Below are 60,948 nucleotides of genomic sequence, written 5' to 3'. Positions count from 1 at the left end.
CCGCCTTGGAAGCCTGAACGAGGCTCTTCAAAAGGGAACAAAACCCACAAAAGCACCGATTTTTGTCCCAGGCAGTGGAAGCACGTTACGGCAGGCAGCAGAGTTGGCCGTAACATCGGCACGCGTCTGTTCCTGCGCCAGCCTCGTGCGCGAGCCCAGGCCGCTCGCCTCCTGTCTGTGCCAGGCGATGCTATCTGCCGCCTTTGTTCTGCCGTCCCCGGGCTGTCCCGCAGCCCCTTGCTGCCCGGGCCGTGTCTGGTTGTGCCCGCCGCGCACAGCCGAGCAGAGCCGAGCCGAACAAAGCGCCCCGATAAGATCTGCCTGGGCCTGCACAATGGAAACTCCCGCAGCGCCCAGCCCAGGCCCACCTCCCTCAGGCCGAAGCTTTGCTTTGAAATGCACGTTGCTGCTGCTCTCAGCTCCTTCAGCTAGCATAAGCGTTACTTGTTCAAAATGATATTTATTTTTGGCTTTACACATTTCAATACAACTTTATTTTTTTTACAGCCAATTCATGTCACTCTTTACAGAAGCAATTGAAATCAATTTGAAGCTTGGTCTTAACAAAGCCAATGTTTATCAGGTTTCTCCAAGTTACTTTTTGTGGAGAAAATCTTTGTCTAGTGTTGCATTTGAAATGGGAATGAGCATTATAAATCCTGCAGCAAATTGGAGACTGGGAGGAGCAGATTTTGTCCCACCGTCAGCCTCCCCAAAGCCACGCAGCAGCAGCAGCAGCTCCCAGCCCTGCCTGGGCCAACGGCCCCGAGCAGCACTCTGCCAAACCCAGGGCTTCAGTAATTCTCACGACTTCCTAAAAAGTTTCCTCAAAACATGGAGATCCCACTGGGGCTACCATTACCAGGCATCCTTTTTAAGACAGACTGGGGGAAAAAAAACAGCTCCCAAAAAAGTGACCTGGGCACTTTTGGAAGCAGCCGCTGGCGAAGTCAGGAGTGACGTGGTTGGGTATTAATCAACAGAGGTGGCAGCTGGGTGTTGCTTGCAAAGAGCAAGAGTTAGAGGGGTGCTTGCTCACGAGATGCAAAGGCCATGAGGAGAAGGTGTGTCTGGGAGGCTGCAAATTTTATATAAGGGCGGCTGCATCCACTGCACTTGCAGGAAAAAAGAGGAAGACCGGAGGAGCCTCGGCTGCAAGGAGAGCTGGGGCTGACCAAGCACAGCTCCTGCTCCTGGTGGTGGGTGCAGGTAGTGGGGGATGCGGGGTGTGGGGGGCACATGCTTGTGGGGCCATCACTGTTACCCAGCTCTGCTGAGGACTTTGCTGAGCACCAGGCTGCTAATCATTTGCATCACTCTGTCCTCTCATTATTAAATTGCAATTTTATAGTTATTTTTATCACTTCAGCTTTGGTTTGTTGCTTTTGAAAGTTAGAAGGAACAGGACTAATCCTCAGTTGCTTCCCTTGGCAAAGATCCTACCAAAGAGCGTGCAACTTCATCTAACGGGTGCAGGAATAATTACTGCTTGCGCAGCGGAGCAGGGAGCTACCAGGAAGAACAGTTTGGCTCCTTGTGTGAGTGCGCAGAGTATTTGGGGCAAGTCACAGGGGCAAATGAAGGGCTTTTGTTGATCCCACTGGAAATCTGCCCACGTGTGAGCTCGGGCAGGTTCCTGTCGAGGAGGGAGCTCCCGCTTAGTCCTTACCCTTGTAAAGACCTTGGGTTGCTTCTTGGGGGCTTCTTCCTCACCATTTGCTCTGCTGCCTCCTGTGCCAGTAGGAGACTCTCTGGAGATGAAGTTGTTGAAGCTTTTTGGAATTGTCTTTTTCTGTGGCCTGCTCTCGCCGTCCTGGGGAGTCTTGTCCGGTTTGTCCTGCGCCGTCAGCCCAGTGGCAATGCAGAAAGGTAATCAGAACAATGTGGGTCGTGCTTGCTTTGAAAGCTGTGTGGGGCCTTAACATTTCTTAAAACCTCTCGACTGTCTTCATCATTATTTTATAGTGGCAGGCTTTGCTAGAGTCTCTGACAGCCATCACTGGGTTCGCGGGGTAGGGAAATCTTCCCTCTCCAGAACTGGGACACGTTTCTGCACCAAACGGCCATGCCGAATTTTAGGATTCTGCATTCTTTCCTCTCTTTGTTTTAGTTTCTCATTTCTCATCAGAGCATATTTGTCAAATAACTGCTGTGAAGCTTAGCAACCTTCTTAATAATTGCAGTGCCCCAGCAAAAAAAAGGCAGATAGTTTCATGTTGCTTCTGTTACAAAGACAAACCAAACCAGCACCCTTTAGAAATGGGCAACAAGTGGCTGGAGCAGGGCTCCTGCTGCGTGCAGCAGCAGTCACTGCTGCTGGTGCACAGCCGTCCTGTGGTCTTAAAGTCAGGAGTGCTCCGTATTGCTACCTCTCCAGGTTAATCCACTAAAGGCAGTTCTGCTTTAGTCTGTCTTATAAAATGTCTTCCCCATTGCATTGACACTGGTAATGACTTAATGAGGGTTTTTGGGGAGAGGTGGGGTGTTATGTGGTGTCTTTGCCAAGATGGAGCTGGCTGAGTGGTGAGAGGTTGTTGCCCCAGGTGCCAGCCCTCATGCAGAGATGTTTTCCAGTGCTCTCGGATGCCGTAATTCAGAACGGGCTTCTCCAGAAGCACCTGCAGGGCCTTGTGCTCCCAAACATCATGGGTGATGGGGGTCTGCTGAACTCTCCCACCAGCATCACAGGGTAAGTGGAGAGACAAGGCTTCTCTGCGAGCGCGCCTTGACCAGCCGCAACGAAGCAGCAAAAACTGAGAGCCGTGGCTGGCATGACTGGCCCAAGCTGCTATCCTCAGTTTATTTTGATGCTGAAATTCTGGCACAACAGGAGTTTTCTGTGTCATGTGAAAGTGGGTGGTGAAGTGCAGTGCAGTCTGTGCAGCCAGATGCAGGATGATGTTTCGGATGCTGCTGTTGATATCCGAGGTGCTTGACAGCACTTAGGGAGGAAGGAGGGCACCCCAGAGAGGAAAACTTGATCTCTGTCTAAAGCTGTCTTCCATCCCAGTCTGAGCCTAGGCTGCCCTCTTAAGCCTCAGCTGCACGCTGTGTCTCGTGTGGGAGAAGCAAGAGAAGCCAGCTGATCCTGGTGCCTCTGGCTGGAGGTGCCCATGGTGATGTGGGCACTGGGGTTGCTCACCATGCAGCTGCCCAGCTATTACAGGACTTTTTAAACTTTGTGACCACTTTTGCTGTTGTTTGCAGACTGCACCTTGTCCGGGTTCGGCTCCCCAAGCTGTCAGTGGCGCTGCTGCCTGGGATCGGGGTCCAGCTGGCCATCGCTGCAAGGCTTGATCTCAGCGGCAACTGGTGAGAGCGCTGCTTGGGGTGGTGGTGGGAAAAACCTGCCCACAGGCTTCCCGGTGCTCGCCATTCTGTATCCTTTATGGATTCCTAGGGGTTTCTTACCTATAATAAAGGCACAGAGTGGAACAGGCACCAAGGGATGTCTTGTGGCCTTTGTAATGAATCGCAGGAGATGGAGGTGCAGCTTGTTGCTGCTGGCTTTGCTGAGTTTCTCTTGTTAGCTGAACAGATTTCATCTCTCAGCCTCTCATCTGCTTTTTTTCAGCTTGGTTGGCCTTCTCTCAGAACTAATTGATATCTCAGTGGATGTGACCATTACTGCAAACATTAAATGCACAAATTTCGAATTGGGCGCAGTCCAGGTCATCATTGATGACTGCTTCTGCATTCTTGGTGCTGTAAAGATCAAACTCCTTTCTGGGTAAGTGCCTGTGGATTTATGTTTTCCACTGCCTGTACAGCCCTGCTCTTTATCCAGTGATCTGGACAGTCTGCCAGGACACAGCCAGCGCTGAGCTGACAGAGCCAGCCCTCAGGGAAGGAATTTCTTTCCCATTGCCAAAGCCAGTCGCTTCAACGGAACATACAAAGAAAATTGGTTGTTGGAAAATGAGGGTTGATATGCCCTGTTTGCCCCTGGAAATGTTAAGATCTGAAGTATGAGGCGTAGAATCTCTTCCAATGCACTTTCTTTAGACCTAACTAGTGAACTGACATTGAAGAGAGAGGAAAAACTGGGTAGGGAGAGTGTTCCAGGAGAGCAGCACCATTTGCTTGTCTTGCTTTTATACTCTGCCTTTGGCTGCCATCACAGAAAGATGTTGGCCATGTGGGCCTTTGGGCTGACCTCTGCGGGTATGTGTAAGTGCAGGCAAATGCCCCATCTCCTGCTCAGTCTCATTAAATTCTTGGCAGAAGGAATTTGCTTACTTCCTGTACTGATGAATGCACCATTTAAATTGGTCGTTGGAAAATATTTTCTTTAGTTGGTTTTGGATTACTCACTTTTGAGGTTCAGTGAATTTCTCCTAATTAATTTTTGCATCATTATTTTTTGCATTATGCATTACATTTCAATCAGTGCAGCAGCTGGTTGTGCAGCAGTTGTGTAAGGGGAGCACAAACCACCCACTCCGGGGTTCATTTTTTAGGTTTTAGCAGGATTAAAGTGATGGTGTACTGGAAGTGAGCTCCTGTGGAGCAAGGGTGAGCATGTACACGTGCAGTTGACTTCATGGCAGTTCGTCAGGTGTGTCTGTGGGCAGAACTCAGGCATAGCAGTGTGATGCATTATGAATCCTGCTGTCTGCAGCTTGCAGAGTGTGTGGCTGCGTGTTCTAACTCAGTAGTCCAGAAATATATTGATTATCACACTAAATGTCTGCACTGCCTGCAGGCAGCATGTAACCCAGAGTGTTCTATTTAGCAGCAGTGTTGAAATGTTTCACAGCAGTTTTCTCCTCTTGTTATTCCACATGTAAATTGTTTGTTTCCCATAACCAACACAGAAATATTTCACAATAACTCCACCTTCCCTTAACTACAACACTGGTTTAAATGCCAGAGGGAGACAACCAAGCTCAGGATACATTGTGAGAAACTCGCTTTCTTACAATGTTTTCTGCACACCCCAAGTGCTGAAGCCTTCACTTCTCACAAGTTAGCTCAATTCTCCCCTCTCATTCATTCTCTCTCTCTCTTTTTTTTTCCCCTTTCCAGATTACTGTCCCTATCAGTAAATGACATAGTGCTGAACCAGCTGACAGCAACCCTGCCTGGTTTGGTAAGCCTGAAGACTGCCATCCTTTCACAGCTGAAATGCAGAAATATCAAGAACAACATGTTAAAAAGTCACCGCCGTGTGCTGCAGGCAGCCTGCTGCTGCTGGCGTGCTTCTGCCCGCAGCATGATGCCTGCCACGTTCCCCAGGTCAAAGCAATCTGCTTGGTGGGGCAACGCAGCTCCAGGGCTTCTCCACTCCCTGAGTCCTTCTTGATGCCCCAGCTGCCACCTCATGGCCACACAGCACAGCTTCCCTGGGGCGCAGCTTAAAGCCCGGGGGTCCGTGCAGGAGGGCTGCCTGCAGGAGGCTGGCTGAGCCCTGAGCTGTCCCATTCCTGCTTTCTGTTGCAGCTGTGTCCGGTAATCGATATTATCGTCAACCTGGTGAACATCCAGTTCTTGGGCACGCTCAACGGTATGTTCCCTGTGGAGACCCATCTGTGGCCTCCCTGTGTCCTGTGCGCTCCAGCCAGGGGACATTTGTGTACCCCTGCTGTCCCCGATGCACTGTGGAAGATCAGTGCTGCCCAGTGCGGGCATTCGGATCCATACAGACTGAGCTGAGGGCCTAAGGTGCTCGTTGTTCAGAGTAAATCTCTGTCCTCCGAGTGTCTGGGACTGCTGTTGAATGTTGAATCCACATGTCAACAGTTGGAGTGAATACTTCATACCTTAGCCCTCCTTACACTGCTTCTAAAGGTCACCCCTGGATTTACCCTACCATCTTTAGTGTGCTTTTTTGTCTATTTTCTAAACTCAGGCCCCACAAAGCAGAATCTGGGGGTGTTTTCCCATTGTAGTAGCAGTGTTTTTACTGCTTGTGGGGGTGAGGTCTGCTTGGGACCTGGGGGTCGGGAGGGATTCGTGGTGCTGCTTCTCTCCTGGTGTTTAATGATCTTTTTCTCCTTGAAGCGGTGATCCCGGTCGGCACGGTGGGAACGATTCACTACCAGTTGGCCAGCCTCCCGTTTACATCTGGCTTGTTCCTCGGGCTGGATTTAGATGTAAGTTGATGTTCGGCAACAAGACCCTGAAGGTGTGGTTGCAGCACGGGGTCTTCCAGCACCACACGGCCAGAGCCTGTGGGAGCTGCTGTCATCCTTCTGCACAGCCAGATGGAAGAGCTGGGCTAGTGACTTGTTCCGGGAGTGCTGGCTAAATGTTAGGCAAACCCATCACTAAGTGACTGTGTGCTTCTCTTGGAGCCCTCTTTTGCTCCCTTGGCAAACCTCCCCAGTTCTGCCCGTGTGTCTGTGGTTTGCAGCCATTTGCAGACTGGGTGCTTCTGCTTTTTGCCTTTGCTGTGTAGTCATTATGGTGGATGAAAGCTAAGCCAAGCTAATGGATATAGTTTTTACTGCTGTTTCACTGGAAAAAGACCCCCAAACCAAAGAGTGCTTTCAAACAGGAGAGCTTAAATAAATGCTAGTGAGGAACACCTGGCACATACGCGGTAAGGAACAGCAAGGGCTGAATAACAAACGCTCCAGTTGGTATGACAGCAGTGCTCCTTTCTTGCTTTAGTACAGACACAGCACCGGGGTTAGTCTTGCTCCCTCAGGGATGGTCAGAGTTGGTCTCCTCAGCAAACAGTGGTGCTGGTGCGAGCTTCTTGCAGTCGGAGTGATGGCTCTCGCTTGGCTGAGCGCTGGGGGAATGCAGTGCTGTGACCGCACTGCTGGCAGTGCCTGTGCTGCACGGCTCGTGGTCGGAGATCAGAAGGATGAAATGGAGCAGCGAGCTGCGACATGGACACTTTGTGCTCATTACCAGGGGTCTCAGTTATGCACTCTGGGCTTCATCAGCTCCTTTCATGTATTAAACATTGAGAGAATGGCTCTGTGCGCGATGATCTCCAGCAGCTGCTGACGGGGGGTGTCTGTTTCAGCCTGCCCAAAGCTGCAGTCTCTTTCCTGAGGGTCTGGGCAGGCTGCGGGGCTCTGGAGGACCAGGTCAGTGTTTAACATTGGTGCCACCTCTGCAGGGTGCGGTGCAGCAGGTGGGAGGCAGCATCATCCCCCACGACTCGTCCGCCTCCGCCTTGCCCCCGCTGCTGGACAGGCTGCTGGTCCTGGGGCTGCGCCAGAGCTTTCTCAACGCCATCCTGTCCCTCCTGATCCAGGTCCAGCCACAGACGTTCACCTGCACGCCAGAAGCCGTGAGTGCTGCAGTGCCATGTTCACACCAGGGGAAGGGGCTGGTGATGTGTGCCCACCTGCCCCTGGCTCTGCCTGGGGAGCAGCTGCGTGTGCCCGAGCAGGGTGTGAGGCTCTGCTGATGCTGGGCTTCATACAGGCAATGCAATTCTCTGGGTGCACATGTTTTCTGTACCTCCCATTTGTGCTTGCATGGGGAAATGTTAGGGATCTGCACATGGAGAGATGCTGAAAGCCTCCAGGCTGCATCTCCTCCTGCTGCTGGTTGTGCCACCTGCACGAGGGACTGGCAGTGCCTGGGAGCTGGGGAGGGCTGGAGGGAGCTGTGGGCAGTGGGTGCTGCTGTAGCATAGATGTGTGTGCAACTGGGGGCCAGTGAGGGGTTGGGGGCTCGGGACTGTCCCCAGGAACATGAACAAACCATCAGGGAGCAGGGGCATGGGGCAGAGGGGTGGGCAGTGGAACCCACTGGCACCCACCTGGGCTGTGTGTGCTTCTCTTCCCACAGTTCTCAGGTGCCAAGCAGCTGCAAGATGCCGTCCTGACCCTCTTTCCCTCTGGGGTGAGTGACTTAGGCTGCCATGAGTGCTTGCATAAGCCTTGCTGGGTCTGAGGCCACCTACACGATGCACCTGGGTGTGCCAGGGTGCTGCCTCAGGTCCTTTGCTCCTCATCCTGGTGGCACAGAGCATGCATGGAGCTGGGGGAAGGAGCTGGTGCTCTGCAGCCCAGCTTGGTGCTGGGCAGCCACCTCCATGTGCCCCCTCCCCACAGTGCTCCATCTGCTCCGTGAACTCTCCTCTGAGCATCAGGATAGAGTTGTTTGGGAAGCCACTCATCCTCTTGGAGAACAACAAAGCCACTGTCGAGCTCTCGGTGATGATCCAGGTGTTCATTAAGCGCCTGGATGGATCCATCCTCAACCTGCTGCTCCTGAAGGCCGTAAGTGGCGTGTGAAGAGCTGGGGCTGGTGAGATGCACAGCCGTGTCCATGGGCTGATCTTCTCGCTGTCTGCTTGCAGGACCTCGGCCTGAACGTCCACGTGTCGATCTCTGGGAGCAGCCTGATGCTGGCCTTGTCCCTGGGCAGGTAGCCTGTCCCCACCGTGGCCGTGCAGGAGGCTGGGGCATTGCTGGCTGTGGTGCCCAGCCCGGGGCTTTCGGCCCTGCTACCAAGCTCCAGCTCTCCTTAGGGGTGGGAAGGAAGGTGCCAGATGGTGGAAGGGTTTCGGGTCCCGGGGATGTACCAGTGGTACCAGTGTGTCCTGCTGGGGCACACCGAACGAGGGCAGACGTGATGGGAGTGTGGCACAACCACGTCTGATAAAGGCAGGCAGTGCAGCCCTGTGAAAGTCTCTCCATGGCAAAGTTAGCTCAGGAGCCACTGACTCGAGGAGTTTTCCAATGTCTGTGTGCCCTGGATTTCCCAAATCTGAGAATTTGATGCCTGGCTGATGGCAAGAGATGCGCAGTGCCGGCTCTCAGGAAACTTTGCAGCAGTGGGAGAGTTTGAGGAGACTGGAGGAAAAGTCTGTGGCCGTTTTATCACAAGGAGAAGTGAGGTAGCCTGAAAAACCGTGAGACTGTCAGTTTGACTTTGGTCCTGGGCAGCACTTCCAAGTGCCTGATGTTGGACATGAGTGATAAAGGAGTGAAGGAAAGTGCTATCATTAATGCCAGTCAAGGTATGATTAAAGACTGGAAAGCATTTCTTATAGCAAGAGGTTTGAAGAATTCAAGCCATTTACCTTGTCAAAGAGTTAGATTTAGAAGCAACATTGGCATAGCTTGTATGCAGCGATACAGAGAATAGAAATGCATCACAGGCTTTTAATTCAATAGACAAAGATATAACAAGATTCAATGGAAGCAGAATAGAGAAATTCAAAGTGGAAATAAAGCACAGGTTTTAGCTATGGAGATAGCTTTGTGATCAAAATGATAGATTAGGAACTCCAGCAAATTCTCCAGAGCTCATGATCTTTAAATTTGGACTGGATGCTTTTTCTAGAAGCTCTGCTCTCAGCTAAACAGGAGCTGGCTCCTCCTCTAAGGTGAATAACTGCCTGAGCACAGGAGAGAGAAGGAGAAGCCAGGAGGTAGTGTGTGCCCTCTTGCAGTGCTGCTTCATTCAGGGAAAAGAAAATTAGGTTAAGATTTTAATGTTGATTTACTGCTTTTATTTTGTTATTTTCTTTTGCTCTCTTACAAGTAAGTGCCTGTTTTTTAAGCGAGAACACTGTAATCTCTTTAGGAATGCCCTGACGATGCTCATAGGGGTCACTTGCCCATGGGCAGGGTAATGCTGCACCAGAGATTGCGGGGGTCTGGGCAGGGGTCTGGGGTCCGCGAGCTCTGGCCGGTGACCTGCTGTCTGATGTGCTGTTTGCTTTCTGCTTCCACAGCACTTCCCTCTCCTTGGAGTCCTCTGACGTTGGCATCAGTGACGTAAGTCTCTCCTACCAGCCTGCTGCTTCCCACGTGGATGCAGCACTGGGGAGGGAGGGAAGGAGGCGCGATGCCGCCGTGTCCCAGCTGCCATGGGCCTAAGCTGTTAGCTGTAGTTCTGGAGGTTGTAGCAAGTCTTCTCTCATTTTATTTTATTTTATTTTATTTTATTTTATTTTATTTTATTTTATTTTATTTTATTTTATTGTCTTCTGTCTCTTCTACTAAGGCAAATGTAGTCTGAAATCTCCATTTATTTACCTCTGCCTGGGCAAAGCTTACACTGAGCTCCAGCAGTTTTACCTGTCGAAGGTTTCCTAAGTGAGGCACCAACTACAAATTGAGGAAGAAAAGTAAATTGTTTTAATGAAAAGAGGGCCTGTACGTTCTCTTGCTGTGTTAGTGGGAAGTGATTTCCCACCCCGAGGCCTGGCTGCCTTCGTGAGCTGAGCTGTGTGTGCTGCTGCCGCGTGCGCTGCTCACGGTGCTGCCCCTCTTTGCTTCAGATCTCGAGCCTGAAGCCCCACTGCAATCAGCTGCTGGCGGAAACGTTGCTGCCTCTTATCAATGGTAAGGCAAATGGGCCAGCTGTAAATCCGGGAGTGCTTTGGCTAAGTTCTGGGGATGGGGAGAGGGGTGGTGTCCATGTGGGAAAGCTGCAGAGCAGAGCTGGCGTGGCTGCAGGTCTGCAGTCCCCGGGCTGGAGCTGTGGTTAAACCTCCCAGCCTGCTTCTACCTGCACCCAGCCCCGCTCTGGTCCTAAGGGCCCTGGCAGGCATTGCTGGTGAAGGTCAGCAGCAAAACATTGCCCAGTCCTGCCCAGAGCAGTGCTGTGCCCCTGGCCAGGTGCCTGGTAAGGCTCTGTCTGTCTCCGCAGGCTGTCTGGGCGTCGGGATCCCTCTGCCGAACGTGCTGGGCATTCCGCTGATAAAAGTGGATATTCAGATACTGGTGGTGAGTGCCTGCAATGGCTCTTTCCTCTGGCGGGCACTGGTGCAGGTCACTGGGTTTGTTTCTGGCATGTGGCTCCTGCAATGGGAACCTGCCAGCAGTGTGCCAGTGTGCAAAGGCACACTGTGGGGGCAGAAAGGTTTGTTTGGTCTGACCTCCTTCAGGACAGAAAATGCTGCTGAGTGCTTCGTGCCCAGGTGTGCTACCAAGCTGGGAACAACATGAGCTGTGTCCAGCCTCTCTGGGTAGATCCTGGTTCCCCTGTCTGGGCTGTCTGTCCCTTCTGGAGAGCTCTGTGTGAGCAGCTCTGATGTGGAGCACTGGGTTTGGCAAGCCCTTTGGAGCAGCGCCATTCAAAGTGCCTTGGGTTGCACCAAATTCCAGCTTGGTGCATCCTGGTGACATCCCAGAGCAACTCACATGTTCTCTGGCACTTTCCAAAGGATGCTGAGTACTCCCTGTTACAAGTGTAACTCGAGAAGTTTTGCAGGAGTTTTCAATTCACTGTGCTGCTGACAAGCTGCTGTGCGCCAGCATCCCTCGAGGTCAGGAAATAATGTAAACGTGTCGCTTCTTGCACTTCTCCAGGGCCTGCTGGTGATCCTTGTGTGAGCTGGAGAGGGGAGGGCGTGGAGAGCTCTTTCTGATTGTAGCCTTGGGCAGAAAGAGGGAGAAGGACCAGCGAGGATGAAGCTTCGAGACTGGCATTATCTTCTTTCCTTTTCTAAACGTGCTTCGAGATTCTTGGTAACATTTAAGGCACTTTATGTTTAACTGGCTCATGTGAGTATTGAGATACTTGCATAAGCCAAAACCAGATAGGCAGCTCTGTGTAAAAATATTTATTTAGAGAAATTAACGTGACTTAGAGGTCGCAGTTGTACCAATTGCATGTGAAGCTGCAGTTGAATTGTTAAATTCCTTGAAAATTTGTTCTGTGGGAAAGTTGTTCTCAGTGTAATGGAAAAGTGAACTTGTTGCATGTGGCTCTCTACTTAAAAGTCACCATCCATGTGCAGAAGCGGATGAAGTGCTGAGCAGGAGCTCAGGATACATTTGTCACTGATTCTTTTAGTAATAAACAGTCTGACTTCTAGTGCTCGGAAGGCGGTTCTTGTTTCTGCTGCTTCTCGGGGAGAGCACCTCTCCTGCCTCCTGCTGGGGGACTGAGCTCCTCTCTGATGACTGGTATTTCAGGTTTGGGCTTGAAAATTTCCCAGATTTTCCCAAAACTCCTGGGAAAAACACTCTTGGATTTTCAGTGGCTACTCCTGGCTGGGTTACCTATTGATCAGATGCTACTCCCCGACCCCCAGCACGACCCGGGTCTGGGGCTGAGCCTGCTGCTGCAGGTGGGACGTGCGCGGCCAGGAGCGGGGCTGCAGCTCCCCTGCCCCAGCCACCACGGCCAGAGCAGTGCAGTAAATCCCCCGGCCAGAACCTCTGCTGCCAAACAAATAAATTCTTTTACTACTGTAGCATATTCCTCTTGGGAAACTGGGTTAAGATATATTAGTCAAAGACTAATGGTTGCAGCTCTACCAGCAAACTTTTATTAGGAACTGTTCCTGCTATTGCCAACTTCGGGCGTTAAAATCATTAGTCAGGTCCCCAGGACGGGCATATAAACCTTCATTAAAAAAATTTTTTTTTTTTTTTACTCCCTTCAATAAATCAGCCTGGCTTGTTTTGTTTCCTTTCCTATTTCTAAGTCTCTGAAATATGAGATTTTCAAGTGCTTTTCAGCAGCTCCAAAGGCTAGAAATGATGGGGATGGTAGTTGCATATGAAAGCAGATGCATGTGTAATTAATACAGCTTCACGGGCTGGGTGTTAAGTGCAGCATTGCCCTCCGAGCACGCTGCAAGAGCAGCAGCAGAAGCCAGGAAGCTGCCCGTGGTGCCTGCAGGGGACCCCCAGCCCACTCTTGGCTTGCTGCAGGAGCTTGGTCCCCACATGCAACTGCTTTGGGTGCCAAGGCTGTGCCAGATTTTCCTCCCTTGGGCACGTTTGGGCCCTGTGGGCAGTGGGGAAAAGCCGGCACTGCCGTGGTGCTGGACCCCGACGGGCACGCTGCTGTGTGGCCATGCTTCATCCGCCCGCTCTGCGACCAGCTTTGTCAGAGGCATGTTTTCAAAAATGTGACTGGCTTCAAGTCTAATATTAGAAACCTTTGTGCAGATGTGATTTTTTTTCCTTCTTTCTGGCCGAGTGAAAACTCACCAGCTGTTTTGTTCCCATAGTAACGCTGGAAATGGAGGAAAAGCCATGAAATGTCTCTTGTGGGTAGGGGCGATAGTGTTCTGCAGCTGAGAGGCTCGGGGCTGCCTCATGTCCTTATAAATTAGTGAGATTTTGATGCTCCCTTAGTTAAATGTAAGGTCTGGACATCTGTACTGGTACTCAGCAAGATGAAATTCATCTATCTTTCAGTACAAGTCATTGAGGGGAAAAAAAAGTCAATAGTCATACAGGAAAATGCAATATTAAAGAGAAATGTTTAATTAAAGCATGGAACATTGTTACAATCCATCCTCCTTGTGCAACAAAAAAATAGACTGGAAGAGAAAGCCACTAGCCAAACGCCATTATTATCCTACACTTGAGAAAATGTTGTTTCAGTAAAGAAAGAAGATTTTTAAACATTTCATGCAGTGACAAAACACAACACATCCTTTCAGAGTCAGTGGGGTGGCTTTGCCCCCGTTTTCCTCCAGGTGAAGCTAACGGCACACCGGGTTCAGGCCATGGCCCCCTGCTCACCGTGTCTCGCCTGCAGCTTGAGGTTGCACAGGAGCAAGACGTAATCCTAGACACAGGTGAGGGAGACCTCAGTGCTGCACCCAGCGCTCCCTGCAGCCTGCCCCTGATCCTTCTAACGAGCATTTTTTGCTCGTGTTAGCATGGCTAGAGAGGGATGCCTATGTAAAGCAATGAAGCTCAGTTCTGTGGGTTAGCAGGACAGGAGAAGCAGGCTCAGATTTATTTTAGTGCCAGAAGGTAAGCGTCACTCCCAGGTACCCTTTAAATCAAATGTAGCAGGGAGCAACTTAAATGTCTTGTTTCAGGGAGAAACTTGCATGTCGTGATTTCTTACCTTGTGAATCATGACGCTGACATCGGTGTAGGTGAAGGTGGATACGTGTGGCAGGTGTACGCCTTCACTCAGCACCGCTAGGAAGAGAAATGGGAAAAGGAGAAAGAGGGAAGGTTCCCAGCTGAGACACTTTGTGCCTGGTGCTGCCTGGGAGGTGTCCCCACTTCTCACCTTTCATCCAGACCGGCACCTCCTCGCGAACAGTGCCCAGGAACAGCTCTTCCAGCAATGCAGCCTGCAAAGGAGAAAGCCACAGGGTCAGCTTCTTTATGGCCTGGCTCTAAAGGGGTGGAGAGAGGCCAGGACCTGCAGCACTGGGGTCCTGGCATGCTGCCCCTCTCCCAGCCCCTGTGGGGTGCACTGTGAGCATGATGAGCACCACGAGTGTGTGCTGCCCTGCTGATGGCCGGGCTGTGGATTTTGTGGCATGAGCTCGGGGTGGTGCAAGCTGGTTGGGGATGGCCAGGCTTTAAGGGACTGCACTAAAGCAAGGGCTGCTGTGCTCAGCACGGTGCAGGCAGGAGCCCAGCTGTGCTCCATCACTTCGGGGTGCTGGGAGCACCTACCGGCACCGGGCCCACGTCGGAGGCAGCCAGGCTGAGCTCAGCATCTCTGCAAAACAAAGAGCAGCATGAGATTTGCTCAGCAGCCCTTTGGCTGGGTCACTGAGCAGGGTTTTCCTTGGGGACCATGCTTGGCGATAAGCAGGGGCTTGCAGGTTTTCTGAAAGCCAGGGCTGTGCCCAGGGCTCCAGCAGCTCCCCAAGCTGGGCACATGGCAGGGAACAGGGGGAAGTGGGCACTGTCTCTGCCCCCATGCACAGCAGCAGGGAGCTGGGGGTGTCCTGGCCCCGGGACCTGTGGTGAGGGCTCGCTGTAGGCAGGGACATGGGGTGCTCAGGGAGATGGGCAGCATTTTTCTTTCTGGTCCTGCTGCTGGAGCCTTGCCATTTCCCTTGGGCTAGAGCGACCTCCACAGTGACCAAGCCATCAGAGGTAAGAAATTTCCCAGGCTATTTGCCTCTCCCATCCCATGCAATGACTGAACGGTGTCCCCCACAAGGCTGCAGAGCACAGCCGGACTCGTTACTCGATCGCTGCTGCGGAGATCATCATCCGCGTGTCGGTGACGCTGAGGAGCAGTCCTGCAGTCATGTCCTGTGAGGAGAACAGGGAGGGCAGGATCAGAGTGAGCAAACTGTCCCATTTCAGCTCTGAACATTGAGAGGTGATGAAGCCATCTGTGCAGTACCCCCATGACATGCTCCTTGCACCCTGCTCTCTGCGGCAGAGACCTGTGCCCTCTGCAGCAGTTGAGGGGAGCAGTGGCTGTGGCCCCGTCCTGCAGCGCTCACTCACCGCACTCACGCTCAGGAAGCTCTGGAATTCTGGTGAGCCTGCCCCGACGTGGATGGTGAGGAAAAGCTTCAGGGCTGCTCGGCCTTCCTCCAGTTCCACCCGAGGAGAGCTTCTGAGCTCAGCCCTCAGCATCACGGGCAGGTCCTCGTGGTACAGGGAGCCGACCTGCCGCAGGCAGCTGTTTGCAGCCCAGCAGCCCCCACAGCAGGGGCTGTGCCAACCGGGTGCTGGAAGCAGCCACGTACCTGGGTGATCTTCTGTGCCATGGTGGCGGTGGTCAGTGGGCTCTGGAGGACAAAGCACAGAGCATCAGCTGGCTGGCGGCCCAAGGAGCTGCAGTCTGGGGTCTGGCACAACTGCTTCCAAGTGCTGCACAGCTGCCAAAGGCAGGCGGCCTTCCCTGCACACCAGCACATGCCAGAAGCCGTGTTTTGGCTAGTTCTGATGGTAAATTTCCCATGCACCATTTGACCAGCAGAATTTTGCCTGCAAGGTCAAGGTAAGAGGCTGGGGGTGTTGCAGTGCGGTTCCATGGGCTCTCAGAGATGCTCTCATTTCTTTCAGGGAGCACAGCTCCCTTACGGCTTCATGGAGCAGGGGTCCAGCCATCGCTGTCCATTTTATTATTCCCTCCTCGCTTGCTTGCACTACTCACCAGGATGGTCATGTTGAAGGCCCCAGCCCTCTCCAGGGCGAAGAAGAGGCTGGTGTAGAAGTGCTCAGACAAAGCCAAGGTGAGGTGGGAAGGGCTGGAGCTCACCAGCTCTGGCATGCTGAATGGCACGGGGCTGACTGGCAGGGGCACTGCCATCCCTGCCACCTGGAACGTTGTCTGCAGGGGACAGAAAAGGTGTCGGGGTGCTTGGGGTGTCTGCCTCGTCCTGCAGGCACTCAGCAGCTGCTCATCCAGGGCAGAGAAGTGGCAGGCAGACGAGTGCGTGGGCAGGAGCTGGGCAGCACGGGCAGGCTGTGGTGCTTACTTGCAAGGACATGGTGATTCCCTCCTCGGAGATCACGGGGGCAGCCAGCGGCAGGTACTGGACCTGGCAACGGGGGGTGATGGGGAACTGAGCTGCAAAGTGAGCAGAGGGGCACTCAGAGAACAGAGGGGAGCAGCGACAGGAGATCGTGCCTGTGAGCAGGCTGGATTTCCCCCAGGTAGCAGGTGAGGAGGGGAAGAGCAGAAGGATTAATTTCTCGTGTTTTATCGCCCTGCCCTCCCCAAGGTTTCTGGCACACCTGAAGGAGGAGGGGAGAGGCTGGGCCCTGCCCTGTCCCACCACGGAGCAGCCCCCATCCAGCTGCCATCGCCTGCTCCACGCAGCGGGGCACAGGGAGCGCATTTCCCAGCAGACAAAACCCACGGCCACGGAGCAGCCACGGCTGCAGGGCCCAGCCTGCACAGCTCCAGCAGGAGCCCCTAAACCCTAACGAGCCTGAGAGCCGAGCTGCCCACCTGTCAGAGACATCAGCTGCTCGTTAGGCAAAAGGAGCAGTTTGGAGACTTCCAAGCAAATCTGTGGGATAAGAGCAAAGCGTGAGAGGAGGGAGATGAGTGCGGGGGCTGCTGGCATCTGCTGCAGCCTGCATGTCCCCATCTGGCTGTGAGCTGTCAGATGGGGGATCGCAGACAGAGGATGCAATCCTCATCCCGTGTGGAGGGCTGTGGGGATGCCTGGCACAACCAGGTGGGTTTTGTAAGCGCCAGGTTCACCTGAGTGCACTAATTCTTACAGAACCATGCCAATTTGTCTTCTGCTGTCTCGTGTCTGTATGGACATTATCTTACCTTATCGGCATTAATCTCCTTGTCCAGGTCGGAACTAGAGGACTTGCTGGATGAAAACAACAGAGCAGAGGAAGTTAGGCAGCACCAGCTCAGCCAGGGGGATGTTAGTGTCTTTTGATTTGACCCAGAAAGTATCCAGAGACATTATCATCATTTTCCATCATCTATTAAGCTGTGACTGCAGTTCAGGATCCTAAAATGCTAAAGACCTGCCACTGGACTTGAATTAAAACTTTCCTGCTACACTCTTTAGAAACATTTGCTCCTTTATGAGAGAAAAAACTCTTAACATTGTGGGGGGAAAGAAAAAGAAACAACCAAACAAAAAACAAACAACCAAACAAAAAAAAGGGGGGGGACTGTAAGCAGAACAAAGTTTCTGTCTTGAAGTGAAAGGATTTGCACTGACATTTGTAAGCTTTTATGCCAGTGATCAGATCTTGGTCCTATCACCTTTATGCACAAAAATACTTGTCACTCAGTTTTGTTCCCCCATTCACCCAGATCCCGTGCCAAAAAAAACCACGGGCTGACCTTCCCACCTCCTCGGCGCTCTGCACCTCCACAGTGGGTCTGCAGTAGGAGGTTATCAGCTGCAGGTCGCCATCAGGGCTCAGGTCTATGTGGAGGTCGGCCAGGATGGACAGCCTCGCCAGCCTGGGTGCTGCACTGCACGAGGGAACGGCGCAGGTTGGAGGGTCATTGCCCCGTGCCACTGCCCCGGCCCCGCAGGCAGGCACTACTCACTCCGGGGGGGTGATGCCCAGGTCCACCTCGATGCCCAGCCGCAGCCCGGCCTCTGGGACAAGCGACAGCGACAGGTCGACCACTTGGACAGAGCTGATTTGGTCCCTGCTCGAGAGGAAATGCGGGTGTTAGGAGGCCAGCGCAGGCTGAGGTGTGAGCCCTGGCTGCTCCTGCAAAGAAACACCGATTGTCCGTGGGGTCTGCAGAGACAAATCCATGCTCCAAGGGTGGCACCGGGGCTGCTGCCATCAGACCCCAAAGGAGGAGCAGGGAGCTTGCTTCTAAATGGATATTTAAGGCATCCAGGTCGATTCCCAGGAGGGTTTTTGCTTTTTGTGTTTGTGCTCACACTGCTCCAGGAGCTCCACCAGGACCCAGAGGAGTGGTTGCAAAGCCCGGGTGAGGCAGAGCCGTGGACTCACCTGCTGGCTTTTGGGGAGCCAAGGGTCAGGTCCAGGTCCATCAGGTCCTGCCTGAGGACCACCTCTGCGTATGGTCTTGAAACTTCAGCGACTGAAATAGGGCAGAGTTATTAGAAGCCCCTGAGCCTGTGATCTCACGCACAGGGGCAGACAGATTGAAATCTGTCCTGGTGCCACACATCCACCTCTTCCTAGACCCCACTGTTACTAGCTGTAGGAAGGGGATGATGAAAATGAGCTGATTCACGGCGTAAGTTTACGAGAGGATGCCTCTGCCTGGGTGGCGAGGCACGGGGAGGTACGGGCTGTGTACTTACGGTAGCTCAGTCCTGACGGGGTGAGGATGCCCCCGCAGTCAGGAGACCTGGTGGCCTGCACAGGGACCAGGAGGCTCAGGAGGGTGCCCAGGGCGCAGAGCGGGGCCACGGCACTGCCTGCAGGAGGAGGGCGCCCAAAATACCCGGTCAGCACAGCAGGGCCCTGCCAAGGTGTGGGACCGTGCTCGGGAGCCATGGTTTCAGCTCCTGCATTGTGTTTGTGCTCCTGGGCTTTGCAGCTTTTGTAAAATAATGACGCATAGCTCTCGTGGAGCACTTGGGCATTTAATAGTGCTGAAAAAAAGGCTCAGCCTTGAAAATCTCCTGCAAGTGTGTAAGCTAGAGTGGTGCTTGCAGCACCACCATTATGCCTGTTAAATATCCTGTAATGGCCTACAACTGATACAAAACAAAATAAACAGGAGTTAAAATTAGCTCAGGAATGAATTGAAGGTATGCAGGAGGGTAAAATCAGATACAGAGGTAACAGAGTCACCTACCTCTGAAAAACATTCTAGAATTGCTTATCATGTTTGTGATACTCTTACAGCATTAAGAAAACAAGTTATTCGGTAAGTTTAACCTGTTAAACCCAAGTTTAACAACATGCACATCTATATCAGTCTTTGCAGAGGACTTCTGATCAGGACTGATGCTCGCAGAGACACACCAAAGTACAAGCAATGCCCACGTCAATCTGTTCATTTTGTGAATGCATCTTTACCTTTTCTGTCTGGTCTCCCCATTCTTCTAGTTCTGTCTGTGTCTGGCTGTGGCCACACAAGGATGTGTTCTTGCTTTATATATCTGTGTAACCAGGGCTGATGGAGGCAGAAATTGGCAGAGGGCTGAAATCCAGGAGGGTGCGCTGGGAGGGGGTGCTTTGTTTTGTATACCATTTTTTATTGTTTCCCCATAGACCTGATTACATTGGCCATCGACCCAGCAGGGTGAAATATTGAGCACCAGGTGCTAGGGCAGCTCGCCTGCATTGTGAAGTTGCTGAGGATCACAAAGTCTCTGGAAGGAGGGTGCCAAGAAATCAAATGCTATTAGACAGCGATCATCAGTTCCACGCCACGGGGAAGCTGCTGTGGTGGGTGCTGCTCAGATCCAGAGGGATGAGACCTGACGCTGCGTGGAAGGAGGCCTTGTGAACACTGTGAGGATGCTCCTGAAGGACAGACAAACCCCTTGGGCTTTCCTTCAGGCCAGCGGTAAGTCTGCTGAAGGCAGCAGGAGTGTTTCTGCTGGGTTCAGTGAGTTCTAGACCAGACAGAAGAGCAGACTTTTTGAAGGCATGATCTCTAACCTGCAGGTTGGCCAACATGCAGTAACTGCTGCCTCTCCACTTCAGTCCCAATCAAAATCCACTGGCAATACTATTACAAACGGTATATAGAAAAAAAAAAAAAAAAAAAAAAAAAGGTGGGTGATGCATTCAGTGGCATCTCTATGGGCATCAAAGGTCCTCACGAGGGGACTCAGGGTCCCCTCCTTCCTGGGCTTTGGGTCCATCCTGGTTTTCTGTTCCCTTTGCCCTGGAGCACAGAGCTCGGGCTGCCTGCAAGCACCAACAGTACATCCTCTGCACCCCATGCAGCTCTCCTCCCTGCTGGGTGTTCTTCCCCCTCCGTATTTGTGATCCAAACTTTGAGGCATGACCACTCTTCCAGAGAGGGTTGAACTGCCCAGTTTGGTCCGGGTCCTTTGGCAGTAGGGTTAGCTGTTCAGCACTTGTTGATTCACCTGTGCCTTAGGAGGCAGCTATTGTCCTCCGTGCACTGGCTGCGTGAGTTATTGGGCGCTGGTTCCAGGTGCATCTCGACATGTCTGGAAAGGTCCTTGGCTCTCAGCAGCACTCTGAGAAGAGTCTGCAAGAAAGAAGATTGCTGTGTTATAGAGCAGTGGCTGGAATTGCCTCGAGTTAAGCCTTGTTCCATTGCAGGTAATTCCAGCAGCTCTTTCGAAGCAGTACTTGAGATTTATCTGTGGCACGTTATCAGCGTTTACTCAAGTACAAGAATGGAGATGAGCTGTTGGGGCAAGAGGGCACCATGGCACTCGGATGTGGATTTTCTCCTCCTGAAGAGCTGCTCTGGACCTCATGGTCCCCAGGGAGGCTTAATTAGATGTCAACTTACAGCACAGTGACTGATCAAGTTACCGGCACAAAGGCGTCTTTCTGGCATGATGGGTTCTTAAACAGGAGCTATCTATAAATCTTACACTCCTGTTAGATAAGATGTAAATCTCCCTGTCTGTGCTTAGCAGAACCACCAAGTATATCACAGGGGGAGGTGATGACAGATTAAGCCCTCTGACACATTTTATACAGAAATGAAGAGAAGGAATAAATTTCTCAGTGCCGCAGGATCCCACCAGGGTGGGCTCTGGGTGAGCCGTCCCTGTGGGGCTGGTGCTGGCAGGGGCAGGTGAGCATACAGGGATGGCTCTGGTGCTGGCTCTGGCCAGGATATGCGTGGATGGCCCGCAGGAGAGCTGATGCAGTTTGTGCACGGTCTGGAGGATGTGCAGCCTCCCCATGGCATGCCGGGGACAGCTCAGGTTGCTGTTCCTGCTGTTCCTCTCCTCGCTCAGACCTGCCGAGATCAGCACCAATGTTACTGGGATTGCCACAACCTCCCCCGGGTCCTCCCCCAGCTAATCCCAGGTCCTCCCTTGGCACCTGCACAGGCTCCACGAACCTCTGGGGAGCATGGGCGATTTGTTCTGACAGTCACACTGCACATGCATCTCCAAGAGCAGAATTTACTATTCCATGGCTCAACTTTCCCCCTGCCCCCACTTCTGTCTGTACCATGTTATTAACAGATCAGTTCTACTCTTTCAGTGCAAAGCTCCCGTAGGCTCTTCCAGGCTGTTGAGCAAGAGAGCTGGCCTCAGACATACCGGGAACATCCACCTGATACCTGCAGCTCAAGGACTTACCTGGACTTTTACATTTATTAGTGAGATTATTTGTACTGGAAGATGTCAGAAACACTGAGGGATTAGTTTTACATCACAGTAATTATCCGTCTCTTTAATCCGTTTATTTTTTTCCCTTTTTTCTCAGCCAGGGCTGTGTATATATAGGCCATTTCCTGCCTCTCTCTGGAAGATCAGCGCAGAGTGTGGACAACCTACAGGAGCACTCCGCTGGAGGAGGTCCTGGTGAGGTGACCATCACGCTCTTCCTCGCAGAGGTTTCTGTCCCAGGGTCGTGCTGCAGCACCCATCCCCTTGGGCTGGAGTGAGCCCTGCTCACTCCCTTCCACAGGAGTGCAACATTTAGCCCTTGCCATGTTGTTGGGAACCGTCTCCAGCTAATTGTCTCTTTCTGTCCATTAAGCCAGTGCATCATTTAGCCACCTCTGGAGCTTTGTGGGCAACGGTACCAGGCCTGAAGATGCCAAGGATCTGGTGCCTTTTGCTCCTTGGTGGCTGGCTGGCAGTGTCACAAAGCGCCGGTGGCCCGGGGGCCGTCCTCAGGATGGATATTGGGACAATTGACCGTGGTAAGTGCTCAGCCACATGGGCACGTCTGTCTGTCTGTCCGTCCGTGCAGCCAGGGCTGCCTCCAGCCTGTGCCATGGGCACGAGGCCAGCAGCACCACTGGCTGCCCCGGAGCTCTCCGCAGGGCTCAGCACCCGCTGCTCCCAGCTGTGCCCCTTGGGCGCAGCATGGGAAGGGCGCATCTGGGTCCTGGAGCTTCTGCACCATGCCTGAGCCAAGTGTTTGTGCCCAGATTTTGTCCTGCTGCCTCCCTTAGTCTGCAACAGGAGCTGCTTCCTTGTGGTCATTGCTTTGAACACGGGAAGCTGCATCGCCTGGTCTGTGATGGCCTGGTGCGGGCACCTGGGTGTCTTGGTGTCACGTCTAAAAGTGAAGTGCTCGCACAGTGTCTGACCGTGAGCCTGAACGGAGGCTGCAGAGACTGCCAGCACTCTGAATTTCCAGCACATGGAGCACCCCGGTTGTGGCCTTGCTTGTTGCAGTGCAGACGTGTCACCAGCGATGTTTTACAGAGTGGGATGGGGGCTGAGCTCCCTCACCCCTGGCACTGTCTCCTCCTTGGAGGTTCTGTGCTGAGCCCCTTGTCTTGTGCAAATTTTCCAGCGGTCTCCACTGCGCTGAATGAGAGCAATGTTCTTCAGAAACTGGTAGAGGAAACAACAAAAAAAAAGTCGAACATGAAACCCATCAAAGGCATCTCCAGGTGAGTGATAATCAGCAGCGTTTCAACAGGAGGCTGAGTCTGGAAATCACAAAGCAAAAGCAGAAGGTTTGTAAGTTTTAGCCTGGAGGCAGAAACAAATCACTCCTCACTAACAAGTGTGGTATTAAGGCTGGTGATTTTCCGCATGGTTGTGTCTGCAAAGACACAGAGAAACTATAACTTAAAGGCAATAAAGCACGTCCTGCTTCTGAGCTGGCTGGGCTTGGCTTCTGTGGCCTTGTGGTGCTGGGGGGTTGGTCTCGGACCTGTGGGTGCCGGCTCTTGGGAATAATGTCCTGAGGAAACCCAGAAACACTGGGGGATCAGATCTGGCCCTGTCTGGCAAGTTGGCTCTGGGTGAAAACATTGTTTTGAATGCCCTAACATTTTGCTTCACTTTTTCAAAATTAAACTGCAATATTTTTGTTATGAAGAAACATCTTCCTGAACTCAGAAGTGTATTAAAATGTTAATAAAAAAGTTTGAGCAAGAAGCAGAGGACTAAAGGTGGTGACAATGATACCAATATGAAGTGGTTTGACTTACAGGTCCGGCCGTCTGCTCTGGCAGATCTTTCCCAGCACTTTTCCTCTGTTTTCCCCCAGGCTGAAGGTAACAGACCTCCGTCCCCCAGAGATATCGCTGACACTCTCGCCAGGTGTGGGGCTGTTCATGGCTGTGCTGGTCCGGATGACCATTGCTGGGAGAAGGTGGGTGGGCAAGGACGCCTGTGGGACAGCTGCTGTGGTGCTTTGCCAGGCAGCCCCGTGCTGCCAGCCGTTTCGGGAGGTTTTATCCCCTGCTAACTGTGATTCATTCTGTGCAGCTTTATAGGAGGAAACATGGAAATCAAGGTGGCAGCAAACCTGACTGCCAGCGCGCGGCTGGCACAGGACTCCCAGGGCTGCCCGTGGTTCAGCACCAAGAGCTGCCGCATCGCCCTGCTCAGCGCCAAAACCAATCTGCCCAGCAAGTGAGCACTGGGTGTGCTGGGACCCTGCTGGGGCAGCAGCAGCTGCGGGCAGATGCCAGCGGTACCCCCGGGGCAGGCAACAGCGTTGCTCAGCGGGGATTTTCAGTCTCTGGGCATGGGCTTGTACAGAACGCAAGCACTTCTCAATACAAGTGTTCATGCATCGAAGGTCCTATTTTTCCCACTAAGAAAACCAAAATGTTTTATGGACAAATTCAGGCCGGCCCTATCTGTGTTATTGCACACAGTGCTCATTTCTGGCCTAAGTCCTCATTTGAGTGCTGTACTCCTCAGATAACTGAGCTTCTGCTAGGCGTGGAAGCTTTCAGCTTTGTTTAAAGCCAGAAGATGGAATACATTAGAAAAGATTTGTAAAAAGGGAAAATACCTTTTATTGGACGTGAGCCATGTTTCGGCCTAATCCATCCCAGACATGTTTCTTTAGCACTTGACTGTTTATGGTTTGGTCTGTAGTAAGTAGTCACTGCTCCATGCCTCGCGGCCGTGTTGGCTGACGTGTTCTCTCTGCCCAGCATGCTGCCCCAAGTCGTGAGCAAGTTTCTGGACAGCAGCCTTCAGAAAGTGCTGCCCAGCCTGGTAAGTGCTGCCTGGTCTGCCCTGTGCTTCCTGAGCATCCCCTCTTTATCCTCCTGCTCCTCCTCTCCACGGCTCAGTGCCAGTTTTCCCAGTTGTGCTGTACGGGGGAGCTGCAGGTAAAAGGGAGTGCTTCGAGCCATGGCTGCTGGCAACCCGGTGCTCCCCTGCCCAGCACCAGGGTGGGCAATGCAGTTTAAAGTCAGATTTACCCGGAAATAACCTAATTAAACTAGGGACAGAGAAAACAGAGGCAAGTCCTTGTCTGGGTGCTTACAAGTGGAGGGTCCCAATGGGATTGTGCTGGCCTGATGGCACAAGGCTGTGCTCCCATGGGAGTGGCCGTGCAAGGTGTTCTCACAGCTTTCTTCTTGCCCTCCAGCTGTGTCCGGCCGTGGACGCGGTGCTCAACCTCATGAATGCAAAATTCACCACCATGACTTGTAAGTTGTGCTCTCTCCAGCCACCCACATCTGAATCCAGCACCCACAGGTAGCACTGGTGATGTGGCCGCTGTTCCTGAGCCGTGGTGCAGGGTGCGTGCCTCTGCCTGAGCCTCCCCCTTCTTCCCCACAGCCACAATCCCTCTCGGCACTGCTGGCACCCTCCGATATGCATTGCTGAACCCACCTGTGACGAGTGAAACTTTCATACAGCTGGATTTGAGGGTGAGTGTCACTGCCGGAGCCGGAACTTGGAGGGGCAATGATCCTGACACCCGTTTGCTTGGAGGCGTTGTCCTTCTCAATGGCTTTAAACTAAAAGAGGAGAGATTTAAATTAGAGGTTAGGAGGAAATCCTTCACCCTGAGGGAGGCGAGGCACTGGCACAGGCTGCCCAGAGAAGCTGTGGATGCCCCATCCCTGGAGGTGTTCCAGGCCAGGTTGGACGAGGCCCTGGGCAACCTGATCTGGAGGGTGGCACATCCCTGCCCATGGCAGGGGGTTGGAACTGGGTGAGCTTTGAGCTCCCTTCCAACCCAAGCTGTTCTATGACTTTATGATACTCAGCCTTTGGCAGCAGAGGCTTTGGAAGGGGTGCAGGCATGTGCTATTTGCATTAAACCACCCAGCCACCTCCTTGGCCCATCGTTTTCTGTGGCTTTTATTGTTCTTTCATTGCTGAGGCTACAGAGAGATGCATCCAGTACCCTGGATGTGGTCCAAATACAGATCCTGGAAATGGACTTGTACTCTCTGACATGGCTCCTTCTACGGGTCCTTTCAGACCATCCTCCACAAAGAAGAGGGAGAGGAGGTGGACCTTCCAGCAGATCAGCTGTCTCCTACTTCTCTGCCACCAAAGAGGGAGGCTGCTACCCAGCTCATCCTGTCTGCAGGCTTCTTGGGTGCTGAGCTCTCTGTTATGCAGGCGTCCTTCAGCCTGAACATCAGCAATAACATGGTGGGTAATTTGGGCTGGAGATTTTCCTCAAGGGACCCCTAAAGAAACCTATGCCTGCGTTCAAGGCAGATCCATGCTCTTTTCATCACTCTCTAGCACTGGTCAGTGGCTGCAGACAAGTGTATTTGGGGATCACGAAAGGGATTATCAGTAGTTTGTTCAGTCTGTGTTTTATGGAGTCCATGGTTTATAGGGATTTATGGACATCCTTCATGCATGGCCTCAGGGTGCTCCTGCAGGTCCAGTAACAGCATCCGAGATCCTGCTAGGCTCAGGCAATGACAGTGCATTATTTTGGGGACAGTTGTGTGTAACACCCAAAGCCTGTTGTCCTGTGGCCTGCCCCGTGCGTGGCTGCTGCAGCCGAGCACCTGCCCCCAGGACCACCGGCCGGGGAGTCACCGGCTGCAGTGGCAGCGCCCTGTGCCCTGCCTGGTGCCCGCAGTGGAGGAGCACAGTGCCTCCGGTAGCTCTGCAGCCTCTCTGCTCCTCTTCACTTCTCAGTATTGAACTCCCCCCAGCTGAGTGCTTTCAGTCCCTGCCTCTGTGCTTCCTCAACAGATCCTTGGGCTTCCCCCGCTGGTGACCACGATGCTTGGAGCCCTCATCCCAGAGGTGGGTGGACTTTGCTTGATCCTAATGGTCTTTGGGTCGTCTCAGGCTATTAACAGCAGCAGGTAATGCTGTTCTCCATCCACCCCCTGTGGCCAATCACAAGGACTCACTGTGAACTTATTCCTCAAGACCAAACTGGTGCTTTTTTCATTTTATTAGCAAAACTGTTATTAATAAGACTAATAAGATCTGCTTGCCTGGCTACCATTGACTTTGGTGACTGCTACTGATGCTCAGCAGCCATCAGGATGATCCCCAGAGCAGTCAACTGCAAAGGAAAGGGGTTGTCACCCTTTGGTTTGTCTCTCCCCAGCTTTCCATGGTGCTGCCTCCATCACAGCCACTGGTGATTGAAATGAGAGAAACAAATCCACCGCTGGTGACAATAACCCCGGACAAAACCATTGTGCACCTCTTCAGCACTGCCGAGTTTTGGGTTTCCAGCCCGGATTCCGATCTTGGATCCCTCTTTGTCCTGGATGTGGTGAGCTGAAGCCTTTTGCAGTGGTTGCTGGCTGGCTGTGGTCACCCTTGCCCCAAGCCAACAGACAGCAGAGGGGGGCGTGGGACATTGGGCAGGGGCTGCGGGGCAGTGCCTGGCCCTGGGTCAGGGCCTGGAGCAGGGACCTGCTTGGCTGCACACGTGTCCCGCTGGGGACCCGCACCCCTCTTCTCCCTGCAGCACTCCGACCTGAGAGCGCACTTTGCTGTTGTGGAAGAGAGGCTGCAGCTCTCCCTTGCTCTGGACAGGTAACAGCTGCTGGGCTCTCTTCCCAGTGCCACCACGAGCACAGGGACAGTCCCAGGCTGCTGGAGAGCCTGCACGTGCCACATGTGCATTTCCATCTTTCTGCATGAGTTTATTGCAGTTTATACTAACAGTTACTTAAAAAGAAAGAAGAAGGTTCAGCATGACATAATGCAGCTGAACTGAAACCTAACTGGGGTCTTCACTCTGAAGAGTTGAAGTTCAGGCTCCAGCCGAACAGCTCGTGGGGATGGCGAACTGGGTGCTGGGTGCCGGGCAGGATTGCTGTGGGTGGCAGGGGGCTGCAGGCTGTGATCCCCGGCAATTTCTCTCCCCACAGCTTGTCCCAAGTGGCCTTGGCATCTTCCTCCATCGGCACATTTGATGTGAGTTCTGCGGTGAGTGTGGGACAAAGGCAGTGCTGAGATCTCCTCCATGGGGCTCGGTGCTCGTGGGCTTGGGTAGAAATTCAGTCCTTGGAGCCTGGTCCCGTTCCTTTCATTATCAAAAACAGACTCATTAAAATACTAAAGAAGGCCAAACTGAATGCCAAGGATCAAAATTTAAAGGAAGATGTAAATGACAGATAAACTGCCCAAACTGCTTGCCTACAAACATGAATGCTCTGGTGGGGGTCCCTGTTCGTAATGCACTGTGCGAATTCCTGGGAGGGTTTGGGCCATAAATAACTGCCCGCCACCTGGTCTGCCCTCATGCCACGTGTGCTCAATGTTCAAGTCTCCAAATCCCAACACAGCAGCAGAGCCATGCAGCCGGGTGAGAGCCTGAGGACCTGTGGGCAAGATCTGTCCGTCTGTCCGTCTGTCTGCAGGGCTGGGCAGCCTTTAGGCAGTGAGGAGGTGCCTGCAGCAGCGGTGGCACTGACCTGCCTGAGTGCCCATGCTGCTGCTGGCGCGGGGGAAGGCTTTCATTTTTGGCAGCTTTCACTGAAATTTAGAATTTTTCAAATGTTCCCATTTGTCTTGGGCTAGCGGAGGGACCTGTGCAATTTTCCTGTGATTTGGGGCCGCGCTGGATGAATTAATGGAAGTGAGCCTGACAGGCATGGCTGCTGGCATGCAGAACGATGGGCTATGTACATCACCCCTCTGTGTTTCAGGAGCTGCCGCTGAACAGAGTTCTCGCAGACATTATTCATGTGGCCTACGTGCCATCCATCAACAGTAAGCACGGCTATGGCTTCATCTGAGGATTCGCTTTCTGCACAGGGAAAATAGCTCTCATTTCTTTTCCTATAGCTTGTTGTTATCTTTTTTTTTTTTTTTCTTGGAAATGGCATTGACTGGCTGACCTTGCATACTTCTCCTGCCCTCGGTGGCAGTGAGTAACGGTGCCCAGGAAAATTGCTGGCCTGTCATTGTGCAGCTGCAGGGCATGCAGCTGGAGCTGGGGACGGGCAGTGCCTCCGGGCTGGGGGCTCAGCACGGCCCCTCCTGTGCAGATGGGAGAGCTCGGCCCCATGGGCAGCTCCAGCAGGGGCTGCAGGCTTCCTCTCTGACACCTCCCTGAGTGTTGCTGCTGTTCTGAAACTCAAAGCCACTTGTCAGGCAAAACTGGGAACCGTTCTCATAACTGTTCTGAAGTCTCCAAAAAACGACTCGTCCCTCTTTGCCATGCCAAGGCATCATTAAAATGCCCACCCTAGAACACCAGTTTATCTGCTTAACTCAAATGGAAAACATGCCGAAGGACGAGATTTTATTCATGCTAATGTACACAGGCCGGGGTGCCAGCCCTGCCTGCTTTCCTTCTGAGTGCTCCCCAAACCTCCTGCAGAGCCCACAGAGGGCACAGGGGTGGTGGGGCTGGGACCCCCTGACGCCTCCCCGCTGGTTGCAGGGGCGCTGCGAGGAGGGGTCCCGCTGCCCCCGCTGCTGGGCACCCCATACCGGCAGGCAGAGGTCAGCCAGCTGCAGGTAGGCACGGGCACCAGGGATCCCCAATCATCCCCCCCCAACAGGGTGACTCTGAATCCTGCCCCCGTGCTTTTTTCTTTTTAAATCTGCAGAACGGGCTCGTGCTGGATGTGCCTGTCACGGAGATCTGATGCACGGGGAAGGACGGCTGCACCCAGCTGCTGCTGCGCGACTGAGCCGGAGCGGGTGGCAGAGGGAACGGCGAGGGTGGTGGCTTTCCTGGGGCGCTTCTTCCTCTTTGCTTGACTTCTCAACATTTTCCCTCCTGAGCTAAAATTAAAAGACCGGATCACGCAGTGACGGGACTCTGGCCTGCTGTGCATTCAGTGGAGCCAGCCGGGCACGTCTTCGCTGAGGTCGCATTTCTGCAAAGAGCTGGCCCCTGAATTGATCACTTCTGTAACAAAAATGGCACAGGCATCAGGGCGATGGGGGGCTGCGGAACCCACATCTCCCCTGGGAGGGTGGCAAGAAGGGTTCCCAGGGGTGTATACCCCTGCTGTGACAGGAGGGGTTTGTGTCTGCAGCTGCATGCATGGGGTTGCGCATTTTGGAACTAGTTAGGGAAGCACATTTAGATATCTCCCGGTGTTTTTTAATATTTCAGAAGTGCCTCGTATCATGGTTTATTGGCTGCATTGCAGATATTGATCCCAAGCATATAGTTCACTGATTGCTGGATAATTACGTGTCATTAGTACGCCAATAAACAGCTTTGATCCTCATTTCATTGAACCAACATGAATCGAACATTTTTTCCTGGTGACAGGTAGCTGATGTAGAATTAAGGTTATCTTTGAAAAGATCATTGTGTTTTTAAGAAATTGTCCTCAAGAAAATCTCACTGTGAGGCAGGCTATGAAAATCCCATTTGTTTTCTTGTGTGTGCTGCCAGACACAGCAGGCGTTTGCTCTGTACTGCTCGTAAGGAATTGTCTTTGTGAGAGGCTCTAAGCAATGAGGAGAGCAGTCATAAAGCCAGCTCCCTGTGAGGACTGGTGTTTATGATGCCTTCCCTCCTCATTGCCGTGCAAGCACTGCCAATGCCAAGCATTTTTAAAAAAGATTTTCCTCATTGTTCTTGCTTTAGCTAATAAAGAATTGAACAGTTTGGGTTGGAGCTCCTCTGAGAAGGAGAAATAAGAATCACAATATCTGTATGCAGCCCTCCTAGGAGAAACAAAAGCTGGAAATCTCAGGTGGCGCCTATTTAATTTTTCATGAAACACTTAACCACGCTGCCAAGCCGTGCTATCACATAGCTGGCATTTAACGCCCCGGGACAGCTGCTCGAGGCGCAGCCTTTGGATGTAGGGACCCCGGCCCCAGTCCCCCAACAGGGCCTTGTCTGGTCGCTGCTGTCGGTACAGGGAAGCAGAACCTGGGGGGCTCCTTCCCGAAGCAGAGCTCTCCGTTTTGCGTTGCTGCTGTGGCCAGAAGGGTGAAGGTGTGAGGGGGGGGCCCTGCCTCTTGCCCTGGCAGCCAGGGGTGCCCCACACCCCCAGCTCCAATTGTTGCTCCCAGAACAGATGCAGTCCCAACAGCCAATTCACCTATAATCAATCATTATTTCACCCATGCTCAGGAATTGTCTACCCCTCTTGTTAATGCCAAGATCTCTAATCCTTCTTGGTGCTGTGTCCCTGTTACAGCCTGTCCTTACGTCTCAATTCCTTGGTGATACAACTGTCAAGGACGTAGCTGCTCTCATTGCTCCCATTCTTCTTTTGAACAAGCCCGTTCTGATGTAGTCTGTGTGTCTTCACGCGCTGATTTGGCCTCGGGTTCTTTGGGCTTTCAAAGTTGCTTTAGTGAGAGCTGGACCTTGAGCTGTGATTCTCTTTATGGGAATCTGCTTTGGTTTATCTGAAATATTTGGTTGTCAGAGACCTCTTCATTCAGTGACAGTGGGTGAGAAGCCAAATTACAGTCATGCCTAAAAGGTCACTGCTCAGGAGCTATTCTCCACAGTGCCAAAATGCCCCGTTACTGTGTGCCGACCATCAGCAGGGCTTTCTTTATGGTCAGTCAGGTTTCGTATAGTGATTGATTGCCCAAAGTATGAAGTGGTTCAGGAGGGATGATAACATAATACCATCTTGTTAACACCCTCTTCCATCTTATCAAATGCCACCATCTAGCAGTGACAGCAAGGCTTTGTGCTCCAGGGGTGCCTGACTGATCAGGTTGCGGGAGAGTGACAACTCTGTAAGTACTTTGGCACCTTTGTCATCCCTTCCTTGGCCTTCAGCTAAGATATTTTTTAAAGCTGGAATTAATGTGTGACAAAAGCTGGCTAATCTCCTGGAAATACTTATTTCCAAGTTTGCAGAAAGTATTAACTCTGAGCAAGCATTTTTCTGGACTATTATTCCTCCGAGTTGGGGAGCAGCCCATCTACCCCTGCCATTAATCATCATGACAGCAGAGTGAATAGTTCACAGCTGCCCCCTTGGCTGGCCATCATGTCCTCTCCTCCACCAGGGACAGGTTGCGTGGTGCATGCCCACATGGGGGGCTATGCTGGGGCTGCGGCCCCAGAGGATGGCTTTCATTTTCCTGCCCCAAAGCCTGCTGCCCTGGTGCAGGCTGAGGCAGCAGCTCCGTGCACCCATGTGGTTCTGGGACCAGGACCGAGGGGAGAAGGAGAGAGCCAGTGCCTGTGGATGCACATGATGCATTGGCTCACCAGAATTTGTTCTCCTTTCCTCCTGCCTGCAGCAGTAAATTAATTGGCAGTAAATGAGGCGTGATGAGGTGGGATGCGATTTTTCAGTATGATTCCAAAAACCTTTCCAGAAATCTGAGGGCGTGCAGGCCTAGATGGAGGGTGAAGACCCCGAGCAGGTGCACGGCTGTTCCTCTCCTGCAGCACATTTGTTGCCTGGGATAGTGCAGCCACAGAGACCACCTCTCTTGGTATGCCCATCCTGGATCAACATTTCCTCCAAGACTCAAAACAATTCTGAGCCCACCAGTTCCAGCTTGGGAGCTCCCTGGCTTTGCAGTCGATAGCATTACCCTTTGAGCAGTTTCTCCTGTGGCAGCACATCCCACCTTCTGACCTCCTCAATAACACAGCACCGAGAACTGCACCAGTACTTGGTGGTGGGGGTGGCTGGCATTTTGACACATTTTTCAGTCAAGGCTTTAATTTCATTCAGAAAAAAAATAGCATTTTATGAGGGCACGACTTTCCAGCCATGTCTACATCTTGATGCAGGGCTCATGGGACAGAGACCAAGCCTCAACCCATAATGTATGAACCGAGGCAGCGGTTGTGTGCACATCCATGAGGACTGGCACCCAGGGCTGGGCTGACCTCTGCTGCTACACATATTAGTCATTGCTCAATAATTTACCCAACTCCTAGTATCTATAAGGAAATATTTGCAGTAGAAGTCACCAGAAACCATATATTGTTTGTTTTGCTCCCCACTAATTCTTCTGGATGTCCTCCATGACATCATTTGCCTCATTCCTGGTGAGAAGATCTCTATATAAGGATGCGTGCTGTGGGGCATCTTCAGAAGGCAGGGACATTGGATGGAAAGATCCGTACACCAAAGAGATTGATCAGGTAAGAGCAAAACTATTCCTCAAAAAGCATGTTCTTAGCTTCTGCTTCTGCAAATCTGAGTGCCTCCCAAAGGCAAAGCCTTGATGTCAGCTTGTGACTATTGTTTTGTTTTTTTTTTAAACAAAAACCATTATTCTTGCCTGCTGCCTGACTGAATTATGCTCTAACAAGCAAAATGTGAGGCAGCCTTCACTGCGAGTTTCTGAGGAACAGACATGCATGTTCATTGTATTGGCAGTCCTTGAAGCAGAAAGGGTATTTTGTGATTTTCGTAAACAATTACCAGATTAATTACTTATGGTATAATTCTAGTGTCCAAGATAGCGTTTTTACCTAAGGTGAATTACACCTTTCACATTTGTTTTGATCCTTTTTGATGTGCTATTTACATTTAAATAGATTTGGGGCAATGAAGTTCATTATGGTTCTGTAAAAATGCTTCAAGTTGTAGATCCCCCAAAATATTTCAATGACACTGAAACTTTTAAAATGATTTCCTTCTTCATGTGCTTCTTGGAAAAGGTGCTTTTATGCAGAGGCAAGCCTCAGATACATGATGTTTGTGATAGATCCTGACACTCAGACAAGGAGATGCTTTCCTCACCAGACGTGCCGGTGCATTTTTCCTGTGTGCTGCTGCTGCTTTTCTTTCCGTGACCTTCCCAGTCAGTAAGAACACGCTGACCAGTGCTGGGGGCTTCAGGCAGGACCATCTGAGCAGCCTCCTTCTCTTCACTTGGCTGCTGTGATGGTCTTTGCAGCAGCTGCTGCTGGAGCTGTGGTTGCTCCTGCAGGGAAGTGCTGTCAGGACCTTTCTGTGCCCACTGGTGCGGAGGAGAGGAGGGAGAGGTGCCCGCAGCTCCCTCTCTGATTTTGTCTTCCCTGCGAGACTCTCCTTTCCTTCTTCCTCCTCCTTCCTCCAGCCACTGCCCTGTGCTCCCTGTTCCAGCATTGCACTGATGGCAATTGCTTTCTGCAGTTATCAGAACCCAAGATGTTCAAGTTCTGTGTGGTTTTCCTCCTCTGCGGCCTGCTGACCCCTTCGCAAGGACTTGTTGGAAGTGCCTCGGTGTCTGCCAGGGTGGATAAAGATGTGCTAGAAAGCGGTAAGTGTTCGGAAGAGACAGGATTTTTCTGTTTTGAGACCACTTCTGCTCTTTCTGTCTCTTGACCATATTCAGAAAAATAAAAGCTGGTCCAGCAGTAGTGACGATGCTCGTAATTTGCATTTACAAAGCATTTTGCAGATGGCATGTCAGATACTTCCCAGTGACTGGAGCATCACCCCGGTGTACAAAGAGGGGAAAGGAGGCAGAGGGGAGGGAAGGAACAGCCAGGCTGACACAGCATGTTCATGTGCTTGGGTCAGCATGGCTCACAGTGACCTCTCAACCGTTTCTTCAGCCATTACAGGGTCACTAGCCAACGGCAACCTTCTCGAGGGGCTCCTGGGTGGTCTCCTTGGTGGCGGTGGTCTTGTTGGAGGTCTGCTTGGAGGCGATGGACTTGTTGGAGGTCTGCTTGGAGGCGATGGACTTGTTGGAGGTCTCCTTGGTGAAGACGGCCTTGTTGGTGGTGTCCTTGGTGGTGATGGACTTGTTGGTGGTCTCCTTGGTGGTGATGGACTTGTTGGCGGTCTCCTTGGTGACAAAGGACCCGTTGGTGGTCTCCTTGGTGGTGATGGACTTGTTGGTGGTCTCCTTGGTGGCAAAGGGCCCGTTGGTGGTCTCCTTGGTGGTGATGGACTTGTTGGTGGTCTCCTTGGTGACAAAGGACCCGTTGGTGGTCTCCTTGGTGGTGATGGACTTGTTGGTGGTCTCCTTGGTGGCAAAGGATCCGTTGGTGGTCTCCTTGGTGGTGATGGACTTGTTGGTGGTGCCCTTGGTGGTGATGGACTTGTTGGTGGTGTCCTTGGTGGCAATGGTGGTCTTGCAGGTGGTCTCCTTGGCGATGATTCTCTTGCAGGTGGTCTCCTTGGTGGCAAAGGGCCCGTTGGTAGTCTTCTTGGTGATGATCCTCTTGCTGGTGTCCTTGGTGGTGATGGAGCAGTTGGCGGTCTCGTTGGCAGCAACGGTATTGCAGGTGGTCTCCTTGGTGGCGGTGGTCTCCTCGGTGGACGTGGTCAGCGCGGCCAAGGCACGTCTCCTGAAGGAGGGCTCCTTGGCAAGAATGGTCTGCTGGGCACCATCCAAGGGCTCACAGGGTGAGTGAGAGTGGGAGATGCGTGTCCCCCGAGCAGCCCTCTGTGCATGGTCTGGGCAATGCTGGGGAGAGAAGCTTGTGGTGTGGGCACACCGTCCCCTCCTTCCCATCCTTGGGGCAGGTTCATAAGGGTTCAGCTGTTGGGAGTTTGTGTGTGCCCCTACCACAAGGGTGCCTCGTGCCTGCTGCAGGCTGGCCCTGGCTGGAGGGGAGCCCTGCGGGCCCAGGGTGCAAAGGACCCCAAGACCATGGCTCAGTGACTGGCCACAGCACTGGGGGCCAAGGGGATCCCGGCAAAGTGTTACTGATTGACTTTTCTTGTTTCGACTCTCCAGGCTGAAAATTGTGAACATCACCCTCCCCAAAATAACCCTGAGCTTCCTGCCAGGCGTTGGGCTCCAGCTGAATATCTACACCCAGCTGCTGGTAGATGGCAATGGGTAAGTGGCATCTGTTGGGGGCACAGCTCAGGGCAGGGGTTCGCCATCTCTTCAGAAAACAGATGGATAAAAAACCCTCTGAGACATGTGTCCTCCTTGGGCTGTGCAGCGCAGTGGGTGGACTGCTCCAGCTCCAGGTGGAAGCGAACATCACAGCAAGAGTCCGGCTGGTCCAGGACAAGTCGGGGGCTCTCAAGCTGGTCATTGAAAACTGCAAGACTCTTCTCGGAGACGTCAACATCCGTGTTGGGTAGGTCTGCATGTGAGCAAAGTACTAGTCACTGCTGCAGCTGTGAGAAACCTTTGCACTATTGACCATCAAAGAGTGCATGACACACCAGAGGCTGAAACACCTGGTTCTCTGCCTCTGAAAGGAATTGATGAAGGTTTTTTTTTTTTTTTTTTTTTTTTTTTTTTTTTTTTTTTTTAGCTTGAGAAAGCATATTGCAAGGTTGTGCCACAGTTCTGGCAGTGGGCCTGGTTCGGGGGGGCGTGCTTTTGATGACATTTTGGCACTGACGTACAGCTCTGGACAGTGCCAGGCCTCGTGTTTCTCTTGTGTGAAGTACATTTATTTTCCAGCTGCTCATCTATTTCACATTTTGTTTCCCATTTGCCCAGACCCAAAGTGCCACTTGTGGAGAAAACCTTAAAGAGCGTCCTCGGCGGTGTCCTGCCCAGGCTGGTAAGTGCACGAGCAGTGGCAGCATGCCGTGGATGGCCAGGCACCAGGACGGGGCTGTTTGCACAGCTGCAGCCTCACCAGGTCACCCACCCAGCCCTGCCACCATGGCCAAGGCTCTGTGGGCAAGTGCATTTCTGAGAAATGTGCTCTTGTAACGGGTACTCTGCCTGGATAAGTGGAGGGTCTCGCCCTGGCAGTGAAACCCAACCTGGTGCAGCAGGCGTGTGGCGATGCTGAGCCCTGCACCAGGGCCCCCCAGCAGCGGCCCAGGGCAGGCAGGGAGGGAACTAACGAGCTTTTAGCCCCGGTGATGCCACACATGGAGGCTCTGCTGGGTGCCCCGGGGCCCTGACCTCTCTCTGCCTCCCCAGCTGTGCCCTGTCGTCGACACCGTGCTGGGAGTTGTGAATTCACTGCTCGGCTCCGTGACTTGTAAGTGCTGCGGTCCCTTCCTCCTGTCCACGTGCCCTCCCTCGGGTCTGCCCTGCTCTTAGGGTTTGTTTTCCTTACATTGGGCACATACAAATGTTTTAACAACTTTTTGAAAACACAACTCTCCATTCAAGCACAGCATTCAACCTCCCTTGCCCCAGAGCAGCAGCAGGCAATGTTTCCTGCAGAAAGCCACTTCAAGACTTCCCATGGTTTTTGGAAACAAGAGTTTTGCTGCAGAACAGTGCTTGCCAGCCCCTTGTCCGGCTGGGAGTGCTGTGAGCAGGGGCCACCCACAGCTCAGATATCTTTTGGGACCATGGTATTTGGGAGCAGTTCCTCTCCTTGCAGCTTAGAAGCTCTCCTCCCTGTGTCTCGCAGCTGTGCTCCCACTCGGGCCCCTGGGAGATCTCCGGTACACTCTGTCCTCCCTTCCCATCATCGGCGACAAGTCCATCCAGCTGGATCTAAACGTGAGTGCTGCCAAATGCCTTCGAATCAGCAGGTTTGGGTGGTTCATCCAAATGGGGTGGCTGCTTGTGCAGGACTGCCTGTTTCCAGCTGTCTGAGCACATTCACTGAGCGCTGCTGCTGCGTGGGGCTCAGCCAGGTCTGTGCCTGTGCCGCTGCCTGGTCTCTGCCTTATTCTCTACTTGCTAACCCTGGAGGACAGCATGAGTCAGACTGGCTTGACACTGGCTAATTAAGCATAATTACAACACTCACATAGTTGTTAATCAGAAAAGCCCAACATTAGCATTTCATACAAGAGCAGTAGGTCACCATTTACAAAAAGGTTTCGTTTGTAAGTGGTTTAAAAAAGTTTGGTGTATAATTAATGGGGATTATAATCATGCCGAAAATATTGGCAACGTGTCTTACTCATCAGGAGATGTCACAGTGCTTGGAGTGGAGAGCTCCAGCAAACGCTTCCGTTGCCTGTGCCAGGGCAGTCGAAAGCAGCTCTACAGTTAACAAAGCATCAATTGATCGCACAGGTGGGCAGGGAGCCTGGCAGCCCCTCTGATGCCAGCCTCCTGCCCCTTCTTTGTCCCCTGCAGCTCCTCCTCAGGGATGCAGCAGGCAATGTGGTGGAGCCCGTGCGCGGGCTGTCGTCGCCTGTCACCCTGCTGCCAACCACCGGCCGCGGGGTGCAGGTGGGGCTCTCGCAGGACGTGCTGGGCGCCGTGCTGGGGCTGGCCCAGAAGCAGGGAGCCTTCAACCTGGACATCACCAGCTCAGCGGTGGGTCGGGGCTCACGGGGTGAGGCTGAGCCCGGCAGTGGCTCCTGCAGAACCCTGCTGGCTGCTGACCCCACGGGTGCTGTTCCCACAGGTACCCAGTAGCATCTCACTGTCCACCTCGGCCCTCCTCTCAGCCTTCCCTCAGGTCAGCCACCTCACACCGTGTAATGCAGGGGATAAAATAGGGATAAAATGCATTGCATGCATTTGTCCCTAACCTCCCTGGCCATGCCAAGGCTGCTGGCCCTGATGGCTCCTCTCCCTGCACAGCTCTCCACTGTGGTCCCTGGGTCGCTGCCGCTGGCGCTGCGTGTGCGGCTGGCCGATGTGCCAGAGGTGTCCCTGCGGGACGGGAAAGCCACGGCCACCCTTCAAGGCACCATCGATGTCGTGACACGGCGCCCAGGCTTCCCCGTGCAGACCCTCTTCAGCCTGGACTCGGTGAGCGTGAGGCAGGGGGACGGTGTGGGGCTGCTCCCTGCGGCAGCACCCATGCCCTTGGATGCCTCACATCTTAAAAATGGCCTTTTAATGTGCTTGTAACCGCACGCAGGTGAAATATTTGATGAATAATTCAAAAATTAATTGAAAAAGTTTAAGTAAAAATTTAAATAAATTCAAAAAGATGGGAATTCCAAATCCCAAGGGGACAGATCCGTGGCACCATCTGTCCAAAAAATGCTATTTCTAGACACAGATGGGTGTTTTTTCACCATCTGGGTTATTTATAAATATTCCATGTTTTATTTCCAGTCTCGGGGAGCTGTGCTGGGAAATAACTTCATTTCTTCTGTTGTTGCAATTCCAGGACATCGGTCTGAACATCACCCCCTCCGTGGCCAGTGGCAAGCTGCGCACCTCCCTGGCCATCGACAGGTAGGGCCCAGCTCGGCGGGGGGGGCTCTGCTGGTGGCTAATGGGAAGCACGAGAGAGGTGTGGGAGAAATGTGAAGCTTCTGGGGCTTCAGGGCTTCCCCTGGCACCGTCCTCAGATGAAGAGCATGCCTGAAGTATCGAGAGAGTTTTTGTCTATTTGTATGGACAGGACAAATTCTGGAGCAAAAAGGGTCTGGGCACTGCTCAGGAAGTGGTGAGGGCTGCTCTTGATGCACTCTTAATTGTTTTTATCTTTTGTAGAGTCAAACTGAGACTGGCATCCTCACAAATTGGCCCTATCAATGTAAGTGCTTGCGATGGTCATGCTGCAGCAAGTGATTTGTTGACCAGGAGTTATCTGTAGGGCAGGGACACCAACATTTGTCGGCTGGAGGGGCTTTGCTGTAGGAAGCTTCCTGGCATCTGCATGTCCCAGCCCGAGGCATCCTGCGCCCACAGAGCTTAGCTCATAAGGCTGCTGGTGCTCAGCCTTCACCCCCAAACCGTCATTTCCCTTGGGTACTGACTTGTGCTTCCTCCCTCTGCAGGCCTCCCGGCTTGAAGGATGGGTGACGGATGCCCTCACAGCTGCATACGTGCCTGCCATTAACAGTACGGCGGGGGCCGAGCCCTCCCCTTCCACACCCAGCCTGAATCCCAGCCCCCTCCCCTGCTGGCTGCTTTGGGGGCTTTGCCCTCAGCCAGCCGCTCTCTTGGTCTTGCAGGTGCCGTGAGTGCAGGGATCCCTCTGCCCAACATCCTCAACACCAATTTCGAGAACAGCCAGGTGGACATCGCTGATGTAAGGCTCTCTTTTCCCAGCATTGCTTTCCCAGGGGGGTGCAGGACGAGTGTCCCCTTCCCAAGGAGCTGCTGCTCGCTTTTAGGGGCTTACCCTGCAGGATATGGGGAAGAGCTGGAGAAAACCCAGCTGACAAAACTAAATTGTTTTGTGCTTCTTCCTGGCAGAACACCTTTGTGATCAACCAGAAGCCTAGAGTGCTCTAAAACCAGCTTATCTCAGCAAAACCTTGCCCTTGGTCTTGGGATGAGGCAGATAATTCCCCGTGAGCCTGGAGAGCCCTGGTCGTCCCTAATTGCTTCGTCTTTATTTTCTCTTGAGTATTGTCATGTGTTATTGCCGTGGCCCATAGGGAGGGATGTTTCTGGTCCATCCGTCCTGCTATAGCCCACATGGGGGTATGGAGAAGGTGCTCAGCTGATGGATGTTAGGGGGCATTTTCTGTGGCCAATTCTAACACCCTAAGTCTGGAACCAGAGCCCCTGTTTAGGCACAAATGTTGCTCTCAAATTCCTCTATCAATAAAATCCTTCACTGCCTCAATATTTCTCTCTCTGAATGTTCTTTGGATGTGGGTTTCCAGCTGCCAGGATCCATTTGTCTCTGCAGTGCCCCTACACCATACGGTCCATGGAAAGGCCACGCAACTCAGCGAGGAGGCCATACCCAGAGCCAATAATCCGATAAGCTGCTACCTAGCAGAAAGCACTTGTGCAGCTCTGGCCGTGGCTCCAGCTGTGAAGTCATGTGCGAAAAAACACATGTGGCTGCACAGAGCTACCCACCGTGTCCTCCTGACCGCCACCACCAGGAGCCAGCTGTGTCCCTCTCTCCCTAATTTTCCTGTTTTTCAGGAAATCTCCCTGCTTTTCAGGAGCCAGAGCCCCCTCCCCAGCCCCAACCACACACACAGCTCCCTCCCCACACCCCAGCACCCTGGGGCTGCATTGCAGAGGCAGCTCCAGACCAGTGCAGCCTCCCTGGAGCAGTGTGGGGACCATCAGCAAGGCACAGGAATGGGGCTGAGCCTTCTGCTCGATAACTGAGCAGGGAGAGCCACAGCAAAGGAGCAGATGGGCAAGGAAAGAGCATCCACTGCTCAACCTGGAAGGGAGAGAGCTGATGTGCCCAGCACTGCCTCTTTTATTAGGGTCTGTACAGAGTCAGGCACTGAACTTACACCTTCCTGCTGCCTTGTTTAGGGATGTATTTTCCCCTTGTTGTGTAAGATGCACTGGACAGTTTTATCTGGGATCTTAGCAATATATTTTATCTCACAAAGGTATTAACTGTTCAAGACACCGGGACAAAGGCACCCTTATGATCTGTGGGCTGACACCTGATCTGCATTTCTCACCCCGAAGGGACTTTCCTGGGGCTGCAGGAACACAACCTGCTGGGAAGGGGCTGGCAGCTGTGGAGGCCGATAGGATAATCCTCAGGAGCTGCTTCTCAGGTTGAACACTAAAGGAGCTAAAATGTCTCCCAGGGCCTTTCTGGAGTGCTCAATGGAAAGCTGGGCAGGACCTGAAAAATCACCTGCAGGTGTGTTTGTGGATACCAGCACAGCAGTTTGCGTTAATGCCTGGATGCAGGTGGTGGCTGGGATTTGCGTGGACACCTGGAGAATAAGCTGATTTTCCAGCATGCCTCCTTTGGGGTCAGCAGCAGCTCCATGTGCTCCAGCCCAACGAGGCTTGGGGATTTTCTTCTTTCCTCCAAGCTCTTGAGTAACAGCACTGCTGATAAGGGGCTATCTGGTGTCCTATTGCTCAATACTCCATCCTGTTTTACAAAGCATTATTTATACTGGGATCTATTAAAACCACAAATGCTGCTTTATGGACCCAATCCACTAGCCCAGCTCTTACAAATTAGGCATCCTTCCATTTTTCCTGCATTGGTTTTGCTATATAAGGACCCCCTGTTCCTACACAGCAGAGAAGAGCTGAGGGCTGGGTGACCATGGACAGCTGCGAGGTCTCCACTTGATCAGGAGCTGAGCCGTGGAAGACCAGAGCTGAGCTTTGCAATTTGGGATAAGGCCAGGTAAAGGTGGGCAAAACAGTGGCACGTGGTTTTCTAAGACTGGGGCACAGAGCCACCATTTTACCTGCAAGCCCTGCAATATGCTCTGGTGAGTGAGAAAAACATTGGGAAGATACTGAAAATGGTAGAAATGTGGCTAAATGATCCTAGTTTATATTTAGTGGCTAGCCTGAAAACTTCAAAAAGCAGATTGATAAAGCAATATGGGAACACTTTGCTGAAGGAAACTGTATTCATCTGACAAAAAATTAGGGATATTTTTGCATTGCAGGATTTTTTAAAGGAATTGGTGTTATTTTTATTGTTGCAAGGTTAAAACATGCCATTTAAAAAAGAGCTGAAGGAATTTATTCCAGACATGAGTTGTTTGTGTGATGGCAGGATGGATTTGCACGCCTGCTTAGGGGATGGTTTTAGTGAGGGAAGCGCCGTGCAGCCTCTGGGTTATGAGTTACGATTTCACGCTGCAAGTTCAAAATCATGTCACAGCGACCGGAGGTGGAAAGGAGCATGTTGCCCGGGCTGCACGTGAATGGAAGCAAGCAAATAGGTGCTGTGGCTGTGCAGACAGTGGCTTGAAAAATCACCGACAGATGTGCGTATGGATGCTTCCCTCTTTCCATGTGTGTGTGTCCAAATCTGTTAGCTGGATGTGGCTCGAACACACAAACAGTTTTGCTCCTAACGCCCAGATTTGCTGCTCACCTAAAACTGTGCACCCAGCTTGAGATATCTCAGGCTTTCCTCTGCCTCCAAGGGTTGTCCACCCTGTTTCCCCTCACCCCCGTTCTTTTTCCCCAGGTTGCTGCTGGCTGCCTCAGTGCCAGCGGTGTGAGCGGTGCGAGCCATCCCGTGTCCCCATCCTGCCACCACCACCAGCGGGGTCAGAGGACAGCATGCGAACGGCTCTGAGCATCGCTGTCGTGTACGCCCTGCTGACCCTGACACTGGGCCAGCCACCAACAGATGCCGTCCTGAGGCTCAATAAGGGTGTTCTGAGCGACGGTGAGTTGACCTGCCCTAACCAACCTCCGAGTCTTTCTTTTTTATTGTGATTAAAATTTCAAGTAGCCAGGCTCCCAGAAGGCCTCCCCGCGTGATAGGGACTAAACAGAGGTGCTGCATGAGCCCTAACCTCGCCTCCTGGTGTGGGTCTGCCACCACGCAGCCCCTGTAACCAAGCCAGCCCACGTGCTGCCTCACCTGGGTGGGCTGCAAATTCCCCTGCGCTGCTTTGCACAGGTCCGTGCCTCCTGCCCTGGTATTTGGAAGATGTCAAAGCCCTTTTTGCTGTTGTAGCACAGATGGGTAAAAAGAAGCGCAGGCAGGCAGGGGCTGGACCGGGCGGTGACTGGGATGGGGAGCTCGTGCTCAGCAGGGGCTCAGCCTGCAGGTGAAGCAGGAGGGGCTCTGCCCAGGGGCTGATGGTGCTGGGGGTCTCCAGCTCTTGCAGGCTCCCTGCGGCAAGGCAGTGCCCTCCGTGGTGCCCTCGGCGAGATGCCCCTCGGCAGCGGAGTGCCCGGTGTGGATGGCAGCGGCGGCCTGCAGGGCGGTGGCCTTGGAGGAGGTCTCCTCGGTGGCGGTGGCCTGCTGGGTGGTCTTACCGGTGGTCTGCTGGGTGGTGGTGGTGGCGGGGGGCTGCTGGGGGGGCTGACTGGTGGCCTGCTGGGCGCGGGTGGTGAAGCTGGCGGTGGCTTGCTGGGCGGAGGTGGGGAGGCTGGAGGCGGTCTGCTCGGTGGCAATGCTTTTGGGGGTCTTCGTGGGGATGCTTACGGGGCGGCCCCCAGAAACGGCCTCCCTCCCAGGGGCTGGCCTGCAGCTGCTGGTGACGTCCCCAGGGGTGGCATCCCCCCGGGGGTCGCTGGAGGAGTGCTGGGCGATGGAGGTCTCCAAGGCACGGCGGGGACCCTCGGTGGCCCCGGTGGGCTTCTCGGCAGAGGAGGGCTCCTGGGCAGCGGAGGGCTGCTGGGAGGCGGCGGGCTGCTCGGCGTCCTGGGGGAAGGAGGCTTGCTCAGCACGGTCCAGGGGCTCACCGGGTAAGGAGGGCTCCGTCCGGGGTCATTGGAGGGGGGGCAACCTCTGAATGCTGCTGGGGATGGGGGGCTGTGGCGATCCTTCAGTAGCTGCTCAGATTTGGTTGGGCGCTGACTCCTTGGCAGAAATGCTGCCTGCAAGTCCCCAGGTTTGCATTGCCAGCTGCAGAAGAACCTCCTAGCTACACAAGGGGAGATTGAAGGTGGTGGGAGTTGAGAAGTGCTTGCCCGTAGAGGGAGCACTGAACTGTACATCAGCCCTGGGCAGCCGATGCCGTTGTTTCCAAGCTAATGCTCAGTTGTTTGCAATTTTCCTGTTTTAATTCTTATTGTCTAGCACTGAGCAGAAGCACAAGAGCAAGCAATAATAAGGCAACTAGAAAAAGCTTCTGATAAAACCGGAAAATAACTGAGAAAACTTGGTGTCTTTTGCCATTTCTTACCTAAATTCACCCATCCCCCAAGTAATCACCTGTGCAGAGCCTCGGGTAGTGGGTTGCCGTGCCCAGAGCCCCCACTCGTGACTGTCCATGCCCCCCTCGCTGTCCCCGCAGGCTGAGGATCGTGGACCTGACGCTCCCCAGGGTGTCCCTACGGCTCCTGCCTGGCATCGGCGTCCACCTGAACCTCTACACCCGGGTGGCCCTCAATGGCAAAAGGTAGGTCTGGCTGGTGCCACGAGGGGTGCAGGGGGACAGAGCCCGCTCCTGCCCCAGGAAGGGGCTGCTCCTCTGGAGCTCAGCCCCGTCCCCTTGCACAGCCTCCTGGGTCTGCTCGACATCGCAGTGGAAGTGAACATCACATCGAGGGTCAGGCTGACCATGGACGGCACCGGCTATCCCAGACTGGTGATAGAGAAGTGCGACACGTTCCTCGGGGGCATTAAAGTCAGACTGCTGAGAGGGTGAGTGACCACGACGTCCTGATCCACTGGCACGTGCTGACCACTGATCACCCCTCGCTGACCCCCTGCCCATGCCAGCAGACACCAGGGTGGGCACGGGGGCGCTTCCAGCTCTGTGGATGACAGTGGCAGAGCTGGTGACAGTCACTCACTGGCCATGCCAGGGGGCAGGAGCAGAGGGCTGCTGGTGGTGGCTGTCCCCACGTGCCCTGGAGCATCTGCAGCAAAGAGCAGGGTTCTCCTGTGGGGCTGTGCAGCCAAGCAGGACACCCTGCAGTGGTGCAGAGGTCTCAGAGGAATATCCCTGCCCCCTGTGCTGCATTCAGTCTTTTTACCTGGCATTGCACAGCGTCTGCTAAGATGTAAGCACTTGGCATGTGAAGCACAAAACCTACTTGGGCTGAGGTTGTTTTTGCTCATTTACAGAGCCTAGTAAAAAAAGGCAGCAATAAATTTCCCACTGGCTATTTTGGGATGCAAATTAGACTTATCTCATGCAAAATCCAAGCATACACAACACACTTCACTGCTGCAATTGCCTTGCTCCAGGAGGCCTGCTCTACATGCATTTCACAGGGAATTGTTTAAAACTCATTTACTTTGCAGCTTGTTTTTTTTTCCTGGTGTTCCTTTGTTTTTCCACAGCCTGCTCCCAGTTGTGGATAATTTATTGGCCAGTGTCCTGAACAGGCTTCTTCCTAATCTGGTAAGTTGGAAGAAAAACCCCTTGTGGTGCGGCTTCGTGTAAGCTGAGCCAGGGCACACCTCAGTCAGTGCAGTTGTTGCCCAAGTGACTCCAGGTGAGCAGGAGGCATAAATCCTACCCTGGAAAGGAGCAATGAGTCCATCTGAAAGCTGTGCTGCTGCTCCTGCTTGTCCCAGGGCAGGATCAACGCCACTGCCCCAAGGGCTGCCATGGTTGGGGCTTAGGGAGGGACACGTGTCACCTCTCCATCTGTGTGGGAGAAACTGTGCCTGCTCCAGAGCCTGGCAAAGATCTGCCCAAGTGCCTGGGATCTGCTAACGATGCCCGTGTGATGGGTTGGGGTCTCTGCTCCCTCCCGAGAGTCCCAGGGTCTCTCCATCCATCTCACATGGGCTCCTGGCACCCTGTACTTGTCCTGCTTCCTCAGTGTGCTGGAGGGAGGGCAGGGTACCCCGGGCTGGACCCAGGTCTGGCCCAGCCTCAGCAGCACTGGGGGGCTACTGGAGGGGCTCCCAGCCCCAGCACCAGCACTGCAGCACCCGGGGCACAGGGGCAGGGACATGCTGGGATGTGCCTGGCTCTGAGTGTGGTCGCTCCCCGTCCCCCCTGCAGCTCTGCCCAGTCCTCGATGTTGCCCTGGGCCTCGTCAGCGACCAACTGGGGTTCGTCAACTGTAAGTGCCTGGGGTCCCTCTGCCTTCCCTTTGGGTCATCTCTGCCCTCTGTGCTGACCATGTGGGGACTGTGATGCTGCTGCCCCCAGACCCCACCTCTGTGCCACACCAGTGCCAGGACCCCGGGAGCACCCTGCTGAGACCCCCTTATCCCTGGGAGCAGCCAGGGAGCAGCACCCAGCAAAGCTAAGCCATCAGCAGAGAGACCCCTGGGTGGGGGTGGTGGGGTGGCCCCTCCGTTTCCAGCAGTGGCACACACTGCTCGTTAGGGATGTGGCTTTGCATGGAGCTCTCAGAGACAGGGCAGAGCCCACAAGCACATTGGGGCTTTGCTGGAGGAACTGCAGCGGGCAAGGGGAGCTGCACCCCTGCCCCATGGGAGCTGCTGAGCTGCCTCCTCTGCCCCCAGCACTGGTGCCGCTGGGTTTGCTGGGCAGTATCCAGTACACCGTGTCCAGCCTCCCCCTGGTGACCGGCCAGTTCCTTGAAGTAGACCTGAATGTAAGTCCTGCACCTTCTCTTTCTGTTCGCTACACGCACTGTGATATCTCACACGGGTTGGGGAACAGCTCCTCAGCTGAGAACACCGAGCCGAGGGCATCCAGGGTGCTGTGAGGGGGTCACAGAGGGGCTGGCTCTGCTCCCTGCTCCCGTGCTGCTTGCTGTCACGGCAGAGCACAGCAGGGTTCGCATTTCATGAACTTCTGGAGAAGGAAATGCAATGGGATCTGCCTTGGCTTGGCTGTGCATGAAGGGATTTCACATTGACTGAACATGAAGTTAACCATAAAGGCAAATATTGCGAGCTTCTGCAACACTTTTGGCTTGTGCTTTCTTCCCTGTAACTGCAGACTGTTGTTGGGCGAGTAGCAGGAGGCCTGGTTGACTACCCGCTGGGAAGAGCAGAAAGTGTCCCCGCACCTCCGAGGGTCCCCATGCCGCCCCTGCCACCGATGCCAGACACCAGCTCCTCCCAGCTGGGCCTTTCCGTCAACTTCCTCAGGTCGGTGCTGTCTGCCCTGCAGAAGGAAGGCGCCCTGGACCTGGACATCGCCAACGGCATGGTGAGCACGGGAGATCTGCCTGGCCCCAGGAGGCCCGGGGCTGCCAGCAGTGTGGTGTGCGCTGGTCTCACCTTGCAGTCCTCTAGCACCTCGCTGCCATTTACTGGGATCTGTGCTATCTTGGGCAAAAAAAAACACGAGTGAGAGACCGTGAGGTCTCAGGTGTGTTACTGGGGCAAAGTATGAGCTATCTGCTGAAGACCATCGTGCTCACGTGCAACATTTCCCCTCCTTGTCTGTGACAGTTCCCTGAGCTCCCACCGCTGACAACATCGACGCTGGGAGCCCTGGTTCCTGCGGTGAGTCCTGGTTCCTGCCCACACTGCAGCTGGCCCAGTAAGACATGCAGGGGAGATCCCCCTGCCTCTTCCTCTCAGAAACATCATTTCAGACATCCCTTGGGCTTGAAAGAGCTTTGGCTTGGGTCTGAAATCAGAGACCAATGCAGCCCCAAGCTTGGTTTGCCAGCCTGTCCTCTGCACATCTCCTGGGTCACAAAAACCCCTTGCAGCAGTCCCACAGACAGCAGCAGATGCTCCTGGGGGGCTCAGGGCATGCACAGTGGCTGAGCTCACACACAGTCTTGAACTGGAACAATCCAGGAGCAAATCCATCGCTGAGCACAGCAATGCCCCCACAGGCAGCCCGTTCCCTGCTTCCCCCCGATCCTCCTCACATGCCACCACAAGCCTCCTGCTTTGGATGTTGCAGGTTTTCAAGGCGTACCCTGAGCCACACGAATTGCTGCTGAAAATTGCAGTCCCTGAAGCACCTGTGGTGACCCTAAAGAAAAACAAAGCCACGATCCAGCTCAAGGCTACAGCAGAGGTGGTGGCCATCCACCATGATGACGTCCAGAAGTTCCTCTGCCTTCTGAATATCGTACGCATAAAGCAGCAGCTGTGCAGAAATGCCATCTCGTTGGGACTTGGCTGCTTCAGCTCTGTCTGAGAGCCTGTGCTTGTCCTCTGCTTGTCTGCAGGATGCTTCCCTGCTGGCCCAGTTCTCTGTTGAGGGCAACAAACTGAAGATCAGCGCCAGCCGTGAGAAGTAGGACACTGTCTTCTTCTGCCACCGCTCACGCTGGCGTTGGATGGGCCTGGGGTGGTTAGGGGTGCCCAGGCAATGAGATGCGCGGTGGGACACAGGGAACCTGAACCTCACTTGCTTCTGCTTCCTTCTGCAGGACTGATCTCTTCTTGGAGTCTTCATCTGTTGGTGACTTTGATGTAAGAACAGGAGCAGCCTCAGCCATACGTGAAATCTACTGCAGAGAGCAAAGCACTGAGAGAGATTGGCACGGGAGAATTAAGGGCCAAGTGCCGACTATCGTTTATGGCATTTTTAACAGTGCCTTTCTCTCACCTCTGCAGATGGATTTGTTTTATGGGTGATCCATGAACGGTCTTCAGAAAAAATCCCATAGATCTGTGTGAAAGATAGCGATGGGAAGCGGGAACTATCCCAGTTGCTGACCCCAGTTTACACTGGGGCAAATGCGAACAAAGCAGGACTGCCCCTGTTTGGCAGGGTGTGCGCACCTACTGTGATCACTGCAGAGCCTATGCAGCCACAGCAGCCGTGGGCTTGGTACCCGAGCTCGGTGTGGGCCCAGCACAGCCTGGGGGGGCTGCATCGCTCCATCCACTTCCATCCTGGGCTGTGCTCGTGCTGTCAGGGCAGCAGGAATTCAATTTCAGGCAGCTCTTAATGCTGGCTGGAACAGGCCTATGGAGTGCCATTACATTGGGACTAAAATTTGACCACTGAATGCTTAAAGAAAGTTCCAATTTCTGTGAAGCTGGGGATTTGCATGAAGTGGGTGTGGAGCTGGGGCAGCAGGGGTCAGGTCAGGTTCAGGTGGGACAACAGGAGCACCCCCACAGCCCCAAGGACAGGGTGAGGCCGCGCTGGCCACGGGAGCACAGCTCTGAGGGACCCTCTCCTTGTTGCAGATCTCGCTGCTGGAGATGCTCGTTGACAAGATTTTCGATGTCGCTTTCCTGCCTGCACTGAACAGTAAGGGAGCTTTGATGCCTCATGCATGCACTCATTTGTGTTAGAGCAGCCACTGCACGCGTCTCCGTGCATTGCATTGACCTTGGTTGGGTGCAGTGGTGGCGATGGGACGGCTCGGCAGGGCCAGGCTCACTCCGGTGGCAGCGCTTTGTGGGGCGGCGAGCACACATCACAAAACGCCCCCACCAAGCCCCTGCTGCCCCCCACCAGTGGGTGCTGCAAACCCCAGCACACGGCGCTGGGCCCCGGGGCATGAAGCCTCGTGCTGGCTGGGGGTGCAGGGATGGGGTGGCAGGGACACGCCGTGCTGACCGGGCTGCCCCGACCCACAGGCGTGCTGGGCAGGGGGGTCCCGCTCCCGCGGCTGCTGAACATCGACTTCACCAACGCCGACATCAATGTCATTGAGGTGAGTGCAGCCCCCGCTCCCCGGGGCATGGTGTAAAATGAATCCGAGTGACACCGAGCCCTCTGCCGCACCAGGATCTCCTCGTGCTGTCGGCGTGAGCCCACTGCTGCAGCAGGACCTACGGTTTTCCACGTCCACCACCCGAGAGGTGGGAAGCCCAGCCTGCTCGAAGCTGCCCCACGACGTTTCGCTGTGCCTGGAAGAGCAAAACAGCAGCTCGGTCTTTTCCACAAAAATGTTGCATCCTCCCTATGTTGCTTTGAACACAAAAGAAAGCAAGGGTGTTTTTTGCCTCTGATTGTTGTATTTTGCACTTTTCTTTTCGCTGATGCTCAGGCACCCGTCTGCTGGCAAGAATTACATTAGAGCGAGATGCTGCACCTTCCCTCAGGGATCTGAAGCCCCTGGGGTCTTCTTCTTATCCTCATGGGGTGGGAGTGGATCTCTCCTTAGATCAGAATGTGTCTCAGTTTCTGCGAGTGCCTGGTTTGGGGCTAGGCAAGGGCCCGGTAACAGCTCCTGTGTCTGTACACAACCGGAGGGTACACGAGCCCATCAGCCTTTTCATGCAAAACCCACTCACCTGAACGCAACCCCTTCCCCTGGTTTTGGGGAACCCTCTGGGCATGACGAGGCGAGCTGGCTGCCTGCCCACCGTGCTGGAGCTGTGGTGCTGGAGGAGCCCTTGCCCCATCCCCTCCCAGCACCACAGGGAGCAGGGGGCAAGTGGTCGTGCTGCTGGGGGCAGACACGGGCAGCTCACTGCCTGCACCTCTGGGCAATGCCCGACCTGCACAGGCTCTTTCCTTTGGTTCAGCTGCTGTCAGAGCAATGAGGCTGCTGCTAACTTCAGGCTGTCAAGCCACCGAGCACTCCTGGGGTGAGGGGAGACCTCTGGGACTGCTTCAGTAATGCTGCCTTCGAGCCTGCGTCCTTTGTCCAACCCTGTTACACTCTGAAAACTATCTGGAGCTGAGACTTAGGCTTTTCCCGTCATCTTTACTGTTCTTTTTCCGTTCCTATCAGCATTTATTTCCCCCTCTGCTTGTATTTGTTCTCTCTCAAGCCTGCTTTAAATTGCTTGGATCTTCCTTTGAGACACAAGCCATCTCCTGCTTACCTCTGGGTAATGCGTGGTTTCCACAGAGCAGCTGGCACACCATAAATCCACAAACCCTTTAGTTTGCGACTACTTTTTAAAATCAACCTTATGCTGTTGCAGTGCGTAATTCGCTTGTTGGAGGCAGCTGTCCTCTCCCTGCACGCAGACAAAACCCTCCTAACCCTGATGGAGCATCCCCCATGGCAGAGCTGCCCCAAGTCCCCCCTCAGCCACCCACTCAGCCAGGGACCGGGGACGTCCCCAGACCCCACACCACAACCCTGGCCGCTGTGTGGTTGTCTCAAAGGGGCTGTGATGCTCAGCACAGGGGCTGGGGTCTGCCCATCCCAGGCAAATTAATTTGGAGATACAACCAGGAGAGAGGGAAGAGACAGGGATGCCTGCCCTGGGACCGAGGGATGCCCTGGGATGGTTGCTCGTGCCTAGTTCTGCCTGTCCCCATCCTTGTCCCTGCACTGATACAGCTGTGTGCCCCAGCTGCTTGCAGTTTTGGTAACAGCACCGGGGCTGCAGGGCAGGAGCGGGCTGCCCCCTGGCTTGGCCAGCACTCCTACACCTCGGTCCATTGCTAGTCAGGCTGGCACAGGGCTTGTGCTTCTGAGCCCACATGGGGAAATTATTCCTATTTCATCCTTCCCTGTACTTTCCTTGTTCCTGCACTCTGCTGGGTATATAAGAGCTGCTCCCTATCAGCAGCAGATAAGAGGCTGTAGGCAGCTGCACGGCAACTTCAAAGGGCTCCAGGTAAGAGGCATAAAGGTACCGTAGCCACAGAACTCCTGTTCCCATTAGACGACCTACAGCAAAGTGTAACTCAGCTTGAAAAAGCAAGAATTTTAATGATGTTTTCCTTTGATTTCTGTAGCAGCATTTAATCATTTATGAAAATTAATTTTTAAAGCCAGTAGAGCTCTTGCTTGTCAAATTCCACATTTATTTTTGTTGTTGTTAAGTCTATTATAATGACTAAGCTAGAAGAAATGACTAGGACTCTTTAATTGTTCTTGTTGACCAGAATTCAGAACAATTTTCAGCTTATCAGATCTAATCTCAGCTGGTATGAAATAAGCACTTATCTGCAAAGCCATGCATACATTTTACATGTACAAGATGCTCAGCTCACTTAAATGTGAGTGACCAAGGAGATGTACTGACTAGTTGAATATAGTTAATACCTGCATAGATATTTGTCTGCTTTATCACATATTCTCTCTAAGAGCTCTTTTAAAAGACCTGAAACCCATTTTGGCATCCTCTTACAATGCTACACACGTCTTGCAGAGACCCTCCAACAAATCCCACTGATTTTATTTGACACAATTCTCAATCGAAGCTGCTCAAGCCTCTATCTTTCTCTTCTGTTCAATAATCACAGCTACAGGAGCTGTGCATCATTACGTGCTGATCAAAGGGAAAATGTAAAAGACAGTCTAGTGAATTAAAGTCTAATTTAATTGTGCCAAGAACTGTCATAGAAGGATTTTTTAAAAAGTATCTGGAACAGATAAGTTGTTCAGAATGACCTAAATAACGTTATTTCCTAGTGCTGAAGTGCTGCAATATGCAGATCGTACTTTGTCTTTCACAAAGGAGACAATGCCAGGCAGGCTGGGCCCACGCCGTGGGCTGTGCAGGCTATGTATGTTTTGTTGGACTCGAGACCTATAGAAATGGCTCGGCAATTGCCTTTTTCCCTTCTTTGCAAACACATTTATTGGCATAAACCAGCATGTCACAGTGCTGGTCACAACCCCAAGAAGACCAAGTGGTGTGGGAACATGAGATCCCCAAGGGTGATCTCTTGTCACTAGAGGCAGCTCAAACACAGAAAAATGGGCTCTCTTCAGAGGCTTGACTGAAGCAAAATGAGAAAAACAAACAGCCTGACCACGGGGAAGTGAATCTGATTTTGGCTGTGCTTTGAGCTTTCATAATGCAAGGTGTTCTTCACGAGGTGGAGAAGGACGTGGCTTTGACACACCATTTTTTATCCGGCTGTGCCCTTTTATCTGTTCTTATTTCAGGGCCATTTCTGAGCAGGTTGAAGCAATCCATCTCTCTCGCTACAAGGTCCTCCTGCTTCTTCTCCTCCCTCTGCTCTCTCCAAAATGCCATTTTCCTCCCCGCAGCCCCCCTGCGATGCCAGGCAGATGCTCTGCACCAGGGTGTGGGGACGGGAACTGCCCTGGAGCACGGCAGCCCCCTGCTTTGGACAAAATGCGACAGCGAGGGAGGTGGGATGGGGGCACGGGGGCCAGGGATGGTTCCTGGGGCAGGAGGGCTTTGCCCAGGGTGACACACGGGGAGGACAGGGAGTGGTGGGGGCCCAGGGCCACCATGTCCAGCTGCCTGGGCTGATGTGGGTCTCTCGGCAGGTCCTGGGACGGAGATGCTGCCCCTCTGGTGCCTCACCATCCTCGGGAGCCTCCTGCCCCCCTCCCAGGGCCTCCTCAACCTGGGGGGCATCTTGGGGTCTGGCCCAGCACAGCCCACAGACGGTGAGCTCCGAGGTTTCCCCACAGTGTCCCCTCGGTGTCCCCTCGGTGCCAGCACGTCCCCATACCCCAGCTGCCCGCACCCCCTGGCACTGCCAAACTGGCCCCACCTGGGCAAAGATGTCCCTGGCAGGGACTCACCCAGGTGGAGGAGGCACCACAGAGGGATTTGGGCTGGTTTTTAAAAGTCTTAGCTAAAAGGGAACGACCTGCCAGCTTGCTCAGTCTGTCAGGATGAAACGCGGGCAGCAGCCAGGCAGTCCCAGCTGGCACGAAGCCTGGCGGGGACGGAGGATGCGGTGTGATGAAGCATTTTTGTTTAGCAGTCAAGATGCGCAGGGTGACCTTTTTGCTGTCAAAAAAATAAAAAAATAAAAAAATGATGTTCTGAACAAGGTAGGTTAATAACCAGGACTTGCTTGTTGCAGGAGGTCTGCTCGGCGGTGAAGGTCTGATCAGCAAGAAAGGTGGGCTTCTTGGCACTGGCCTTCTCGGTGAAGGTGGGCTGCTTGGGACGGGCCTTCTCGGCAAGAAGAGTCCGAGTAGTGAAGGAAGTCAAGGTCTCCTTGGCACTGAAAATGAATCCAAGAACGCCGGTGTCCTCGGCACAGGCCTCCTTGGTGGGAAAGGGCTCCTCGGCACCGGCCTCCTCAGCAATAAAGGCCTTCTTGGAGAGGAAGGGCTGCTTGGCACGGGGCTGCTTGGAAAAGGAGGTCTTGCAGGCAATGGAAGTCTACTTGGTGGTCTTTTGGGTGAAGAAGGACTGCTGGGCCAAGGAGAAGGAGGACTGCTGGGCCAAGGAGGAGTTGGAGGACTGCTGGGTGAAGGAGGACCGCTGGGTGCTGCAGTCCCCGACAAATCGACACAGCACTTAGCCTGGTAAGTCAGAGCAGAAGCACGGTGGTGATGATCACTGCAGATCCATGGCCCATCCACCAGCTTCCCTGACATGGTGACAGCTTGTAAGAGCCTGGTGTTTAAAAACTTAGCTTTAAGAGTAAATAATAGCAATAGATTTTAAAAAAAAAAAAAAAAAAAGGCAGTAGTAATTAATAGGAGATACTTAACTGGCATTTTTCTAACAAGTGGTGCCCAGAGGTGGGGGTTCCCCTAAAGAAGTGCTCCAGGGCAGGACCAGATCCTTCCTGTTACACAGACCAGCAGTCCCTGGCCTGCAGCCCACACGAGGGGAAATGCCAACCAGACACAGGTCCAGGAAAAGTCTTTCCCATGACGGTGATGTGACTGCGATGGGCACCCCAAGAGGTGGGGGAATATCTGTCCTTGGTGATGGCCAGGACTCAGCTGGACACAGCCCTGCGCAACCTGGTCCTGCTTTGAAGCTCTCTCCTCTTGGAGCAGGGCTTGACCCTTCCCCACCTACACCTTTTGACCAGGGCTATCCACCTGGGTAACAAGCCCAATGACTGGCAGAAGGGATGAGGCTGTAGGGCTTGCTCCTGCCACCTGCTGTGCAGCAAGCTCAGCTCGCAGCAGTCTGGCTTGCTCCCATCTCAGCTCGGGTTGGCTTTGGTTTCAACCCCCAGGTTGAAGATGCTGAGCCTGGACAAAGCCCGAGCATCGTGGAAGGTCCTTCCTGGGGGTGAGCTGGTGCTGAACTTGTACTCGAAGCTGACGTTCAACTTGCCAGGGTGAGCAGGGCTGGTGGGAGAGCAAAGCGTGGTGGGGTTACAGGGTCCCAGGGAGTGGGGGAGCTGGGGCGGTTCAGGGGGCTGGAGAAGCATCCGCCAACGTTTGGTTCTTAGGGGAGCTTGTGCATTGCATGCAGCTCTGGAGCTGCTGTGAATATGCATTTGCAATGCATTTTAGAAATCTTGTTCTCCTTAAGAGAACCTCTTGACTTCACCAAGGCCCAGATCTCAACCCCAAGGTGCTGGCAGAGCCGGTGATCCTGCTGCGAACAAGGTGTTGGAAGCCAAGTGCCAAGAAGGCTTTGTGCTCTTTCATGTAGATGAGTCCTTCCTTCCTCTGAAGTCCAAGCTGCCCTGGAACCCCCCATGCCTGTTAGCACTCAGGGGCTCGATGACCTGCTAACCCGAACAGGAGCCTGATGAAAGTCCTGAGATGAAAACAGCCACAGCCGAGCCCCAGCTTGTGTCTCAGCCACAGAGACTGCTGTTCTGTGCTTTCATCTTCTCCATAGCCCTCCAAGCCACAACAGTTATTTCCTTACTTTTCAGAATATTTCTCTTTCTGAGCGGATCTTCGGTGGAAACGAACATCACATCCCACATTGCGTTGACACAAGACACCCCTGGTGACCTCAAGTTGGTCATTAAGGATTGCCGCAACCTGTACGGTGGCATTAAAGTCAACCTGCGAAAGGGGTGAGTGTGGGCAAACTTCACCAGCCCCATACTAATTTGACACGCTGTGCAGCTTCTCATTCGGAAGTCCCGGGGTGATTTGCAAGGACACAGCCACAGCACGCAGGATCCGAATCCAACCCGGGCTTATGTGGGGCTTGGCCCTGGCCCTCAGCACGGCTGTGCATTTTGCCCCTGGGCAGGTTTTTCCCTCCCTCTCCTCTCAGGGCTCAGCCCCCCGAGCTGCCCAGATGGGCTCTGGTCCCCAGGCTGTGGACCCCCAGCACTGCAGAGGGCAGGTTAGCACCAGGGAAGCCTCAGTGGCAACATGCAGACTAAATTTTTCTCATATAAAAGCCATTTTTTGAGAACCCTTTAAAGGAATGGGAAGTTGGTTTGTGCATCTGGAAATGGTTAAAATAATGTGCAGGACTAGCCACAGGTCAGCTCTTTGCATGTTTGCAGTGAGGCAAAATTTCAGTCTCAAATCTGGGCACAGATTTACTGTTAAAATCAGATTTTGCTAAGCAGATAACTAAAAGTCCTGAGCACCTATAATTCCTGCTAAAGCCTGGGGGAGCTGTGGGCTTGCTGCATCTTTTAACATTGGAGAGAAAAGAAGAGAATGTGTGTTCATCCTCGGTGCTCACAGCATCGCAACCCAGCGTTGCACTTCAGATTTGTCTTGATTCTGCGACCTGGGTTTTGTCAGCCTCCTCAGTAATTCCTGCCTTTTTTTCCTTTCCAGCTTCTTCACCAATTTGGTGAGCGGTTTGCTGAACTCCTCTCTTCGGTCTCTCCTACCTGCACTGGTGAGTGCAAGAAATTCTGCCATGTCAGAAGGTTTGACTGAAATCAGTGTTTTTCCCATAAGCATGAAGCAGATTTACATATCCATATCCAGATATGTGTGCGTGTACAGACACACACCCACGTTCTATAACTGAATTCTGCAAACTTCCTTGATCTTTCTTAGAGTCAGGATTTATTTGTTAGAAGCAATTCAAATTCCATCATGCAATGTTACGGGATAATTTGTAACCAATTGCTTTGTGAAATGCCTTTTCGTACGGAGAAGGTATGGTAAACAGAAGTGACAGCCTCACTTAGAAAAAAGGTGCTTGTTAGAAAATCTTTTATTCTGTTAAAGAGAAGCTGTGCTGTTTTGAGAAGTAGGCTGAACAATTTATATTGCTCTTTTTCCATGGAGGAAACTATGCTCTAGGAGCTGATTGCTCCATCTTGATTTAAAGTCTGTGAGACTCAAAAGATGTTAGTGAAATGTGTTGCTACAACTGCGATATTCTCACCAAGGCTGTTCCACTTATTACCGTTGCAGTTTTGCCCATTAGTGAATATTTGGTTCAGCATCATCAATATCAAACTACAATTTCTCAACCGTAAGTTGCGAACTTTTCTATATAATTTTTGTAGCAACACGTGGCTTTTCTGTGTCTGGTGTTTCTGCCAACAGAGGATGCCCTCAGCAGAGCATGGGACGTGGGGAAGGAGTCGCTCTGCTCGCGGCAGGGGCAGCTCTGGTCCCCCCACACCAAGCAGTGTGCTGGGGGCATGGACACGGCTCTGCTCCCACTGCTCGCCGTGGTGAGAGCACCGTGCATGGACCCTGCTGCCCTTACTGCAGGGTTTATAATTAGGGTTATAATTAGGGTTTATAATTAGCAGACCCAGACTGCTGCAGCGAGGCAGCCCTGGCACGTGGCCCCCAGAGCCATGTCTGTCCCTCCCTAGCTCTCAAGCCAGGCAGAGGCGCAGTTGCTGCTTCACTCCACGGAAAGTTTTCAGGATGTCATCCAAACATTTCATATACCAGATAACTCCAGAACAACAGCTTTCACCACCTGTGAACCCAGGGGGTTTGAGCCCCACAGGAAAATGAGAGTTGGGAACACCTGGGGGCAGGGACAGCATTTCCCAGGCACTGCACCAGCCCTGGGGGCTCTGGGCAGGACAGGGCACTGCAGGCAGCTCTGCGAGCCTGGCAGCCTCTGCCCCTGCCTCTCCTTCTCCTTCTCTGTCTCCGCAGGCATCGTCTTTTTTGGACTCCTTGGGAAAATCCAGTCTGCCCTCTCCAGTTTCCCGATGACCTTGGAGAACTCTGTGGAGCTGGACTTGCAGGTGCTGCCAGCGCCAGGCGTAGCCCCAGGACCTGGCTTTAGGGATGGTTCTGGATGGAGGCTCCCACGCTCCCCAGCCTTCTCCCATGCCCCTATCCTCCTATGGCCGTGTCCCCACCAATAATAGAGCAATGGGACCTGCCCTATCCGCACACTGTGCCGGGTCTGGCCCCGACCCATCCCTCGCCTTTCCTCACCTTCCTGCCTTCCCACAGCCGCAGCGCCTGCACTCACACCCGTTAACGTCTCCTCCTTTTTTTGCAGAACTACCCCTTTCCAGCTGTCTTCATCGACTGGCTCCTGCAGAGTAAGTGCAGCCCCAGGGGCAGCCCTGGGCTCCGCAGGGTGCCAGGAGCGGGGTGGCAGCGGGGACAGCGGGTGGGATGGGGACACGATGCTGGCACAGGTACAGCCGGGAGCAGGTCCTGCGGCTACGGGCGGATGCAGTCACACCATAAAACGAGGTCTGTGTGCTCCTGCTCATGCTCTGTACAGCCCTGGAAAAGTCACTTCACCTCTCATAAAAGGATTTAATAATATTTACTTAGTAGGAGTGAATAATGGTTCTCAGGATGCTGTGAGGATTAATTAATATTTGCAGAGGTGATTGTAAGAGCTTTGAGCTTCATATGCATGCAAAGTTAATATATAGAGGAGGGAAGAAAGAGTTGGAAGCCATCCCAGCTTCCCCAGAGGTGAATTCCTCAGGGCACTAAATCATCTCTGCCCATAACACCAGGGCTCCCCGGCACAGGCGGTGCACAGCAGGGCCCCGGGCAGGACCGCGGGGCTCGGCTGGGCAGGGGGCTCTCACGTGGCTCCATCTCTCCCAGTTGCAGGCATCGATGCCAGGAGCACGCACTAGGCACAGGGCCAGCAGTGCCTCAGGTAAGGGTTTGCTCACAGGGGACGGGGCTCGGAGCTGGGTGTGCTGGTCCTGGTGCTGGTGCCGGTGCCAGGCAAGGTGAGCCCAACGGGGTGAGCCTGGTGCCATTGTTGGGAGGCAGCAGGGGGCTGCTGCACCAAGCTGAGCTGCTCCCGCGATGCCCCTGCACTGCCTGAGCCTCATCTCCAGCATCCCCAGGTGCCCCCTGGACCATTCCCACCACTACACCAAGAGGAGGAGGAGCAAAGAGAGGAGGATGATACGATGCACAGAGAACAGACATGAAAACGGGAGCAACACAACCAAGAAAATACGCTATTTCTTCTACCTTACATTTCAGCCTCACCAGGATTTGGTGGCTCTGCCAGCTGAGCCGTGCTGACTGCAGTGCTGCCGTGGTGCCAGTGGCAGGAGCTGTGGGTCCTGCCCGTGTGCTCTCCTGGCTGTCGTGGCTGTACGGTCACCGACAAAGACAGTGGCCTGATCCACAAGTCCTCCCCAGGCAACTGGGGCTGGGTTCAGGGCCAGTGATGGCCATGGCATGGGGACACGTCCCCAGTGCGTAACTGAGGCAGCCGGCAGCTAGCAGAAAGTCCTTCCACACGCACTGGTCCCACGTGAATGTTGTGAGCGTGCACCACGTGCACCAAATCCACAGAAAGGGAAGAAAGAAAAGGGACAAACACTGATGAAATGTAAGTCTTTGACTTTGCTCTCCTCCTGCTTTGTGATTAGTTGACCACTTGAAAAGGAAATTTTTCTCTTTCCAGTGATTTCATATTGTTAAGAAGTAGGAAGAAAGGCCTACAATCTAATCTAAATATGTACGTAGCTGATTTGTTCACAGTTCTGCTTTGAACTGATCAGAGTACATGCTATCCTGTCTTGTAATCTCCAAGTGGGTTTGGATGTGCTGCATTGTGGGTGAGGCCAATCCACGTCCCTTCTGTTACTCCTCGCAATAAAAAGGACTTTTCTTCATCTGCATTCAGCACGTGATTTGGTTTCTTTCCAAACTGCCAAAGGAGTTTTGCATTTGCAAGGGTTTTGTTATTTATCTCCCCTATCAGCTACAGGAGTAACTTGCCTGCAAAGAATATTTAATAGGCAAACCTGCTGGAAAGGCAGGGAGCCACGACGAGCCGCAGCCCGCAAGTTGGGCCTAAACCCTGCCCAGCTCTGCAGGACCGTGCCTCCCTCGCAATTTAAAGTAGCTGCAGAAATGTGGTCAGCGAGAGGAATAAATATTCACCTCATTTGTATTTATGCAGATTTATTCTGCCCTTGTCCCTGAGCTGCTGGTTCTTTTATTCCCTTTTCCTGCTCCCCGCTTGTTCCCAGCGAACCGGCAGCTGTTTTGACACGAACAAATGCGTTCCTCGCGCGCTGACAGGGTCGGGGCTGGGACCCCTGGGACCCCCCGGGCGTGTGGCCGCAGAGTGCGGGGGCTCAGGAGGGGCTCCCTGTGGCTGAGGCAGTTTCCCGGCTGCTGGCTGTGCCAAAAGGCTTCGTGTCCCTGCCCCGATGCGCCTGGTGCCAGAGGATGTCACCATGTGTGATGAGCAGGTGGTCCTTCCCCTGAGAGGGCCTGCTGCAGTAAGTGCTGAAGTGCTGGGGGCTTGCACTTCGTGCCAGTGATGTGTGTGTTCAGCAGCAGGATGAGGCCGTGCGGCTGGCTGCCCCGTGACAGCCCCGTGAGGAGGCTGCAGAGCTCCATGGCACAAAGGAGAGACAGAGCTCACTGCCACGGCCAAACTGCCCAATATGCAGCGCCTCGCCAGGTACATTCGGCTTCCAATTCCTAAGGAAACGGGAGGAACAGGATGAAAGAAACTGCCAATTCTCAATTCAAGCTCACCGTCTGTGAATAATTTCAAAAACAGGTGTAAAGATCTCCTCTGTAATCCTGGAAAGAAAATGCCAAAAAGCAAATCCGCCCAGCTGGCCTGGCACAGCCCAGGCTGCTGCTCTCCCCGCTGCTGCAGGGACAGGGCGAGGGCTGTGGGGGCCCTGCGAGGTGCATGGGGCCAGGGCTGGGGCTGGGTGGGCACCTGGAGCTGCAGCTGCAACCGAAAAAAAGGGCAGGAGGGCAGCTTTGTGTGGAACTGCCCCGCTGGCCCTGAGCAGCGGCGATGGAGGCACGGGGAGGCTTCATCTCACTGCTGTGGCTGGACCGTGCTGCAGATGACACTGCAGAAGACACACTGTAGATGATATACTGCAGAAGACACGCTGCAGGTGACACGCTGCAGGTGACACTGCCATTTGCAGCTGCTGCTGGAGCAGTGCTGCTGCCACATCCCTGTCCCTGGCCGGTGTGTCCGGAGTCCTCGGGGCTGGTTGTGTCTGGCTGGAGCACGGCTCAGACCTTGCCAGCTCTTCTTGTCCAGCAGCACCTCGGATGTGTCTGTGTTTGCAGGCTTTGCTCTGACAGCGTGCCACCCAGCCTCCATCCGGCTTCTGTTGACACAACAGCGAGACACGAGGTCTGGGACTGCGGGTAAAGGTTTACTTTGGCGCACAGACCTGCAGAGCCAAAACACCGAGGGCAAACAGAGGCCTCAGCTTCCATTGTGTCTCCACTTTCCTGGTTCACAGGCTGGTGTCATTGCACAAGAGCATCCAGTCCCACCGCAGCCAGCCAGGTCTGGGTGCCGGGGGGCTCTCCCACTAAGCAAGGCAAGGGGAGGGCTGTGGGAGGGAGACGGGCAAAGCCCCTGCCCGTAGCCAGGGCAAGGAAAGGGGCTCCAAAGAGAGGAGCTGGCATGGGGAGGGGAGCCCACAGACCCTCAGTTTGTGCCCCCAGAGACTGGAAAGACTCAGGGTGCAGGGGGGGCTGGGGGCACCCCTGGGGGCGAGTAGCTTGGCTCTCATGTTCGGGGACATCAAGCTGTGTTCGTTCCATTCAGTGGGTGCCACCTCCTTGACTGAGCACCCCCTGTCCCTCCTGAGGAGCCGCCAGCTCTGGGAGCTCCTTGCCTTGTCCCAGCC

General features: G+C 53.4%; 5 protein-coding genes across 5 annotated transcripts; 4 read left to right on the top strand and 1 right to left on the bottom strand.

The window, feature by feature from the left end:
• Nucleotides 1–1,757: 1,757 nt before the first annotated feature.
• On the top strand, nt 1,758–11,258 carry LOC309884559 (BPI fold-containing family B member 4-like; the record flags this gene model as incomplete). The annotated part of the gene is made up of 15 exons (XM_082773642.1): nt 1,758–1,869; nt 2,575–2,689; nt 3,208–3,312; nt 3,575–3,730; nt 5,029–5,092; nt 5,443–5,506; nt 6,004–6,095; nt 7,076–7,249; nt 7,756–7,809; nt 8,022–8,189; nt 8,270–8,337; nt 9,653–9,695; nt 10,202–10,265; nt 10,573–10,649; nt 11,235–11,258. The coding sequence occupies 15 exons, from the start codon at nt 1,758–1,760 to the stop codon at nt 11,256–11,258; spliced, it is 1,380 nt and encodes a 459-aa protein (XP_082629768.1).
• A 2,412-nt stretch (nt 11,259–13,670) lies between these two features.
• Nucleotides 13,671–21,566, bottom strand: LOC309884413 (protein TENP-like; the record flags this gene model as incomplete). The annotated part of the gene is given in 16 exon segments (XM_082773360.1): nt 13,671–13,733; nt 13,735–13,820; nt 13,915–13,978; nt 14,310–14,355; nt 14,833–14,900; nt 15,102–15,266; nt 15,347–15,388; nt 15,757–15,933; nt 16,082–16,173; nt 16,558–16,618; nt 16,891–16,936; nt 17,425–17,559; nt 17,638–17,742; nt 18,060–18,150; nt 18,377–18,493; nt 21,527–21,566. Coding segments are annotated over 16 exon segments (1,398 nt in total).
• Nucleotides 21,567–21,788: 222 nt separating this feature from the next.
• Nucleotides 21,789–29,001, top strand: BPIFB6 (BPI fold containing family B member 6; the record flags this gene model as incomplete). Its single annotated transcript, XM_082773359.1, has 15 exons — nt 21,789–21,897; nt 22,500–22,599; nt 23,205–23,309; nt 23,426–23,572; nt 24,106–24,169; nt 24,549–24,609; nt 24,743–24,834; nt 25,394–25,570; nt 26,132–26,185; nt 26,499–26,669; nt 26,868–26,935; nt 27,274–27,319; nt 28,054–28,117; nt 28,794–28,870; nt 28,963–29,001. The coding sequence occupies 15 exons, from the start codon at nt 21,789–21,791 to the stop codon at nt 28,999–29,001; spliced, it is 1,374 nt and encodes a 457-aa protein (XP_082629485.1).
• A 4,443-nt stretch (nt 29,002–33,444) lies between these two features.
• LOC309884411 (BPI fold-containing family B member 3-like) lies at nt 33,445–39,337 on the top strand (the record flags this gene model as incomplete). The annotated part of the gene is made up of 16 exons (XM_082773358.1): nt 33,445–33,556; nt 33,855–34,385; nt 34,533–34,653; nt 34,988–35,092; nt 35,202–35,342; nt 35,714–35,777; nt 36,149–36,209; nt 36,591–36,682; nt 37,271–37,453; nt 37,545–37,598; nt 37,724–37,894; nt 38,262–38,329; nt 38,591–38,633; nt 38,878–38,941; nt 39,055–39,131; nt 39,299–39,337. 16 exons carry the CDS (start codon nt 33,445–33,447, stop codon nt 39,335–39,337), a joined length of 1,926 nt encoding a protein of 641 aa, XP_082629484.1.
• A 2,353-nt stretch (nt 39,338–41,690) lies between these two features.
• Nucleotides 41,691–49,086, top strand: LOC309884410 (BPI fold-containing family B member 4-like; the record flags this gene model as incomplete). Its single annotated transcript, XM_082773357.1, has 16 exons — nt 41,691–41,730; nt 41,982–42,185; nt 42,634–43,216; nt 43,768–43,872; nt 43,974–44,117; nt 44,763–44,823; nt 45,436–45,496; nt 45,906–45,997; nt 46,348–46,560; nt 46,806–46,859; nt 47,272–47,442; nt 47,543–47,610; nt 47,747–47,789; nt 48,516–48,579; nt 48,912–48,988; nt 49,063–49,086. The coding sequence occupies 16 exons, from the start codon at nt 41,691–41,693 to the stop codon at nt 49,084–49,086; spliced, it is 2,004 nt and encodes a 667-aa protein (XP_082629483.1).
• Nucleotides 49,087–60,948: the final 11,862 nt, after the last annotated feature.

This window comes from Aythya marila (assembly GCF_965140915.1).
Source record: "Aythya marila genome assembly, chromosome: 16".
NCBI classification, from domain to species: Eukaryota; Metazoa; Chordata; class Aves; order Anseriformes; family Anatidae; genus Aythya; species Aythya marila.
Note: the sequence above shows the minus strand (reverse complement) of the source record. Positions and strands in the feature narration are given on the sequence as shown.